General features: G+C 41.2%; 6 protein-coding genes and 1 pseudogene across 6 annotated transcripts in view; 4 read left to right on the top strand and 3 right to left on the bottom strand.

The window, feature by feature from the left end:
- Window positions 1–1609, top strand: part of LOC122001221 (endo-1,4-beta-xylanase 1-like) — a 2793-nt gene extending 1184 nt beyond the window's left edge. The window contains exons 4-5 of the mRNA XM_042555857.1: window positions 1–310; window positions 382–1609. The exon at window positions 1–310 is cut by the window's left edge and continues 242 nt beyond it. Coding sequence (XP_042411791.1) covers window positions 1–310; window positions 382–1512 — 1441 coding nt within the window. The 3' untranslated portion in view covers window positions 1513–1609. The remainder of the gene's footprint in view (window positions 311–381) is intronic.
- Window positions 1610–1931: 322 nt separating this feature from the next.
- On the top strand, window positions 1932–5860 carry LOC122001220. The gene is made up of 9 exons (XM_042555856.1): window positions 1932–2185; window positions 2332–2393; window positions 2488–2549; window positions 2663–3547; window positions 3623–3698; window positions 3769–3867; window positions 3941–4045; window positions 5291–5361; window positions 5438–5860. Exons 1-9 carry the CDS (start codon window positions 2026–2028, stop codon window positions 5610–5612), a joined length of 1695 nt encoding a protein of 564 aa, XP_042411790.1. The 5' UTR covers window positions 1932–2025; the 3' UTR covers window positions 5613–5860.
- A 28631-nt stretch (window positions 5861–34491) lies between these two features.
- Window positions 34492–37609, top strand: LOC122001219 (annotated as a pseudogene).
- LOC121999296 (casein kinase II subunit alpha-like) lies at window positions 36630–42490 on the bottom strand (the record flags this gene model as incomplete). Its single annotated transcript, XM_042553995.1, has 10 exons — window positions 36630–36880; window positions 36961–37029; window positions 37101–37164; window positions 37247–37329; window positions 37826–37891; window positions 37973–38063; window positions 38919–39076; window positions 40082–40276; window positions 41958–42087; window positions 42219–42490. Coding segments are annotated over 10 exons (1185 nt in total), but the record flags the coding sequence as incomplete, so codon positions are not given.
- A 234-nt stretch (window positions 42491–42724) lies between these two features.
- LOC121999295 (26S proteasome non-ATPase regulatory subunit 10-like) lies at window positions 42725–50255 on the bottom strand. Its single transcript, XM_042553994.1, has 6 exons — window positions 50251–50255; window positions 47133–47445; window positions 46845–46977; window positions 44629–44753; window positions 43843–43989; window positions 42725–43156 (listed from the first exon to the last, which is right to left on the bottom strand). The coding sequence occupies exons 1-6, from the start codon at window positions 50253–50255 to the stop codon at window positions 43022–43024; spliced, it is 858 nt and encodes a 285-aa protein (XP_042409928.1). The 3' UTR covers window positions 42725–43021.
- Window positions 50256–50847: 592 nt separating this feature from the next.
- LOC122000017 lies at window positions 50848–53084 on the top strand. The gene is made up of 6 exons (XM_042554598.1): window positions 50848–51578; window positions 51958–52009; window positions 52119–52195; window positions 52507–52566; window positions 52676–52739; window positions 52823–53084. Exons 1-4 carry the CDS (start codon window positions 51028–51030, stop codon window positions 52562–52564), a joined length of 738 nt encoding a protein of 245 aa, XP_042410532.1. The 5' UTR covers window positions 50848–51027; the 3' UTR covers window positions 52565–52566; window positions 52676–52739; window positions 52823–53084.
- Window positions 53085–62369: 9285 nt separating this feature from the next.
- LOC122001218 lies at window positions 62370–69251 on the bottom strand. The gene is made up of 5 exons (XM_042555854.1): window positions 69094–69251; window positions 68419–69030; window positions 66066–66182; window positions 65466–65971; window positions 62370–62968 (listed from the first exon to the last, which is right to left on the bottom strand). Exons 2-5 carry the CDS (start codon window positions 69028–69030, stop codon window positions 62710–62712), a joined length of 1494 nt encoding a protein of 497 aa, XP_042411788.1. The 5' UTR covers window positions 69094–69251; the 3' UTR covers window positions 62370–62709.
- Window positions 69252–71371: the final 2120 nt, after the last annotated feature.

The following is a 71371-nucleotide window of genomic DNA, read 5'->3' as shown; positions in this document are numbered from 1 at the left end:
GATCCAGATCCACGTCGCCTACCAGGTGTCGGCGTGGGTCCGCGTCGTCGGTGCGCAGGGCACGCCGCAGAACGTCAACGTCGCCCTCGGCGTGGACACCCAGTGGGTCAACTGCGGCCAAAGTCAGGTCACCGATGGACGGTGGTACGAGATCGGAGGATCATTTCGGATCGAGACGCTGACGGCAGAGAGAGTGATGGTGTACGTCCAGGGCCCGGCGGCGGGGGTTGACCTCATGGTGGCCGGGCTTCAGATTTTCCCCGTCGACCGGAAAGCAAGATTCCGGCATCTCAAGAACCTCACGGACAAGGTATTAATCAGCAGAATTTGTCAAAATCACTACTAAATTTTGACAAAACGATCACATATTAACTTCATCAGGTGAGAAAGAGAGACGTGGTTCTGAAAATTACAGCCTCGGATAATCTCGCCGTTGATTCTGCATTGCCGCCGCCATTGGTGAGAGTTCGACAAATCAAGAACAGTTTCCCTTTCGGATCATGCATCGCGCGAAGCAACATCGACAACGAGGACTTCGTCAACTTCTTCGTCACCAACTTCAATTGGGCCGTCTTCGAAAACGAACTCAAGTGGTACTGGACGGAGCCGCAGCAGGGGAGTCTCAACTATGCCGACGCCGACGAACTTCTCGATCTCTGCAAGAAGAATGGCATCGAGACGAGGGGGCATTGCATCTTCTGGGAAGTGGAGAGCGCGGTGCAGGGCTGGGTTCGCGCTCTCAACAACACCGATCTCGCCAGCGCCGTCCAAAGTCGCCTCAACGGCCTCCTGACGAGGTACAAGGATCAGTTCCAGCACTACGACGTCAATAACGAGATGCTCCACGGAACGTTCTACCAAGACCGTCTCGGAAGAGACATACGATCGAGCATGTTCAAGGCGGCGAACCAGCTAGACTCTGCAGCGACTCTGTTCGTGAACGACTACAACGTGGAGTGCGCCGCGGACACAAGGGCTACGCCGGAGACGTACATCGAGCAGATACTTAGCCTGCAGGACCAAGGCGCTCCGGTGGGGGGAATCGGCCTTCAAGGGCATGTCAAGGCACCAGTTGGGCCGGTGATCTCGTCGGCTCTGGATAAGCTGGGCGTCCTCGGCATCCCCGTCTGGTTCACAGAAATCGACGTGTCGGCGGCGAACGAGTTCGTGCGAGCGGATGACCTGGAGGTGATCCTGCGGGAGGCGTACGCGCACCCTGCGGTGGAGGGGGTGATGCTGTGGGGCTTCTGGGAGCTGTTCATGAGTCGGGACGACGCGCACTTGGTGAACGCGGAAGGCGATCTCAACGAAGCAGGGAGGAGGCTGTCGAGTCTTCTTCAGCACGAGTGGACGTCGCGTGCTCACGGAAGAGTCGATGGCCAAGGGGAGTTCAAGTTCAGGGGCTTCCATGGCACGTACAGCGTTGAGATCAGGACGCTCACGAAGAAGGTTAGGCAAACGTTCACGGTGGACAAGGGGGATTCTCCTCTGGTTGTGGAGATAAGTTTATGAAACAAATTAACAATTGGAGAAATAAAGACGTCTATACTGCAATCGATCATCCTATAAAGTGTAAAAGTGTAATGGAATTGTAAGAAAACTTTATTAAAGAAGAAAATATATTGATAGAATTATGTATGAGGGGTATTTTGCTCGAGCACTACTACTACAACCCGTGAGATCACTGCGATTTTAACATTGTTAAAGAAAGCATGCTGAGAGTAGGCTAGCCACTATTATGAAGTCCGCATAATTATCCCTGCGGAGTTATCACCGTCGGATCTTTATCGAAACCCACCGTTTGTCAAATTCAACGGTTTACCTTTTCCCGCTCGGTGCATCCAATTCGTTTCCCTGTGTTCGATGACGAGCCGCTCCAACGGCTAGTTTTCAGTTATATGAAAAGCCGACCAAATTCTCTGCTCGTCGCTTTTTAAGATTCGTCTCACTCTCGACCTCGATCTCGTTTGTTCTTCCCTCAGTTGCGATCTCGATCTCGTTTTATTGGATTTTTTTGGTATTGGGATGGAGAAGCTCCGGTCTGATTTGATGAAGGAATCAGAAGCGACGCCCAGCGAAGTGGACGATGGAGTCTACGAGGAGATCGAGGCACCCAAGTTCGTTGACTTCAGCCTCCCCGATTGCTCTCGGCCGGATGATCGATCCTGGTTCTGCTCCCGCGTCGGTGAGCTCTTGCCTCAACTATTCTTCACATGGATTAGGGTTTTCGATTTCGTTTACTCTGTCGAAAGATAGCTTTTTCCTGATGTCTGTCATTCCAGTTTTAATTTCCTGTTAGCTCTCACCCGTAGCATGGTGATTGATGTTTAGGTTGTGACCAAAATCACGAGGAAGTTGATCCTGATGCTCTCCTCAGATCCTTTCGGATTAGGGTTTGGCTATGTCGTCCCCTTCTGTTATTTTTGCTCCCTCTTTTGTAATTTTAGGTCATTATTTTCAATTTTTGGCCGTCACGATGAATCACAGGTCATCGAAGGCAGAAGCCCCAATGTGTGCCGTCGAAAAGCATGGGATCGAGAAGCTCCAAGGTCTGGTTTCGTCATACTCTTTCTGTTTGTTATAATTCTTTGTGTTGTAGAAAGTTAAAATTAAAATTCTCAAGTGGGACAAAAGTTTTAACACGAATTAGAGGTTATGACAGTTTGATCCCAAAATGCCCAAAATCTGCTCCTGCAAAGTCCTTAAAGTGTAGGACTGCCGGCCGGAGCACTGTGACTTCAGTTGCTGAAAATATGGCAAAAACCAAGCTAATGGACCATCCCCTCTCGAGCTTGAGGTTAACCCCTGGTGATGTTAAGTCAAGATCACAACATTCTAAGAGAAAAGAGGCATTGACGACACCAAAAATCCAAAAACGTCCAACTAATCAAGAGGATTTTCGGAGTGTGAGCCAGCAAAGGGAACCAGTTAGTGTAGTGATGAACAAATCTGTAGCGAAATCTCTTTTTGTTGATACTGTTGCTGCTGCAGCAGATACTACTAATAACAAAGAAAAACCTGAGAGTTCTTCTCCATCCAAATGTGAGACTTCTGTATCTGACGTTTGTGTTAAAATGAAGAAGGTTAAAGTTACCAAACGCGTAAAGAATGTGCCGAGCAGGTATCTCTGTATACCAAAGAATCAGAAAAGCTCAAAGAACGCTGAAGACTCTGCACAGAATTTGAACAAGGCTGATAAAACTAAAAGTAAGATGAAGTTGAAAAGTGGGGCATCTTCAATATTCTGCATTCCCTCAAATGATTTCAAAGCTGACAAAGAAATGGATTGTCATGCGACTGCAAAGGGTGACAAGCAATTTCTAGTTGTGAATTCAGATAAAGAGTGTCTGAACTTAGAAACACAATCAGGTGAAAAGGACTCAGTAGGTCTAATTAAGTCGAGGAAGATAATGAACTGCGAGAAGGATATACAGGACAAGGTTTCTCTCCCTCACTCTTCCAGCAAACCTGACAGTGGAGCTGAAAAAGTGGAAGCAATGTCTAAGGTAGATGATGAGAAAGAAAATGCTCCTAGCACCAAGAAAAGGTATTTGTAACTGGATTCTACTTATTTTGCCCTCAAATTGATTAGGGGAAGCTGATTTTATATTTTTATTAACAGAGTTGTTAGTTCAAACACCCGAAATTATGCAAGTGAGAACATCATGTCTGCAACTAGAGAGAATGATCCCCAGAAGGCAGGTTACAGTTTTGCTCTGTATAAAATATATTTTTATAATTATAGTGAATAATTGTGTACTTAAACAGGAAGTTAGACCTCATATCAAGTCCACCACTGAAACTTCTGATCGAGAGAAACATAAAAGGACAATTACAAATCCAAGGCCTTTTAGATTAAGAGTTGATGTGAGTTCCTTTGTCTCTCAAGTTTAAGATAAAATTTGATGGACGTAGTGAGAATTTTGTTATGTTCTGTCAGGAAAGGAGGATTCTTAAGGAAGCAAACCAGGAAAGAAGGCTTCAGGTTGAAGCTCAAGCTCAAAAGAAGAGTGAATCCAATCTCAAGCATGCAGAAGTAATCAAGGTTAGTACTTGGTAGTGCTTTTGTAAGCATTCTCAAGTTATAAAGCTAATATGTGGAAAGATAAGTGTTAAAGTTAAATCTGCTAACCAATTATCCCAAAATTCTGGACCTATTAAAGAAAATATCAATTACACTTTATATCCTTAATACTCACCCCATTTATGTGTGAGTGAATATACTTTACTATTCGGCCCAAACTCAACACATAAATTTATGAGAAAATATTTTTTGACAAATGAATTAAATATTTATATTTTATTATGTTCGCCTTCACATGTGGGCAAGATTTAAACCTTGGACCTCTCGTTATCCAGTTACATATTTGTATCTTAATGGGAGGCACATACAATTTTTAAACAATATGGTGTTTGATGCTATGATAATATTTCATGGAGGTTGCATCTATAGTATGAAATTAATCTGTAATTGATTAGTAACTCAAACATTGTGGCAATTGTCAAGCTTATCATGGATATAAATCCTCGTTCTAATTAAGTCAGTTTAGAGGCCTGCCCAAGGTCAACAGTGAACTAGGTAGGTTTCACAATTACAACTACTATAACTGCATATCAATCACTGTTAATTTGGTAGGTTTCGCGTAATAACTACTAACTTTATGTTTACCAAAATCATTGTTTCAACAAAATGACATATTGCACAATAAAATGAAAAAAATCTGATTAACACAATTAATTACTAGATATTAATGACTTCAATATAACAACAAACATAATACAAAAAAACAATTGCAATAACGTGTTTTGTCTACACATCTCAATGCACAAAAATATGTTGTTCAACATGTTTGCAAATCATTGGGGACCAGCAATAATAATTACAATGAAGGTAAAAATCTGCACATGAGTAGAAACAAATCTATCCAAATAGAATAAACGGATAAATTGAGTATAATAACAATGAAGGTAAAAATCTACATGCGAGTAGAAACAAATCAATCCAAATAGAATAAACAGATAAATTGAGTTCTCTGCCAGATTTTATCTATCAGAAACCAACATTGAATTACACTTCTTCAACCTTTTAATTCAATCTGCCCAACTCAATCCCACAGTAAGCCTACTTTAACCCACAATCTGTCCAACCTAGTGGGATAAGGCTTGGTTGTTGTTATTGTTGTTGTAATTACACTTGTAGTAGGAGATATATTAGAGAAAATGAACATTGTAAAGGTTTTGTTATATACAAGTACCACAAGGAATTCTAATTTTGGTTTGGCTATTTCAGGTAGTAACAACCAAGGAGAAAACCACTAAAAAGATGGTAGAACCATCAAGGCAAACATCTAAGGACAGAAGGTTCACGCAATCCTCCTCAAAGTTGTTACTCTTTGCGTAGATAATTTGAACTCTTAAACATATTTCATTCATGCAGTGTGACAACATTGAGGAAGCCACTGGATGCTAAACTAGGAAGAGGTAACAGCAAAATCAAGAATCCTTTTGTTATAGCAAAAGGAACAAGACCTACAACAGTTCCACGAGAACCAAACTTCCATACCGTACATCTACCAAGAGGTTGCTCCAAGAGGGTAGAGTCAAAAAGTTGATGCATCCAGCTTTCGCAGCTGCCTTGACTAATTTGTTCCACAAAATTCCTTTGTACTGGTGGCATCAAATTCTTTTCATTCAATGGTTACATTGAATCTTTCCCCGGTACTTTCAAAATGCTTTCTGCTGTAAATTGTTAAATGCCTTTCTAAAGTTCTATGGTCATCTTTCTGTTGTAGTAAATACTTTTTGGAGAAACTCCTCTGGTTATTTTTCTTGATAAAGTTCTCACTTGATTTGACGTCAAGTAGCGTTCTTGATTTTGTATCTCCTGTTCTTTGCCAACACTCCTGGAGCAGATGTCCCAAATCCTTGTACAAACTGTTCAATTCCTTTGTCAATCCCGGTGCTGGATTATTTGGAAAAGTTGAAATTCGATAATCCACGGCATAATATTAAATTTCGACTTAATTCTCCCAACTTTTGCTAAAATCTCTTGTCACCCTCAGATAAAATCTCTCTCCGGGCACCCAGTCTAGTGATGTAAGTTTGCAATGTGACTTGAATGGCATATGTTTTTTGATCAGATACTATACCATTGAGTTAGAGCTACAATTATTATTTTTATATAACTTTTGTCCATTTACTAGCACTGGTTATATTCTTTCTTTCTAGTTTATAAGAGATCAATGAGAAAGATGTCGGAGGGAAAGAGCTGCCGTAATCTGGACAAGTTCAAGTTACAATATGATTGCTGTGAAAGGAATACAATGCATCTAATTGAACAAAATGATGTATCTAATAGGATCTAGTTATGTTTATGGCTACATTGCAAATTGATACAATGACAAACGAAGAGCTGACCTGGTTGTAGAATGATCCGGTGATAAGGAGGGGCTAGCTCAGCAGTGGGGTCAATGGCACGGTGGAGGTTAAAGTCAAGACGGTCAACCTTACGTGATCATCCGAGCGGGCGGTTCACTTTCCCGACTAAGAGAGAGAATATCCGACCGGATGTCAGTACCGCTCGGACACGTACCAAGCTTCCGGCGCTCAAACAGACAAGGTATGGGTCGAGTGGCTAGCCCGCTCGGACTCACATTGACAAAACATTGACGACCGAGCAGACTACATTCGGACACAGCTCCGGCCTACATAACATGGAGCCAGGACAATGGGATGCTAGCCGAACGGCCATTTCGCTCGGCCCGAGGACAAGACCCGCCGAACGGCCAAGGGCTGGCCAAGCGGTCATCTCTCTCGACCCACTAACAGACAAAAGGAGTATCAGCCGATATCCTCGTAGGGACTCGCGCCATCGACAGACGGCATGGTTGGCAGCATGGACAGGCAGAGGATCATACGGCGGAAGCTTCCACTGTCCTATCAGAGATATGCTCGGGTTGTTAAGGTATGATATCATGGACACTTTTCTAACACGTCTTTTCAGGGTATGCTTTGAGAAGCGTGCATGCCTCAAGGAGCGTGCACGCACTTCCCCGGAGCCCTATATAAAGGGCTCCAAGTTTCGACGGAGGTATGCATAATCTCTACTGTAGCTACAGTTACTCTGCCATTTTGTTTCCTCGTTTCTCCTACATCGCCGGTGTTTGACTTGAGCATCGGAAGGTCATCGCTAGGGAACCCCTCCCCGGCTTGGCACTGATGTTGTTGTGGTTGCACGCTTCATTGACGAGGAGTCCACCAACGGGCAACGAGAGCACCACGTCCCCAGCATCCATTGCCTCGACTCTCGGACAGAATCAAATTTGGCACCGTCTGTGGGAACGCACCTGCATTTGAGCCGAGAAGATAGATGGCGCTGGACAACTTCACACCGTGATGCTCACTCAAGAGGAGCTCGACGCACTAAGACAAGCATGAGCGGTAAAGATAGTTGAGCAACAGCAGCAAAAGACACTAGCTGACTGACTGGTGCAACAAGCAATGTCGGCCTCTGGAGGCTGAGCGGCTCACGACAACCGACCGGAGCAATATTCTATTTGGGGGCAAAATAGACTGTCGACTGGCACGCATGGAGAAGCTCCACCCGCGCCTATTCCATTCCATCGGGCTCTGTTCCAAACGCCCTCAGAGGTTGCGTAAGCAAATCAAGAGAAGCGATCTTTAGACGAAGCGCTCGTTCAGAACGCAAGGAAAGGCAAGGCGCCCCGATCCGATGCGTCTCCCGAGCGGATCAACCACCAGTTTTCCAAAGCAATACTTCAAGACTCTTTGCCGAGGCACTACACTCCCTTGGCAATCGGAGAATACAATGGATCTACCGATCCGGATGATCATTTGGGAAAGTTCTGTTGGACCCCATGGTTGTTTTGATGTGATCAACCAAGTTAGTTAGGTCCTGTTTGTTTTTTATCCCTGTGTCTAAGTGTGCAGGAGCTTAGAAGCACAGGAAGTCGAGCGGAAGACGCAACTAGCGAGAAGGACGGCACGGGAAGGGAGCCGACGGGCTCGGTGCGTCCGAAGGACGAGAAAGCTGCGGAAGAGTACACCGGTGGTCGAGAAGAATGTGCACGACGTTCGAGGGACATAAAGCCGGGATGGAAGACTGCTCGAGGAAAAGACCGGAAATTGGGTTCGGGTGAGCTCTATTTCGGTTGGCCGCAATCACCCAATCAATCAGAACTTCGGAAGGAGAAAAGAAGCCAAAAGGAGTTGAAGAAGCTAGCCAGAGGCGCCTCAGACCAATGCTGAAGGCGCCTCAGCTACCTCCACTGTCTGAGGCGCCTCAAACAGCTTAGTGGCGCCTCAGACCCAGTCTGAGGCGCCTCCAAGGCCATTTGAGGCGCCTCAGACCCAGTAAAACTTGTCGTTTGCAATCGGATAAAGTTTTATCCGATCAAATTGTTGGATACGCCTTGAACCCTTGTTGGAAACGCCTTGGACCTTCGAGATAGACTTTCCAGGGGCTATAAAAAGACCCCTGGACCTAGGAATTAAACATTCATTCAAGCATTCAATTCCTAGCAACGTGTGAGCTCATTTAGTGTGTAAAAAGGCTTCTCCGCCTATAGTGAAAGAGACATTCTAGTGGAGTTGTTCTACCGCCTTGGATTAACAACCGTCTTGGTTGTAACCAAGTTAAATTTCTGTCTCCCTTTTCTTTTCTATCATTTCATTATTTTTATAGTTGTTATTATTTTAAGTTGAAAGTCTAAAGGAGGATATACTTTTATTTTCAGGCAATTCACCCCCCTCTTGCCGGCCCCGCTGTACCAACAAATGGTATCAGAGCCCGACAACCTTAGAAGGACTAACCGCTGACTAAAGCACAAAGATCGAGATAATGGCCGGCGCGAACATTCATCCCCCGAAGTTCGACGGAGACTTCACTACGTGGAAACGCAAAATGGAGGTATTTTTTAAAATAGAATTTGTTATTCTTCTTATTATGAAATATGATTTTTCAGCCCCCAAAGACAAAAAAGAATACAACTGGACAAAGAAGGAGCAAGTCGATTTCGTGGCCAACAGAAAGGCGGAATTCCACATGCTCAGCGTTCTGCCGCCTCAGGAGGTAAGTCGGATCGGAAGCTACGACTCCACCAAAGACCTTTAGGAAAAATTCCTGGAGCTCCACGAAGGCACCTCAGAAGCAAAGCTAGCGAGGCGCGACATCCTCTAGACCCAGTTGTCGAACCTCCGGATGAACAACGGCGAGAAGGTAGCGCAACTCCAGGCGAGAATTAAGGAGTTGATAACTCAACTGACCAACCTCGGAGAACCGGTAACGAACCGAGACTCTATTCGGTATGCACTCAACGCCTTCCCAAGAACTCCCGAATGGGCGTCCTTAGTAGATACTTACTACATCTCTAAGGACTTTGAGGTAAGTAGTTTAGAAAGTTTATTTTCTACCTTCGAACTTCACGAGTCTTGACTTGCAGAGCCTAAACAAGTAGAGAAGTCGAACCTCAACATTGCCCTACAAGCCGAAAAGGATGATCCCGACTCCGAAGCATCGATTGACGAAACCCAAGCAGCTCTACTGGTAAGACGTTTTAATAAATTTCTTAAAACTAATAAATTTAAATCACAATCGAGGAAGCATTAACGCAATAAAAGGACGGTACGATGCTACAACTGCAACAAGGAAGGGCACATCAAAGATGACTGCCCAATGTTAAAGAAAAGGGACAAGGAGAAACCTCAAAGACCAAAGTCTCCTAAACGCAAGAGTCTAAAGGCTACGTGGGATGACTCTTCATCCTCCGAATCAAAAGTCGAAGCCTTCTTGGGATTAGCACTGATGGCTAATCACCTTTTCAAAGAAACCAGCTCGGAGATGAGCATAGATGAAGGGGAAGGATCATCAGAAGAAGAAAGTTGCGATGAAGGGGGAGCATCACCAAGTAAGGTAAGTAAGGTACGTGCTCTCACTTCTACTCAGTCGTTTAAATTTATCAAAATGCTTACGAAAGATCTAACACAATTAGAAAAATAAAATGCTGAATTGAAATTGAAATTAGAAAAATCATGTCCATTAGATTTATTTAACAATTTAAAATCAGAAAATGATATTTTGAAAATACGAATTGAAAATTTGAAAATTGTTGAATATTCAAAAACAAATATTTTTCAAAAATCAAAAATTAAGACTTATGGAAAATTAAATTAGTATAAGAAAACATCAGGGACAACTTAGGAAAGTTACTAGAAACTATGTACCCCCTAAGTTTCTGATTAATCCAGTAAGAAGGAACCTTTACTGGGTTCCAAAATCATTGCTAGATTAAATTTAAAAAAGAAAATTAAAGGCTTTCAGTGAGTTTCTTTATGAGGCTTTGTCTAAGGAAGTGGTTGTTGCTCTAATAACCAAGAAGGTCTAGTGCCTCACCACGATTTGGAAGCCAAAATATCGAAATAAAATGTTTAATTAACTTTCTGATAAAAAAATTAAAAATTAGAATTATATAATGCTTTCAAAAGTTTGTTTTTAAACATTTTCTTATAAATTCTTCAAAAAAAAAATTTTACCTAGAATCTTGGTTTAACTCAGAATTATTGCAAAAACTTAAGGAAATTTTTAGAAAACTTGAATTTTTCTCTTACGTAGAAATTTTTTTTAACTTAGAAATTTTTAACATGCTTTGTTCCCCACTCTTTTTGTTGTGATCAAAGGGGGAGATAGTTAAGTACAAGTTTAAAGGGGAGTTAGGAAAATTCAATTTTAAATTTTTTTTTTGTATTGCAAATGTTTTTTGCAATTTTTTATGCTTAAACTGTTAGTTAGTAATTTCTTTAAAATTACTATTTTGTTAGTTAAGTACAAGCTTTGTTCCCCACTCTTTTTGTTGTGATCAAAGGGGGAGATAGTTAAGTACAAGTTTAAAGGGGAGTTAGGAAAATTGAATTTTAAATTTTTTTTTGTATTGCAAATGTTTTTTGCAATTTTTTTTGCTTAAACGGTTAGTTAGTAATTTCTTTAAAATTACTATTTTGTTTTTATACCCTAACTTAAACTTGGGTTGATGCACATCAAAAAGGGGAAGATTATTGGACCCCCATGGTTGTTTTTGATGTGATCAACCAAGTTAGTTAGGTCCTGTTTGTTTTTTATCCCTGTGTCTAAGTGTGCAGGAGCTTAGGAGCGCAGGAAGTCGAGCGGAAAACGCAACTAGCGAGAAGGACGTGTGCGACGTTCGAGGGATATAAAGCCGGGATGAAAGACTACTCGAGGAAAAGACCGGAAATTGGGTTCGAGTGAGCCCTATTTCGGTTGGTTGCAATCACCCAATCAATCGGAGCTTCGGAAGAAGAAAGGAAGCCAAAAGGAGCTAAAGAAGCTAGCCAGAGGCGTCTTAGCTGCCTCCACTGTCTGAGGCGCCTCAGACAGCTTGGAGGTTCCTCAGACCCAGTCCGAGGCACCTCCAAGGCCATTTGAGGCGCCTCAGGCCCAGTAAAACTTGCCGTTTGCAATCGGATAAAGTTTTATCTGGTCAAACTGTTGGAGGCGCCTTGAACCCTTGTTGGAGGCACCTTGAACCTTCGAGATAGACTTTCCAGGGGTTATAAAAGGACCCCTGGACCTAGGAATTAAATATTCATTCAGGCATTCAATTCCTAGCAACATGTGAGCTCATTTAGTGTGTAAAAAGGCTTCTCCGCCTATAGTGAAAGAGACATTCTAGTGGAGTTGTTCTACCGCCTTGGATTAACAACTGTCTTGGTTGTAACCAAGTTAAATTTCTGTCTCCCTTTTCTTTTCTGTTATTTCATTATTTTTACAGTTGCTATTATTTTAAGTTGAAAGTCTATAGGAGGGTATATTTTTATTTTCAAACAATTCACCCCCCTCTTGTCGGCCCCGTTGCACCAACAAATTCGACAATGCTGCTACACTTCACCAATACACAGATGGGGTGAAGTATCGAGTCTTTCTCACAACGATGTCCGGCTCGGCCCAGCGATGGTTCAGGAGGCTGCCGGACGGATCAATACAAAGCTTCAAGGATTTCTAAACGGCCTTCCTCCACCACTTTGCAAGCAACAGGCACTACCAAAAGACAAGCGTCAGTCTGTTCTCTTTGAAGCAAGGGCCGAGAGAAATCCTTCGAGCATACATCCAACGCTTCAACCAGGTAGCTATGGATATCCCCTCGGTCTCATCTGAGACCATGATGAATGTCTTCACCCAGGGGCTCGTAGAGGGAGACTTCTTCCGGTCACTCATCAGGAAGTCGTCCCGCGACTACGACCATATGCTTAAGAAGGCTAATGAATATATAAACGTGGAGGAGGCTCAGGCAGCCAGAAGGAAGGAGGCGCCATCCAAGCTCGCGGTGTCAACCGAACGACGACCGCCTAGCAGCCACCAACAGCCAAGGGGGTCGAGAGCTGAAGGTCAACCGCACCAAGAAGCAAGGGCACAGGCCGTGCAGCATGTGGCTTCCGATCGGCCAAAAACAGCGAAGGGCAAGGTATGGACGTCTATGTTTTGTTCCTTCCACCAGCCAGCGTCACACAACACCCGTGACTGTCGTGAGTTTACACAGATCGCCCGACCGGCGCCTAGGGGTTATCGTTGTCTATCGCCTTCACCCAACCGGCGACACAGGCATCAAACCATCGGGCGACGAGAAGATGTCAGGCGGTCACCCGAGCGGCAGCACCACCATCAATAAAGGAGCAATGACCATCCACGAGCATCACACGAGCGACACAGGCCTAGCGCTCGGGAGGAGGAAAACATAAGCAATGCCGCTCGGGGAGAGAGAAACATCATCGCCGGTGGACCGACTGTTAGAATGTATACTAAAAGTCTAACTTTTTGTATAAACATTTATTTTGAAATAAGAATCACATTGGTTAAATGTCTACATTTATATGCTAAGTGTAGTTGTTCATTTAATTTATATTGAAGATAACATGGTGTGTGATGTCACACAGAAAATCATGTTATCAGTTCCTTATAAATTATAAATAGTTGCTCACAACCAATATGGAATGGTTATAGTGTAATTTGGTATTAGTTTATCTTGACTATAAAATTACACTAGTACACTCTGAGTGTATTGAGCAGAACTATTTGAGGTTGTTCTTTTTATACTAACTGTAAAAAAGAACAGGACCTCTATTATTATGGAAGTGTGTACTCTTAATCATGATATAATAACAAGCATGTATACTTAATATTTATTTCTTTAATTTATCAAAAGGTGAGATTTAGTTCGTTAAATTAAAAGGCCCGATAAGTTGGGAAATGATATTATTTATATGGTGTGTTGTTAATTATAGAATGAAACTGTGTCCTAGTGATCTAGGTTGATGATGTTCCCTTGAGGAGCTCATAAGGATTGTCATGTAAACCCTACAGGTGGACTTAGTCTAACATGACAATAAGGTTGAGTGGTACTACTCTTGGAGCTAGATATTAATTAAGTGAGTTGTCAGTAACTCATTTAATTAATGGGCATTCGATATCTTAAACACAGAGAGATTAGCGCACTCATGATAAGAAAGAGCTCATATTGTAATATCGGATTGGTGCGGTAATGCAATAATAACTCTTTAGTGGTATGAATTATTATTGATGAACTTGAATTGGATGTTCGAAGTGAACATGGGAAGTTCAAGCTTATCGGGAGACCAAAACCAATTCCTCCTCTCAGTCCCTGTTGTAGCCTCTTATTTATAAAGCCTTATATCTACCCAAAGCCCAGCTTCTTAACCAAGCTTAAGGGTCGGCCACATCCTTGCTTGGAGCCCAAGCAAGGGGTCGGCCAAGCCAAGCTTGGAGCCCAAGCTAGGGCCGGCCAAGGCTTGTTGTTGCCCAAGCAAGGGGCCGGCCATCCACACATAGAAAAAGGAAGTTTTATTTTTTTTGTAAAATCTTTCCTTTTATAGGGATCCATTAAAAGGATTTAAAAGGATGATTTTAATTATTAAACTTTCCTTTTTTTTTAGATCGGTCACAAAAGGAAATAAAATGGAGTTTTTATTTTGTTAAAAACTTTCCTTTTATGATGCTTTCCACATGATTTTAAAAGAGAGTTTTAAATTTTAAAATCTTTTCTTTTATAGCTTTCTACAAAGGATTAAAAGAGAGATTTGAAATCTTTCCTTATTTGTAGTTATCTATAATGTTTAAAAGAAATATTCTAATTTTAAACTTTCCTTTCTTTTGTAACCATGATATAAAAGGAGTTTTATTTTAAATCTTTTCTTTTATAGACATCCACAAAAGGATTTAAAAGAAAATATTTTAATTTTATAAAACATGTCTTTTATAGCTAACCACAAAAGGGATTTAAAAGAAAGATTTTAATTTTTTTAAAAAAATCTTTCCTTGTTTGATGCACAAGTGGTGACCGACCATGTAAAGGAATAAAAGCAAGTTTTAATTTTTTTTGTTTTAAAATTTTCCTTTTTTGGATTCACCAAGGATTATAAAAGAGAGAGAGAGGGTGCCTCATTGAGAACCAACCTAAGCCTTGCATCCTCTCTATTGTGGCCTAAACTCCTCTCTTCTATTCCCTTGGTGGTCGACCATCTTCCTTCTCTCTTCTCCTTTTGTTTTCTTTCTTAGAAGCCGGCGGCATCAAACTTGGTTTTCTCTTTGTGGTCGGTTGCTTAAAGGAGAAGAAGAAGAGAAGGAAGCTCTCTTGTCTAGCATCCCTTGGAGGTTAGTTGGTAGCTGAAACTTAGAAGCAATGGAAGAAGCTTGGGTGGATTTCATCTTGGTAGATCGTCGCCCACATGACGTCCAAGAGGAGAAGAGGAATACTACAGAAGATCAAGAGGTCTATAATCTACTAAGAAAGGTATAACTAGTTATTTGTTTCCACATCATAACTAGTTCATTTTCTTTGTATAGATCTTGAAAAACCAAACACAAGAGGCTATCAGTTTTAGGTTATCATTTTGTTATCGATTTTATGTTTCGATTTTATGTTTCGATATTGTGCTTCTATTGAGGTCTCTATAGTTAAACCTAGTTTACTGTAAGAAGTTAAATATCCGATTTCTTAGAAAGACTTTGTCTAGGAAGTGGTGGATGATCTCATACCCAAGAATGCCTAGTGTCTCGCCATGTTTAACCTGGAAGCCGATCTTTGAAATAGATATTTAATTAACTTCTGTAATATGGTTTAATTTAGGAAGATCACATCAGTCAAACTTGGAGTAAAAATGTTAAGTATCGTTTCCAATCCAAGTTTAACTTCTGAAGGACAATTTGGATTAATAATGGTAAGCATCGTTTACAATCCAAATTTAACTTCAGTAGAGCACATGGGTAGCTAGGATAGTTCTATGCTTGTACAAATTTTTGTACAGGGGAACTAGAATGGTATTCCGAGTAGCAACCAACAATGACCAGCGGAGACTCTAATCGAGCCAGAAAATCATACGCCCGGCACTTAGAAATTCATATTGTGGGTTGTAGTCAAGAGAAGGCAAGCGAGCCCGAAATCAGCTTCGGACCCCGGGACCTCGAAGGAGTGAAAGTCCCTCACGATGACACCCTCATCATCCGAGCGGAAATCGTCAACTATACAATTCACCGAATTTTTGTGGACACAGGGAGCTCGGTGAATATAATTTTCAAGAAGGCTTTCGATCAGCTCCAGATCAACCGAGGCGAGCTATTACCGATGACGACCCCACTATATGGATTCACCGGCAATGAAGTTCTGCCGATCGTCCAAGCCAAGTTGGACATATCACTCGAAGAGGAGCCTCTCAAAAGGACCAGGACCACGAACTTCATTGTGGCGGATGCCCCCTCAGCCTACAACATCATTCTGGGCCGACCGACTCTCAACGAATTCTAAGCGGTAGTCTCAACATACTACCAGAAGATCAAGTTCCCGATAGAAGACTGGGTAAGAGAGGTCAAAGGCGATCAGTTGGTCGCTCGGCGCTGTTATATCGAGATGGTCAAAACCAAAGCCAGGACCGCTCGGAAGACACCCCAACTAGAGGTAAGCGTCATCACTGAAAAGCCCCCTACTCTAGTCTATGAAGAAAAGGAAGAAGTACAGATCCACCCCTTCTGAGCGAAAGCAACGAATTTCATCACGTCCGACCTAGGAGCTGAGCAGAAGGCGGAGCTGGTCGCCTGTCTCCAACAAAACCACGATGTATTCGCGTGGTCGACGCACGAGCTCCCCGGGATATCACCGAGCGTCGTACAGCACGAGCGTCTCACTGGGCGGATAACAACACTATCCCGGTTCATCTCCAAGTCAGCCGATCGGAGCTTGTCGTTCTTCAAGATATTACACCGAGCCACCAAATTTCAATGGGACGAAAAATGTTACCGGGCGTTTGAAGAATTGAAGGAGTATGTCAATTCATTGTCTGTATTGGCTAAGCCAACTGTCGGCGAGCCACTCAGAATTTATTTATCCTCAACCGAGCATGCGGTCGGCTCGGCACTAGTTAGGTCGAATGGCGAGGAGCAGTCGGTGTGTACTTCCTGAGTCATATATTGAAAGATGTTGAATCCCGCTACACCGGTCTCTAGAAACTAGCTTTTGTGTTGGTGCTCGCCGCTCGGAAGCTTCATCCCTACTTCCTCACTCATTCCATCATCGTGATGACCAACAGTCCTTTGGGGAGGGTCCATCTCAATCCGGAAGCGTCCGGACGGCTAATCAAATGGACAACGGAGCTCAGCGAGTTTGATATCTGATCCGGCAGTAAGAATGGGGGACCACATTTAATAGAGTCAACGCCACGGGAAGGTTGAAGAGTAAAAGGTCAACCAGAGGATTGGCCGAGCGGATAAATATTGGGGCGACCGGCCGAACGGATCCGAGCGGAATCAAAGACAGCCCGACGGGGGAGTCGGGTTTCCGACGCTCATCGTAAACAAGGTCAACGGACCGAGCGGGAGGCCCGCTCGGCCGAGGCTAAAGCAGCAATGGTGAATGAACTGTCTCAGCCGAGCACGCGATGGAGTGATACCTATGCCCGGTCGGAAAAGGGCTCCTATGCCCGGTCGGATCGATGCCTGTCGAGCGGATGGACGCTCGGCTCGGGGAAAAGCAGACCAGGACAATGGGACAGTGGGGAATACCTTCTGACAGCAGGTCATACGCAGAATCAGAATACGGAAGATCTTTCTGTCCCATCAAGGACGTGCTCGGACTGTAGCAGTATGGGGTCAGGCATGGTAGAGGTCACGTGTACACCTCGGTAGGTGTGCATGAGCTTTCCTGGAGCTCTATAAGAGCCCGCAAACTTCAGAAACGCGGAAGGAAGAGAGAGGGGGGGAGCTATCGGTACGCGACTTAACCTCTTTGGAGCCACTTCATATCTTCTTCTTGCCTGACTTGAGCGTCGGAGGGCCGTCGCCGGGGACCCCTCCCCGGCCCGGCTTCCTTGCAGGTTCGCCGGAGACCTGTTTAGCGCTTCAGAGCGCGCGAGGAGCCAGCAGAGAGCGCCACGTCCCCAGCGTCCGTTGATTCAGCATTCGGACAGGATCAAATTGGCGCCGTCTGTGGGAACGCGCCTGCATCCGAGTGGAAGAGATGGACAAAGCTGGACGACCCCACACCGTGGCACTCTCTCAAGAGGGATTGGACGCTCTAATCAAGGCAAGAGCAGCTAAGCCCGTGGAGCAGCAGAAACAAAAAGCGCAAGCCAAACGCCTCGAGCAACAGGCAACGGCAGCATCATTAGGCCGAGCGGAAGTACATCTCCGACCGGAAAATATCTCAACATGTGGCCGAGATAAAGGTCCGGTCGGCAGTCAATGGGAAGCACCACTTGCCCAAGGGCATTACAGGTCGGCAACCTAGTATGGAAAAAGGCAAAGCCGGTTGGAAGAGATGGGCAAGTTGAAGACTCCTTGAGCGGGCCCCTCCAAAGTCATCGAGAAGCTCCGCTCGGGTTCCCATTATTTGGAACACAAAGACGGGCGACCCGAAAAATTCTGCCATCCTCATGGCCTTGATGGGTTTCGATGAGTACATCGTATCCTCACTCCACAGGTATTCGGGAGTCGAGAAACTGAATCAGATCCTCTGCTGGTCGGCAGGTTAGTTTTCCAGCTATATTTTATTTCGGTCATAGAATTTCAGTTCCTCAAGCGAAGGCCCCGCGCCGTTCGGCCGGAGGTATATTAGCCGAGCCACAGGCTCGATGATGAAGGCCCCGAGCCGATCGGCCGGAGGTTAATTAGCCGAGCCACAGGCTCGATAACGAAGGCCCCGAGCCATTTGGCCGGAGGTATAATATCCGAGCCAAGCGCTCGACGAGCGAAGGCCCCGCGCCGTTCGGCCGGAGGTTAAGTAGCCGAGCCACAGGCTCGATGACGAAGGCCCCGAGCCGTTCGGCCGGAGGTTAATTAGCCGAGCCACAGGCTCGATGACGAAGGCCCCGAGCGGTTCGGCCGAAGGTTAATTAGCCGAGCGACAGGCTCGATAGCGAAGGCCCCGCGCCGTTCGGCAGGAGGTAAATTATCCGAGCCAAGCGCTCGACGAACGAAGGCCCCGAGCCGTTCGGCCGGAGGTATAATATCCGAGCCAAGCGCTCGACCAACGAAGGTCCCGAGCCGTTCGGCCGGAGTACGATATCCGAGCTGGGGGAAAGGTGCGCCAAATGTAAATTTATATACATTTCGGTCGCCTATGTCCTTGTAATGCAGGCAGCAAAATTAATTCAAAGGATGGCCAATGGGTTTGCCGAGCAGCCGCATTAAAGTTAGCCTTAAATAGGCCGTCGAGCTCCGACGTTAAATATCGAGAGACGAGCCGGCGTCTATAAACGTCCGAGCGGAAGACCATCGAACTCCGACGTTAAATATCGAGAGACGAGCCGGCGTCTATAAACGTCCGAGCGGAAGACCGTCGAGCTCCGACGTTAAATATCGAGAGACGAGCCGGTGTCTATAAACATCCGAGCGGAAGACCGTCGAGCTCCGACGTTAAATATCGAGAGACGAGCCGGTCGGAGGATGCCAACTACATATTGCAAGAGATACACCAAGGGTCCTGTGGAGGACACTCGGGCGGCCGCTCATTGGCAAGGAAGATTTTACTTGCCGGATACTTCTGGCCGGCCCTCCAGGAGGACGCCGCTTGGACGGTTGCCACCTACTTGTCCTGCCAGAAGTATCATAACCTCTTGCACCGGTTGACCGAGGAGATGAAGGCGACCATAGTGGCTTGTCCATTCGACCAGTGGGCCATGGACATCGTAGGGCCCTTCCCCATGGCGACGGGCCAGAGTAAGTTCTTGCTCGTCGCGGTGGACTATTTCTCTAAATGGGTTGAAGTCGAGCCGCTGGCGAGGATAACCGAGCAAATGGTCATGAAGTTCATTTGGCAGCACATCATTTGTCGGTTCGGGATCCCGCACTAGCTCATCTCCGATAATGGGAGGCAATTCATGGGACAGAGGCTCAAGGAGTGGTGCAAATGGTACGACATTTAGCAAGTCTTCACTTTGGTAGCCTACCCTAAGAGCAATGGGCAAGCGGAGGTCGCCAACCGCGAAATACTTCGGATCCTACGCGTTCGGATCGACCACGTCGGAGGGAGTTGGGTAGATGAACTCCCTAGCGTGCAATGGGCGATCCACATGACTCCCAAGGAAGGGATCGGGGTAACGCCCTTCCACCTGGTATATGGCGGTGAAGCGGTCGTCCCCATCGAAGTCGGGGTTGAATCCGACCGGATATAGCACTACAACGAAGACAACGCCGAGCAGAGGCTTTTGGAGCTAGACCTAGTGGACGAGGCACGTGCTAAAGCAGCCGTCCAGTTGATGGCCTACCGCCAAAGAATGAAGCAGAACTACAATCGAAGGGTGATCCCAAGGTCGTTCCAGATTGACGACTTGGTATAGAAGAAAGTGAAGTCGATCGGCGACGTCACCAAGATGGAAGCTCCATGGGCTGGACCCTTCAGGGTCATGGAAAAGCTTTGCTCGGGCGCCTATTACTTAGAGGACGAGGATGGGCGACGGCTAGAGTGTCCATGGAGCGCGAACCATCTTCACCCTTACCGAGCCAGATGAGAGGTGCGCTGATGTGATCAATGAACCTTTATATCCCTATGTTCCTTGAATGCAGGACAGGAAATAAAAGATTAAGCTTCCAATTGTTTTGTGTCGAAAGGCCTAAAAAATTGTCGAGCGGCGACGTTAAACCCCTGTCTTCACCGAACCGTCGAGCGGTGACGTTAAACCCCTGTCTTCACCAAATCGTCAAGCGACGACGTTAAACCCCTGTCTTCACCGAACTATCGAGCGGTGACCTTAAACTCCTGTCTTCACCAAATCATTGAGCGGCGACATTAAACCTCTATCTTAACCGAACCGTAGAGCGGCAACGTTAAACCCCTGTCTTCACTGAACCATCGAGTGGCGACGTTAAACCCCAGTCTCCACCGATGGTCGAGCGACGACCTTAAACCCAAGAGGTATGACCCTACTAATTTTATCAGTGGTCGAACTACAACCCGAGCTCGGATATACTGTCCACTCAGGAGGATACAGTCAAAAACTTCACTAATGGCGAAGAGAGCAAGACAAACCGATGGTTATGCTGACCGGGGGGATCAAAAGCGGGCATACGAACAAGGAAAAATTTACATAGAAAAAAAGAGAAGATCTTTCATTAAGAAGAAGTGGAACAGCAGAGCGGTTGGCTTACAAACATACTTCAAAAATTTTCTTACAAACTCTCCGCCTCACTCAAGATAATCGAAGACGTCATCAGGCATTGAGTCATTGAGTTGGCTGCGATTGATGGCGTCGTCAGTCAAGGCCTCGGGGAGGTGACCATTCACCTTGAGCTGACTGATCATCCCGTCCACAGCCAATTCAAAGGCTTGGACGATCCGACGGATGACCTTGTCGGTAAAGTGGTCTGAGCGAAGGTACTCCTGTTTCATGACTACAAATCGGCTCAGCTCTTCCTGTTGGTAGACCGTCAGGGCAGAACGGGAGGCTTTCAGGGCATCTTCGGCATCCTTGAGTTTCTTATTCAGAGACTCCTCTCTAGCCGCTTGGCAGGCCCGCTTGGCGATCAGATAGTCCTCGGCTTCTTTAAGATTTTGGGAGAGCTTCCGAACCTCCTGATTCTTTATCTCTAGGTCGACAATGGCTCGCTATTTCTTTGTAGTGGCCAGCTCGAGCTTTTTGTCATAGGTCTTCAACTGTGTCTCGATCTGGCCCAGCCTGATAGTCTGGTCGGCCGACTTCTGCTGCTCTACCACAAGGAGTTGTTAGGCCTTCTCCAGATCGGCCTGTAGCTGCGCAACCGATGTCCCCTGGGAGGAAGACGTGCCACCAAAAATCTTGAGCTTTTTCAGCTCTTCCTCCACAAGGGCAAGTCGTTGGCATATGGTCACACTCTCCATCCAGTACTGTAGGGGAACAGAAAAATATTAACGCCGATCGGAGAAAAATTATGAAATGATGAAATACGTACCCCAGTGGACATCTGTAGATGGTTGTTGCTGAGCTGCTCAGGAGACATCGTGGCCGCTCAGGCCCTCGCCTCCTCCCAAATACTGGCGAGTGGCCCGCAGATTAGAATCTCGTGTTCTGGGGTGCTCAGACAGGTGCACTACTCCAGATAGTCTTCTGTTGGAAGGTTGAGGGTCACGGTCACCGAGCGTCGGCCGCTCGGGTCCGATAAGGAGGAAATCGCTGGCCAGAAGGAGCAACAGTCGATGCTGGGTCGATCCTGGACACCAGTGGTGTCCGTTGAGTTCAGGGCGGAGGCAGAGACGCTATGGGTCACACAACGATAGCCTCCGGAGGCAGATCGGTCAAGGAGGGTGTCCAATCGGAGGAAGTGGCCTCCATTGTTTTAGGGATGGTCGCTGGAGATGAGGTACTAACCCGCTCGATGGTACCCACGGCTGAGGTAGCGGATCAGGAGGTGTTTTCCGTACGGCGCCTCTTACGCCTGATGATTGGCAAACCATCATCCGAAGACTCGGTACCTTCGGTCCGAGCGATGGGCTGTGCTTCGAGAGTTGGGGGCGGCTCAGCAACTTCTTCGATGCTAGCCATCTGAACGGCGGTGGGGGTCTCCCCACTCTCGGCTTGCATGCCTTCGTGGGAGCCAACTGACGTCAGGCCAAGGCTCGTCATTTCCTTGGCAGCAACCGCTTTGATCTCAACATCTTTCAGCTTCGTCAGTCCGATCGTGCGTGCTTGCATCATGACTTTGGTTGAAAAGGAAAAAAGTAAATCAGTTAGACTCAAGAGAAAGGAGCCAAGAAATTTCATATCTAAGTCGCTCGGGGGCCTCGTGCGAATTGAACTCAGCCCGAAGATATACATAACGTCCTCTAGCAGCAGCTTGTGGATGTCATATTTCTGACCAGCCAGCATGCTCGCGGCGTGAAGGTAATCCGGTCAGCTCTTGTACTTCTTCAGGTCAGGCTGAGGTGGTAGTCCGACCTGCCACTGGGTCCGGAAGCTTGGTCGTTCGGGAAGTCACATGAAGAAGAAATACTCCTTCCAGTGTTTATTGGAAGTGGGCATCTTATCGAAGAATAGTAGCCTGATCCAAGACTGAAAGAGATAGGTCCCCAGCTCAGACTGCTTGGGGTAGTAGAAATAATGAAAGACTTGGGGGGTCAAAGGGATGTCGTTCAGCCAGAACAAGACAACAACGTCGCACAGCAGACGAAAGGAATTTGGTACTAGTTGGGGGAGAGGAACACGGAAATAATTACAAACTTCGATGACAAAGGGGTGGATAGGAAATCACAGGCCGGCTACAAACTGGTCTCGGAACAAGAAGATGGTACCGGTCGACGAGTAATTTGGCCGATTGGATGAAGAAGCCAAAATGACCTCATGATCATAAGGGATTCCGAAGGCGTTTCTATAGCTTTCAGCGTCACCCGCATCGAACCTGGTCTCCATGGTAGAATATTAGAGCCCAGGCGAGGGGTCTGACGGCTGTGAAGAACTGACCATTGTCGGAAAATAAGAAAACAGAGAGTTCGACGAAGAGAAATACAAACAGAAAACACCGCGAGCGCAAGAGAAACACAGAGCTACTAGGGTCGCAACAGATCGAAGATAGGAAACAGAGAGGATTCGGAGGAGCTTACAGAAGAGTAGCCGATGCTGGGGAGAGCAAATAGTCGTCGGAGCACTAGTTACGCAGGGGAACACCGGCAACAATCGCGGAGGAGGCAGAGTAAGAAGATGAAGCCACCGTCGCTACTTTATAAAGCTTGAGCTCGGCCGACCGGGGTCGTCCGATCTAGGTCACGGAAGCCGAGGCGTAGATCCAGCCATTGAATTCAAACTATCAAACGTCACATCAACATTTGTCGCTTCAGGCGTGCAGTGACGACGGCAATGACACGTGGCACACGCCTATAGGACAGCATTTAATGAACGCCATTAACAGGCGTGGACGGGTGCTCGGCTTTAATGGAGATGATTTGCACGAATTCCGAAGGGATTCAGATGATGTCAGCATTGATCGCTCTCAACCAAGGATAGAAACTGCAAATTGCTCCAAATGAAAGTGTGAGAAGTACCGATCGACCTTAATGAGCAATCTCAGGGATGTCCGACACCCTCAGGCGGACCGGTCGGAGCCCAACCAGCATCACGGTCGATCGGCCAACCGATCTCTAGACCGGCTTGTCTAGTCTGTCGGACTTGCAGCCTCCTTCGACTAGACTTGAGGGGGAGGCATGTGATCCTGTGATGAGGAGGGGCTAGCTCATCAGTGGGGTCAATGGCACGGTGGAGGACAAAGTCAAGACGGTCAACCTTACGTGATCATCCAAGCGGGCAATTCACTTTCCCGACTAAGAGGGAGAGTATCCGACCGGATGTCAGTACAGCTCGGACACGAACCGAGCTTCCGGCGCTCAAACAGACAAGGTATGGGTCGAGCGGCCAGCCCACTTAGACTCACATCGGCAAAACATTGACGATCGAGCAGACTACATTCAGATATAGCTCCGGCCTGCATAACATGGAGCCAGGACAGTGGGATGCTGGTCGAGCGGTCATTCCGTTCGGCCCAAGGACAAGACCCGCTGAACGGCCAAGGGTTGGATGAGCAGTCATCCCGCTCGACCTACTAACAGACAAAAAGAGTATCAGTCGATATCCTCATAATGACTCGCGCCACCGATAGACGGCATGGTTGGCGGCATGGACAAGCAGAGGATCGTACGAAGTTTCCACTGTCCTGTCAGAGATATGCTTGGGTCGTTAAGGTATGATGTCAGGGATACTTTTCTGACATGTCTTTTTAGGGTATGCTTTGAGGATAGTGCACGCCTCGAGGAGTGTGCACGCGCTTCCCCGAAGTCCTATATAAAGGGCTCCAAACTTTGACGGAGGTATGCATAATCTCTACTATAGCTACAGTTACTCTGTCATTTTGTTTCCTCGTTTCTCCTACATTGCCGGTGTTTGACTTGAGTGTCAGAGGACCATCGCCGGGGAACCCCTCCCCGGCTCGGCACTGACGTTGTTGTGGTTGCAGACTTCATTGACGAGGAGTCCACCAACGATCAACGGAAGTGTCACGTCCCCAGCATCTATTAATTGCCTCGACTCTCGGACAGGATCATAGAAGAAGGTCTTCTGCAAGAGTTAGGTGACAAACTAAAGTCACGTCTCAATGGGGAGAGGAGAAAAAGAGGAAGAAGCTCAACAATTCAAGTATGCCCCAATTGAACTTTGACTTCTTCTTATACTAATTTATCCTGCAATGACCATTTCCATAATAAGGCTCATAACTCGTTAACAACCCATCAATATTAACAAATCGGGCTATTGAATTACACATGTAATCCATATTTGATAACTTAAACCTCCATAATACACCATGTATTAAATTACTTAATGTGGTTTGATTCTTTATGACAATTATGTGTGTTATTAATTCATATGAAACCCCACCAAATAGACTTAATCCTTCATGCTCGCTTAGATTGTTAAGGTGATGATTTTGACGAGATGGGAACATGCAGATTCGTTCCCAATCCATGTGGGTCCAAAACAGAACCGAATCCTATGTTTGATTGGGACAGCCAGTCACAATAGATCTTTCGTTATCAATCTCTTTTTACTTAAACCGTCATCGTTAGGCTGTTCAATCTCACCACTTTATAAAAGAGGAAAACAATAAGCCTCGAGACAGATGCGAGATGAAAGGTATGTATTTCGGTCGTATGCATACTCTGGACGGTGGAACACTAATTTGAGGTTGGTCCAGTACTTCACCTTGTGAATTCCATTGCTTCAAGTGACTTAAATCCTAACGACTTGCATGATTTAGACCTTGAAGTAGATACATTATGTGCATAAAAGTTAAGACTTTGTTTTAACATTGATATTCATAAGCTAGACAAGTAAGATATTTGGTAATTTTGATTTCAATCTCATTATACTTAAACCAAATGCCTTTGTAGCATGTAAGGTACTTCTAACAAAATGCACGAGTGGCCAGTGCTTCTTTTCCATTGTTGTTTATAGATTCTTTGGACTCCTAATAGCAGTACTGACTAATGATACTATTTCAACATTTCTCAGGGATCTTTTATTCAGTCAAAAGGTTCTTTCTTCTGTTCTCAATTTGAATCCACTGCTTGTCACTGTCACCACAACTAGCTGCTAAACACTTGACGACAAAGGTTGGATTGATCCTCTAGCTGAAAATTTTACAAGCAGACAGACAAGGTATGCTATTTCTTGCTCAAGAGCCTATTTTGGGTCCATCACTGGATCAGTCTCATGCTCTTCTGTCAAGGAGGATCCATCCAGAGGAGCCATGCATCAGTGGCAAATTCCTTGAGAAGTGTTGACATTTGCACCTTGTCTTTTCAAAGGGTTAGTGAAACTCTATCGACCATATCATAGGATTTCTTTAAGGAGTTATCCTCCATTTTCATTCCCTTCTCCCTTTAGGCATTATGCCCATTGATCCTGTCAAAAAGTTGAGAAGATGGACCTGTCGATATAACGTATCTGGAAGATTGACCACATCCCCATGACCTGGCTGATGAGTTGTCTTCTGTGTTGACCAAGTCGTCCGGAGTCCTCTGGTCAACAGTACCTATAGCCAGGGACTGGGTTGTCCCAGTCTCTGGTACCCCGGTGCTCGAGGTGAATCCCACGAATATGTAAGCAATCTAATAATAATAATAGAATAGCGACATAAATGCAAGATATGCACAGTGACGTACCCTGGCCCCGGGGGGAGGCGCCCTCGGATAGATCGATGAGCTGATCGCGCTGCTGCTCGAGTCGTCGTGGCCCTGACAAGTAGATGGGTGTGAACCAGCTGAGAAGTCGGAACTGAGGGTGACGACGCGGAATCCGGTGCATCATGGATCAGGGAGGCAGCATGTATGTCGAGACATGACAACGGCACTTAGGCCGGAATACCACAACGGCTTGCAGGCCAATAGACGGCAAGCAGGCTGGATAGTACCAATAACTCCCAATCACAATAGAGATACAAAATACTGCGGCTCGGCGGTCGGAACACAGCACACAGAACATAGCACAAATCACCAAGGTAGTATGCCAACATGTGGCCCGAAGGCCGGATCAGCGATGGCTCGGCAGCGCTGGATGGTCGGATCTGGCGATGAGGGGGCCAACAGCAGCGACGACGTTGTACCCAAAAGCTGATGTGGTGCCACCGACGTAGGCCGTGGGTATACGGGTGGCTGTCGCCGGAGATGACAACGGAGGGAGGCAGTGGCCCTTAGAGGTGGCGGCAATGGCCGCTGGACCCCGTGGTGGCCGATGGGGGCAGCCGTCGGTGGCAGCGGCAGATGTCGCCGGATGCGACAAAGTCACCGGGGAAGAAGAGGTGAGCTGGCGGCGGACAGTTACTACCGGCGAGAAAAAAGGGGAGCAAGGATGTTGTGGGAGGGCACGCTGCGTGAGGAAGGCAGCGCCGAGTCCATCCGCTGGCGGCGCTGCGAGGAGAAGGGTCGTGGAGATGTTGCTGCCCGCAGCAAGGTGGGCAGCGTCCGGAGCCCTCCGACGACGGTAGTGGCGTCGGCGCCCGCGACGTCTCAGTGGAGGAAGGGACGAAGGCTAGGAGTGGGGACACCAGTGACGCTGGCGGTGGCAAGGAAAGGCCACGGGTGTGGAGCTCTAGCCGGAGGCAGCAGCGGCGACGGCATCTAGAGGGAAATGATGGCGGTGGCGCGATGCCGGCGTCAAGAGGAGGAGGAGAGCAGCGGAGGTGGTGGCTGGCGAAGGCCAGAGTTGCGAGGAGTGTGGGAAGGAGAATTCCTGTTGACAGCGAAAACAAGCCCGAACCAGCCCCCCTTTTTCCCGCTGTGAACAGTGCTTCCTTTAAGCACCAAAAACCCTAGATGCCTAAAGACCAAAATACCCCTCCCCCCTTCTCCTAATCCCTGCTACGCCCTCAATCTACATTCACATCACAAGTCTTCCCTTCAAGTCTAGTCGAAGGATGCGTGAGTCCGACTGACTGGATAGTCTACCGCCAAAGCTGAATCACTCTCGATAATAGAGTTGAATCGCTGAACCCATAAGGCGACGCGAATGGTCGCTATAGTAATGGTGTCACAATCGATGTCAGGCGAACCGCGAAAAATAATACCGCATCGATCACTGGACAGATGTCGCATGGTCGACCGAGCAACAAGCGAGCTGTCGATCGGGCGACCGAAAAAGTGTCGACCGAGCAATCGGAAGGATGTCTAGATAGACGTCGGGCGACTGATGCCGAGCGCGCAACCGCGAAGATGCCGACCTGACGACTGAGCGAGTGATGCCGAATGAAACTATCATGTGGCTAAGTGGACGATCTGTCACGCCCCGGGGGAGTCCCTGTCTGAAGAAATTTCGGCAGCATCTCCCCTGTATGGCGGACAATCTGAAACTTTCTACATCGGCCCCAGGGCCACACATACATCGGCCAACACGGTCGGAACAATAACAATAATAAATAAGCAACAATCACACATCCAACATCCACGCAGTTTAATAGTGAACAACTAAGAAGCAATAATAAGAAGACTCAAAAACAACCCTACTCAACTACACTCATAAAGCACAAAACTGATGTCCTACTCCACTACACTCATAAAGCTTAAATCCGACGATAAAATCAACTTACCTCTTCTGTCGTCTAGGCAGGCGTGTAGTAAAACAAATCCAAATAAGCTCATCGACAGTATCCATAAGGTAAACCAATACAAGTCCAGATAGTGCAATAAGAGACATAACAAAAAGATCAAATAACTCTGGGTCTTCAGGGGACTAGCGACTGGAACTCTCCGGACAGCATCAACCTGAAAATAACAACGGAGGAGGGTGTGAGTCCAACACTCAGCGGGTATCAACTGATATGCATAATAAAGAAAATAACAACTAGCACTAATCATGCGTACAGTCTCCTGATACAAGAAGGATAAAAACAACTGAAACAAATAGGAGAAAACTGTACTAACCAGGACCAAGGTATAAGTACAACAGGGTCGTCAGACTGAGAGTGTCATAATCCTGTATGCATGTCAATCATATGCATCCATATAAATGTAACAAGTAAATGCAGCAAACACAAGCAATAAATGCATCATGCATATGATGCAAATGTCATGGTCACCCCTGATGTCAGTCAGTCATCTCACACACAATGGTGAGACCGAGTGGATAGGGTTGTGACAATCGTGCACTCTGCCATCACTGCCCCTGATGAGTGACCGAGTGGACGGGATGCTATCGGAGTACACCTATCCTCCTACCCCAAATCATAAATGGAGGAGCTCAATGCTCTCATCTCCCGGTACACGATGACGGGGAGGAATCTCTGCCGGCTACCACGCTGCGTCACACTACCCATGAGCGGACCAATGGAGCCAAACAGAGTCCAACCGCCTGTCGGCTACTACGTTGCTACACTAAACCAGCGGAGCCAAACAGAGCAGAACTGTCTGCCGGCTACCACGCTGAGTCACCAGACCAACAGAGCCAAACAGCAGAACTGTCACACACCTGTCTGATATACCATTAACCCATGAGTGGTGGTGTGTACAGATACATGTAACTGGCGATGTGCTCGACAATAATGGAGCAAACTATCGCACAGCATGCAATCATGCGGGATGATGCATGACACTAAACATGGCAATATCCTGAATAGCATAGCAATATGCATACATAAATATAAAATGTGTACCATAGGACAATGACCAAATCAAAGGTACACAAATCAGATAAGGTATCAAAAACCCTAAGTCCTGAACATAATAAATAATATGGTTGTGTCACTACCTCTATAAGTATGTATAATCAGGTAAATACTAACATGATGTGCATAGCAAATAAACAAGCAAGCATGTAACAGATCAAGTAGTGATCAACCGAAGCAAATAAGAAACACAATCATTGCTATTTGTTAAAAATATTATTATGCATATCAAATGACATAAAGTCAAAGTACCCGCCTCCAAATTAAAAAGTCCAAACCGGTAGTCGAGATACTCGTCTCGCGTCAACCTCCTGTAGTAAATCGTATAGTTTAACTAAGTTAATTATAAACAAATAGCTAAACAAATTCCTAATCCACCGACCATCTAGGGTTAGCTTCATTAACCCTAATTACACCCTTAGATTAATTCTAAACCTAAGTTAACAATTATTGCTAACACAACTAGCAATCATCTACAATAAAGATCAAAACCCTAAACCTTACCTCAATTCACAATCCAAGTGACTGCGGTGAAAGGTTGCTTGCTGCTAAAATTTGAACAAGAAATCTTCACAACCGTGCTTGTTGATCCACAGCACACAAAAGCCCGCTGTAATCCTTCCTTCAATTCACAACCAAGGAAGTTTACTGCCGGAAAGGATTAGCGCCTGGAAATCAAGTACTCCACAGCCTAACTCTGTTGGGACTGTTCCACACATCAGCACAATAGCCACAACTAAAACAAGATCTTAAAGGAACACCTACCTTAATCTGGCCACTGAAGGCCCTCGATCAACGATGGCAACAAGCTCCCAGGCGCTATTGGCGGTGCTAGGTCCAAAGACGTCGGTGCTCAGTGGCTGGCACAGAGGAGGCAAATCTGTGGTGGGTCGAACCTGGTGGTCGGCGATGAAGAGAAGGCACGACTGGTGTTGCGATTGGAAGTTAGGGCTCACCGAAGGACTGCGGTGTCGCGAGTCCAAGAAGGAGGAAGTCGGTCGGCTGTCGTCGCTAGGGCAAAGGGAAGGGCTCTGCTCGGCGATCGGAGGAAGGGGCTCGGCTTCACAGAGAAGAGGAAGAAGTAGGAGATAGCCGGCGGTGTCGTCGGGTGGAGAAGGTGCAGAGAGGAGGGGAGAAATGGCATCGGCGCAAGGAAGAAGAGAAATAGAAGGCAAGGAGAAGAACCACCTTGAGCGGTTAGGGCACGAGAGGGCTTCGACGGGGATCGGTGTCGGCCACGCGCACGGGGAAGGAGAAAAGCAATTAAAGAAAAGAAGAAAAAGAAATAAAAAGGAAAAGAAAACTTTTCCTCGTTAAAATGGGGTAGCCTAAACAGGCTTTCCCGGGTCCCGCTTTTTATCCCCGTTAATTCGTCCATACGAGCTCCGAAAAATTCCTGAAAAGTTTTCAAAAATTTTGAAAAAAATCCCTTATTATTATTAGCCATTTTTCGGTATTTTACACGATCGGGCACAGGATCAGGCTGCTACAAAAGTGTCTACTGAGCAACGAAAAATAGGGTCGAGCGGCTGCCAGGTAAGCTATCGGTACGAACGTCGAGTGAGCGCCTAGACAAATACCGAGCGAGAGGCGAAGCAGCGCTAGGCAAGAGTGGGGTTCGAAAACTTAGCGGGAGCATAGCCCGTGAGATCAAATGCATATAGCAACGAAGGTCGTGATCCGAACGGGCGCATCGCCTACGAAATCGAATGTGCACAGAAACGGAAGTCGTGAGCCAAACGAGCATAGAGCCTATGATATATTCTGATCTGAAACCAGTGGAGATACTCGTCTGTGACCAATGAAGACTTCCCGACCCTGAACGGATGAGATAGATGCTCGTGAAGGCTGCTCGACCCCGAATGGGGGAGATAGATGCTCGTGAATGCTGCTCGACCCCGAACGAGGGAGATAGATGCTCGTGAATGCTGCTCGACCCCGAACGGGGGAGATACATGCTCGTGAATGTTGCTCGACCCCGAATGGGGGAGATAGATGCTTGTGAATGCTGCTCGACCCCGAACGGGGGAGATAGATGCTCGTGAATGCTGCTCGACCCCGAACGGGGGGAAATAGATGCTCGTGAATGCTGCTCGACCACGAACGGGGGGAGAAAAATGTTGTGATAAGCTGGTCAGTGAAGACACGGGTTTAAGGTCGTCGTTCGACCGCCGATGACGCGAGGGTTTAAGGTCGCCGCTCGACCGCTGATGACGCGAGGGTTTAAGGTCGTCGCTCGACCGCCTTCTAGCATAACTCAAACCCGGTCGATCGGCACGGGGTCTTCGACATCGAGCCCGGGGCTCAGATAATATACGCTCGGTCGATCGGCACAGGGTCTTCGACATCGAGCGCATGGCTCGGCTAATATACGCCCGGCCGTTCGGCACTGGGTCTTCCACATCGAGCCCGTGGCTCGAATAATATATGCCCGGCCGATCGGTACGGAGTCTTCGACATCGAGCGCATGGCTCGGCTAATATACGTCCGGCCGATCGGCACGAGGTCTCCGACATCGAGCCCGTGGCTCGGATAATATACGCCCGGTCGATCAGTACGGGATCTTCCACATCGAGCCCGTGGCTCGGATAATATACGCCCGGCCGATCGGCACAGGGTCTTCAACATCGAGCCCATGGCTCGAATAATATACGCCCGGTGGATCGGCACGGGATCTTCCACATCGAGCCCGTGACTCGGATAATATACGCCCGGTCGATCGGCACGGGGTCTTCCACATCGAGCCCGTGGCTCGGATAATATACACCCGGCCGATCGGCACATCGAGCCCATGGCTCGGATAATATACGTCAGGTCGATCGGCACATCGAGCTCATGGCTCAGATAATATACGTCTGGCCGATCGACACGAGGTCTTTGTCAATGAGTTGTTCAGCTAATATACACTCGGTCGATCGGCGTGGGGTCTTCGTCAATGAACTCATGGCTCAGATAATATACACCCGGCCGATCAACGCGAGCGCCCCCACTCGGGGAACTATGATAGATTCTATGACTGAAAGAAAATATATCAGAAAAACTGACATGCCGACCAGGAGAGGATCTGTCTCAATTTCTCAACTCCCGAATACCCGTGGTGTGAGGAGAACATGCTATATTCGTTGAAACCCACCAAGGTCATGAGTGTGGGAGAAGTTTCCGACGTCATCCATCTTCACGTTCTAGATCAGGTGTGTTCCCACAGACGGCGCCAATTTGATCCTGTCGGGAAGCTGAGAAGACAGACCTGCCGATATGACGTGTCTGGAAGGTTGACCGCATCCCCATGACCCAGTTGATGAGCTGTCTTTTGTGTTGACCAAGTCGCCCGGAGTCCTCTGGTCAACAGTACCTGTAGCCAGGGACCAGGTTGCATCGGTCTCTGGTACCCCGGTGCTCAAGGTGGATCCCACGAATATGTAAGCAGCCTAATAATAATATAATAGCGACATAAATGCAAGATATGCACAATGACATACCCTGGCCCCTGGGGGGCGCCCTCGGATGGATCGGTGAGCTGATCGCGCTACTGCTCGAGTCGTCGTGGCCCTGACGAGTAGATGGGTGTGAACCAACTGAGAAGTCGAAACTGAGGGTGACAACGCGGAATCCGGTGCATCATGGATCCGGGAGGCAGCGTGTATGCCGAGACATGACAACGGCACTTAGGCCGGAATACCACAACGGCTTGCAGGCCAATAGACGGCACGCAGGCTGGATAGTACCAGTAACTCCCAATTACAATAGAGATACAAAATACTGCGGCTCGGCGGTCGGAACACAACACACAGAACATAGCGCAAATCACAAAGGTAGTATGCCAACATGTGGCTTGAAGGCCGGATCAATGATGGCTCGGTGGCGCTAGATGGTCGGATCTAGAGGTGAGGGGGCCAACAGCAGTGACGATGTTGTACCCAAAAGGTGACATGGTGCCACCGGCGAAGGTCGTGGGTATACCGGTGGCTGTCGCCGGAGATGGCAACGGAGGGAGGCAATGGCCCTTAGAGGTGGCGGCAATGGCCGCTGGACCCCGTGGTAGCTGATGGGGGCAGCCGCCGGTGGCAGCGGCAGATGTCGCCGGATGCGACAGAGTCACCGGGGAAGAAGAGGTGAGCTGGCGGTGGACAGTTACTACCGGCGAGAAAAAAGGGGAGCAAGGATGTTGCGGGAGGGCGCGCTGCGTGAGGAAGGCAGCGCCGAGTCCGTTCCCTAGCGGCGCTGCGAAGAGAAGGGGCGTGGAGATGTTGCTGCCCGCAGCAAGGTGGGCAGCGTCCGGAGCCCTCCGACGACGGTAGTGGCGTCAGCACCCGCGACGTCTCAGCGGAGGAAGGGACGAAGGCCAAGAGTGGCGACACTAGTGACGCTGGCGGTGGCAAGGAAAGGCCACGGGTGTGGATCTCCTGTCGGAGGCAGCAGCGGCGGCGGCATCTAGAGGGAAATGATGGCGGTGGCGCGATGCCGACGTCAAGAGGAGGAGAAGAGCAGCGGAGGTGGTGGTCGGCGAAGGCCAGAGTTGCGAGGAGTGTGGGAAGGAGGATTCCTGTTGACGGCGGAAACAAGCCCGAACCAGCCCCCCTTTTTCTTGCTGTGAACAATGCTTCCTTTAAGCACCAAAACCCTAGATGCCCAAAGACCAAAATACCCCTCCCCCCTTCTCCTAATCCCTGCTACACCCTCAATCTGCATCCGCATCATCTATATTATAGTAAAAGGTAATTAAGTTCATCGTATGCGTCTCTTATATCTGTCCTTAAGTTATATGAAAAAAGATAAATCATAGAGTTAATTTATAATCAACCCCAGTAACTAGAGGATGAATCATGCTCATATTGAATGATATCTTTCTATATCTATGCTGGAATTGATCTATTTTATTGATGGTCCATATTGAATTTATCTTTCCCTTAAATCTAGTAATAAAAAATATACATGTTATTTTTGATGACGTATTTATTTGGAAAGAATTTAGCTATCATAATTGAATGGTCAGAATTGAATTGTGTAATATATGTACGTAATTAATATATAAAGATGATATTATTAAAATATCTTTAATAATGATTTAATGTGTATTCTGATTGATAAATTTTAGTCATTTACCCTTATTTAATTAAATATTATAGATTTGGATATTTAATGGTGTTCATGCTCGGAAAACGGCGTTTTGGTGCCGTGTATCGGTTTCGGTTCGCCAACGGAGCGTCTCGGTTGAATGTAACACGTTACGCACACGCGACGACTCGTCGGATCCGATTCTTTTATTACCGGACCATTTTGCCCTTCTCCTTCTCTCTGCCTTTCTCTCGCCGACGTCTTTAAAATGGCCGTCCGCCCTCGTTCGCTGCAGATCGAGCGATCGGCAGGGAGATAGGGGCGGGACGGTGGCGGAAGAGAGATATGGGATCGGCTGCGGCGGAGATCGACCTCGACCTCAACCTCTGCGCCAGGAGGACCGTCGGCAGCTTTGTCAAGGAGGCCGCGGCCGCCGGCGACGGAAGCGTAGCTAAGTTGGAGGCGTTCCTGAGGAGATTGGAGGAGGAGAGGAACAAGATCGGAGTTTTTAAGCGCGAGCTCCCTCTCTGCCTGCTCCTCGTTACCGACGGTGCCCAACTTTTCTTCGTGTTTGTTGATACTTTTCCCGTTAGATGACGATGATTTCTGACGCCGATGCTTCCTCGATTACGTGATTGAGGTGTTGAAGGAGGAGCTGGAGCGGCGCCAGGAAGAGCTATTCGTTCGAGGTTTCAAAGATTCATACCCATTAGGAGTGAGTGCGTGGAAGGAGATTGCGAGGACAAGGCGCAGTCGACGAGCTCTGCCCAGATACGGTGCCTTAATCCTAGAAGCCACAGGGTCGATGATGGTGGTGTTGGTGACAAGAGCATCACAAATGAGGTACAAAAGGGCAGTGGAAGACCAGATCGGGTGGTGAAGGAGAACGTTTGCTTAGAATTCAAAATCCACAATAATATTGGGGGTGGATTCTTTCACTTCAGCCGCCTATCGCCGTTGGCGATGAGGTTAAAGGAGGATGCAAAGCCCACAGCGATGCTTCCGGTGCCGGATCTCTCTTTGCCTTCAACTGCCGCAAAGGACGCTGCTCTCCCTGTTTCTGCCATGGCTCACGTCCATTCCGATAGATACTCTGGCACTAAGCGCCTCGGTGGAGTTCCACTGGCAACGGCTGGATCTCACCGCATCCTGCAGCTGCAGCAGCCACCGACGTAGACGAGGCGATGCTGGTCACCGGAGCTCCACCGCCTCTTTGTCCTCGCTCTAGAGTAACTTGGGGGTGCCCAAGGTTAGATAAATCTCCTTTTCCTCCGAAGAAAAAAGCTGGGCTTGCAGAATTTAGAGAAGAAGAAAAGTTCCCCTGTTATTCTTTTAGTATCCTTAATTTCTGAAAATGATCCATAAACTTGTATATTAACCCTACTGATTGTAAATTGTTCGGCATGCAGTGGCTACTCCAAAGCAGATCAGAGAACTGATGAAGGTGGATGGTCTCTCCAACGACGAAGTAAAAAGCCATCTGCAGGTGGCTCTCAAGTTCTAGTGTCCTAGTTCATCCATGTCTTCAAAGCTTCCATTTTCCTAATTTTCTTTTATTAATTCTTCATTCTTGTTTCTTTTTCTTCAGAAATATAGATTGCACGCAAGAAAGATCCCCGATGGTTCAGCAACTGCCAATAGACCTGTTGTGGTCTTTGAAGGTCTGTGGATGCCTCCTGAAAACTACACTTCCTCATCACCACCACACACCGTTTCTCAGTCTGGTTCTCCTCAAAGTCCTCTTCAATTTGCTTGCTCAAACTTAGCCATCTCCGTCGATGGTTGCCAGGAAGATGATGGAAAGTCTGAGAGCTTCAACTGGAGATCTTGAGCAATATTTGTAGTACAATGTATAGCTGAGGTAACAATCGGCTTCTGAAATCTGAGGTATGGTTTGAAGAGAATATTTTAGGTGCACTATTGTGAGACTGACTTGTGATTTTCCAGAATGTAGATAAAATGGGAGTTTTATTGATGAAAAGACCAGGCGAGATTCCGCCGGAATGGTGGAAAGGAGATTAATTTTCCCCAAATTATGGCCTCGCATGGAAGAACAGCTCATGGATGTTCCATTTTTTTTCATGGAATAAAAAGGTAACGCTGGTTTCTCATACTACTAGTCTTTGAAATTTCAGTAATTGTGAAAGTTGGTGGTAGATTCTACTATTTGAATTCCTGAACTAGTAATAGAATAACTATAAAGAAACCAATTTAACTATTTGAATTTCTCAAGAGCTACTTACGTTTGTCATTTCATCTTCCGAAATCTGAAACCTACTGAAGCATTGTTGCAGGGAGAAGGATGGATGAAGTATTAGGTAACCTTTCCACACAATATTAAAATTTTGCAGATATCTGATATCGAGTGTTTGATATAAAAAAAAAGATGAATTTGTGAGACTGAGTTTACTAATCTGATTCGCATGAACAGATGAAGATAACTCATGAACTGTGCCCATATTCACGGGATGCAATTCAACAACAGCACAGGATTTTGCAAAAAAAATGCACAACAGTCAGTACACTAGAGAATCAACAGACAAAGCTATTTGGCTCAAGTGCTTAAGAACGAGTCTTGGAGCTTTCTGCATTTCTCACCGGATTGAAATAAGGATGGTCCTGAAGCAATAAACAACAGCTGGGTTAGGAAGTATATCTGAGAATTACGACGGTTCCTTTGAGTTACAAGGAGCATTTACCATCGCTTCCTTTGCTGTGAGCCTCTCCTGGTGGTCATATTTTAGCAGTTTGTCCACAAAGTCGACAGCCTATGAAGGGAAATCAATGAGAAAACTAAACAAAATATTGAACTGGAACCTATGTATCTAACAGGTCACACCTCAGGAACTGTGACGTGCTGGTTGTCGGAATTTATAAATTTTACCCATGGCTTCTTGCTGTGCCTGCAAAAAATGGAAATATGACTATGAGGAACAATGCACACCGTGAAAGAGAGGGAGCTTGATCACAAAATAATATCGGAACCTTCCGACAAGTGCTTCGAACTGTGGATCCAGCTCTAGATGGTATTTGTTGAGATATGCAGTTAAACCATCTGTTCCAAGCACCTGAACCACAGAACACATCCTCACTGAAATTTTGCGTTAACGAGTCCGATTAACTAGTGAAAGCAAAATTGTATCTGCTATTCATGAACAAGCCAACTGAACTGTGCGGTGCCAACATGAAACTTTTATTCCACCATATCACAAAGGCATTTCGGGGAGATTATTCAATATTCATGGAAGCTATGAATCTAACCTGACATTCATATGTATGTAGAGTTTCTGAATTAAATCAGATGTAATTCCAAAATCTGATTTTGAATATAAATTAAGCGGTTGGTAATTGCATCATTTTAAACATATGACATAAAATGTGCAACAGCTATGTCAACAAAGGCAAGTCAATACATTTATACTAGAACTTCGCAAAAGAACAATGGTACAAAACCATAATATTTCAATTTATAAGAATTATCTCACTTTTTGATGGTTTAGTCATCGAAGAACCTGCAACCAAAGATTAATTAACATCCACATTTAGTTGAAAGATAAAGCAAACCTTTGCTATTTTGACCAACTGATCATAATTATCATGCCCATAAAAAAATGGCTCCTTCCGGAAAATCTGTCAATCATAATGAGTATAATTAAGGACATGGAAATAGACATGCCCAAGTAATCGAATGATGTGCCAGTTATTGCATACCATCCCAGCAAACATACAGCCAAGGCTCCACATGTCAAGTGAATAATCATAATCTTGCAAGTCAACAAGAAGTTCTGGGCCTTTGAAGTACCTGGAGGAAAAGTTTATTGTCATTTTTGAACGTTACAATAATTTTTTAAATCTATCCTCCATCGAGGTTCAATCTAGCTATTAATGACCGTAATGTTTACTTGCTTAAATTATTCCACATTCATCACAACCTTTTCAATCTCTCCTACACTTAATGCCAAACAACATGGATCCTAAATTATGGTGGGTCATTTAACTATTTCCTTCTAGCCTAAGGCAAATCAACCATCACAAGAAAACCCCAAAAACATGTCCCCATTTTAACCATCCAACTTTATTTTATGACAACATATTCACCAATTTCTTCTTGTTAAATAATCTAAGATAACTTTGACTCTTATAAAACCTTATTTTCCATCCATATTACTGCAATTTAGTTCATTTATTAACATCAAAATTACACTTTAAATCTTCAGTCAGTGCTCAATGTCTCGTTGTTAAGTAATCCAAGATAACGGTAACTCTTATAGACCTTTTTCATCCATATTACTGCATTTTAGTTCATCTATGACTGTTAAAATTACATTCTAAATATCCAATCAGAGCTCTGCTAAAGCTTAATATAAACTTAAAGTTCAGTTGCTCAACAAAACCTAAAAGCTATATGCAGTGTCAATAAGTGTCTTACATTTGATGAGAGATTTCATATGGGACACCGTAAATATTAGAGATTTCAGTTTCAGATTCATTGCTACTCTAAAGTAAAGAACTGACATAACATGCATGCATAAGAAAACTAGAACTCGAAAGGCACATTTATTGTTTTTTTCCTATAAAATTGACTTTCATTAAACCATTGAGATGATGAAATTTGTTCACAAGCTCAATAATAAAAAGCCAATTAATAGCATCACACCTTGAGGCAACCCTAACATTGTACTCTTGTCCTGGGTGATACAACTCAGCCAACCCCCAGTCAATAAGACGAAGCTTTCTTTGTTGGTGATCAATCATAACGTTATGAGGTTTAACATCTCGATGCATGATGCCTTGGGAGTGGCAATAATCAAGGGCCTACACAAGAACCTGGAAAAGTTAAAGACAAACAAACGTGTTGAAAACGAATTTACTAAAAGGTATCCACTAATAAAACAACATAGACCACATGGACATGTAGACATAAATCTAAGGTTTCCAATCATCAAATATGCATTCACTGAATAAATCAAAATATTATATGAATTTTAAAAAATGATATAGAGAGTTCAAATGAAAACTAATAAAAAATTGGGAGAGAAAAATCAGCAAACACTAATCTAGAAAATGTATGGATTTAATTTTAGTGATCTAAAGGCCACTTAATTCCTATAACTTGCCCAAAACATTATGTTCAAACTTCAAATGTCAAAAAGAGAATATTTGAGAAGATAGGGAAACAAAAACCTTTTTGAGCTTTACCATCAACTATGAAGCAAATACAATGGATTTTATATCTAATGTATGATAATTTGAAGCTGATAATTGTGTCAATAATTTGAAACATATCATACAAACTATATTAACAGTGACAAGCTGCATATCCCAACTATTTACGTTGGATTTTCATGTGAAATGGTATCTTATTACCCACCCAATATGCTCAATCATATGACATCTGTTCAATCCAGAACACACTTGAAAGTTATATATGGAAAAACAATAGGATATGAAGATACAACTGAATGGAAACCAAAAATAACTGATATTACGAATAGTTGAACACTTGAAGTACACACTTCAACAATCTTATACTCTACAATTTAAACACAACAACAACCAAAGCCTTTATCCCATTAAGTGGGGTTGACTACACTCTACAATTTACAAATACCAATATCACAACTAATATCATTATGATAATCAATCACAGAAAGTGAGTTTGCTGAAAAAATAGCATCATTTTTTCAAAGGATGAACTTTCCTTTAGTAATTCATAAATGTAGTATAGAATATCATAATCTGATGATGTTGGATACAGAACTTTAAAGTCAGTGCTATTGACATATCAAAAAATCAGACAAAACAGCAGGATAAGCTTGCCTTCAGCAATTCATAAATGTAGTATCGAATATCATAATCTGATAATGTTGGATAAAGAACTTTGAAGTCAGTGTTATTGACATATTCAAAAATCAGACTAGGTGCCTTTGATTGCTGATCTCTGACAATATCAAGTAACTTGATAATGTTGGGCCCGCCACAAAGGTTTTGCAATATCTTTATTTCTCTCTTGATCTGCGTTACAAAAAAATGATCATATACCATAACCTTGTAAGAGAAGGAATTGCAGATAGCAAAGATTAGTATCACAAGCATTGAAACATCCATATTCGACAGAGAATACCAATACAAACACCATCAAAATTGAGATAACTATTATTCCAGTCTTAATAGTCAAGCAATATTGACAAAATATGCAATAGATATGTTAAATCACAGATGTGGGGATTAACAATATGCTCAGACAATCTTCTGCACAGATAGATCGGGAGATGACCCATAGTTGTTGTATGAACAATCAAACCATTTAATTCTAGTTAGCATGTGTGACTGAATGGCTACCAGAAGCTTTGCATGAAGGGCCATCTATTTGATCATAATATCCAACCCACTAGATCCTAAATGCTATAGGCAAACCCATCACTCGAGATACTCTTGGCATAGGGTCCAGATGTTCATTTTCGAATGAAATAAATCTACAGTCTAACATGGACCTACATTGATCACTACTAAAACCAGTAGCATCATCCAAATTAGCATTATCAAACCTACTAAATCCAAAGCATAAATTGGATTTTAAAGACTTTGTTGGTAGACCAATTTTATTAATGAAAAGATGTCTAGCAAAAAAATCCTTACTAATGATTGAATAGGAAAAAAAATATATCATCCTGCTTGAAACAACTATAATTTCATGTGTTTCATATATCAACACCAATCCACCAAAATCAAAGAACAAACTCAATCAAATGATACAAAATTTATTCGTCTTGCACATTATTTAGCAAGTAACTAAAATCCTTTGGTAGCTTCTAAGCAAGAACTAATCATGGAGGGTTAGTCTTATGAATAAATTTCAAAGACCTCTAAATTATTTGAATGCTACTTGGTTTCATGGAACCTTTTTCCAATAATCCGTGATGCTATGAAAGCTAAAATTGATTAGAAGAATTGAAGAATATTCATGTACAAGAAAATGAATCAGCAAAATAACAATGTTTAGAAAGTAACAAGAATTCTTCGGTTGCTTCTAAACATCTAATCATGTTTTTAAGCCCTCTTGCACTTGCTTGCCTCATGGCTGGCTATTGTTGTGATGGACTCTATGTTTGGAAGATATGCTGCAAATGGTTTATGCAAGGGTGTTGCCGCAAATAAGCCCGGGGTCGATTCCAGAGGGTACGGAATGCCCTGCTGGTTGCCTCACCCCCTTAGATGCCCTACTCTTGATGGACAAAACCCACCATGATTTACCTCTTCCAGAAAGTATAGGGTCACTCTGAAAGGGCTGCCAAGGCGATCGTGTCACCTTATGCCACAGATGGAAAGTCTTATGAACAAATCTCAAGCAAACTCTAAATTATTTAAATGATACTTTTTCATGAAACCCTTGTCCAATAAATTGTGATGCTATAAAAGCCAAAATTGAATAGAAAAAGTCTTATGAACAAATCTCAAGCAATCTCTAAATTATTTGAATGATACTTTTTCATGAAACCCTTGTCCAATAAATTGTGATGCTATAAAAGTCAAAATTGAGTAGAAAAAAATTAAGGATATTGACAGACAACAACACACATCGGTAAAGGAATAATAGCTAAACACATATAATTAAATTTATAGAACATAGTAACTGCTCACCGAAAACAAAACTCTTTCAGAGATAAAGAAGCATGCAGCTCGACAAATTCTGTACCTTTTTCTTTTTGACTGGCTTTAGAATCTTAATAACGCACTTCTCATTGTTCGTGACGTGCACCCCTTCGAAAACCTCGCTGTACTTTCCCCTTCCAACCTTCCGAACGACCTCGTAATCATCTTGTTCCCTAGGAAAGCAACCAACAAATTCTCGAATCCTCAGTAGCAACAGATCCTCAACGGGGGAAAAAGGGTAAATCTACGAGGAGATATCGAATCTTGGAGAGGGGATGAACAAAGATCAAGCAGGCGCACTTACCCCCATTGGACGGTGAGCGATTCGTAGTCCCAGTATTCTTTGGGGCGCTGGACGTTGACGTCGGCGAAGATCCGGGCGAGGGAGGGGGCGCCGGGCCGGCGGACGGATTTGCCTATCTTCTGCGCCAGGGCTGCAGCGGCGAAGGGGCTGAAGAGACAATTGGGAATGGACCTAGGGCCGAGGGTGGGGAGGGAGGGAGGGAAGATGGAGGAAGTATTGGCCTGCGACGGGACGAGGGAGGAGGAAACGGGGGGAGCAAAGAGGGCCAAAGATCATAAGAACGAGAATAGAACATAAAGGAGAATATACAGGTGCAGAAAAAGTGGCGGCGGCTCGGCGGAGAGTCGGAGAAATGTGAATACAATAATAGGTGCGGATGCCTTAACGTGCAGCACAAGCTATTAAGGCTGATATTCCACCAATCAAACATAATGAGTTTCACAGTAAACAAAAAGCAAAAAAACAAAAAAACCAAGCAAGCAACCCTAATTATCAACTCCACTCACTGGAATGTCCATTAGGTTCAACTTGATTGGCTGTGGGGCAATCTAAAAGGGTTAACTTGGGATCCCTCACAATGCATAAATGTCATTGTGATTCTTTCATGTTTAGGAAAACAACCACACGATTCATTTCTTTGAATAGACGATAAAAAACCGTCTCAGTTTCTCGATATATGACCTTCATTTTAAGCTAATTTTGTACGAGTAAAACTGATGTTTCAGTATTCATTCATCTGGAGTCTGGAGATATTGGAGATACAAGGACAGGATGTAGCTTCAGCCGCACATACTCTCAATCGTCTAACCTTCAAGCATTGCCTTGGCTGCATCAATCAACGATCGTCTGAGGTCATCGGATGCTAGTCCTAGAACTGTATAACCTTCCTTGTCTTCCACATCTAGGCTAGCACCATGCCTGATCAAAAGAAGAGCAATCTGTCCCAAGAATCATGTTCGTGTAAGAATACAAATCCAAGTCAATTATAAATATAATCACATTGAATTAACGATAAAAAAAGCTGGCCAGGAACATATATGGACATATTCTAAACCTAAAGATGATGACCAGTAGCTATAGGCGGGTAGTTCGTTACTTTGATCTAAGCATACAAGAATGATATAGTAAAATCATGTAATTTTTAGCTCCATGCGCATGAAGAAATCACAATAAAAGATCCTCATTGGAAATAGGAACATCTAAATTCAAAGCTCAACTAAATTTTCCGTAGGTTATTTTTATTGTTTTTTGTAGATTTAATATGACTCAGGAAAGTAGCATCAAACAATTAGCATAGCCCTGATAAATGGTAAAGAGATGCTCAAAGATGAACAAAGACAATTCTAATCGAAAGCAATTAAAGTTTAAAATGACTTTAAAAAATCATAACCTCAGTCTCCTATAGAATTTAATTGTAAAATAGTATCAATGTAACCGACCTAAACAATTAAGATTTAGGGTTTGATCATTGTTGTATGGCTCAAGTTAAAAAAAAAACAAAGTGATTGCCATGGTCATAGTACACTCTTCAACCCTTTTCAGCATCTTATTAGCTGCAGTAAGAGTAACTAACAACTATTTTTGATGCCCATAACTATTATGCTTGAATTATGAATCTGGTTACCTGCTGATAATGACAAATAACAGCATGCATAAGAGGCGTTTGGCCAGCTTTATCAACAACATCAATTTCTGCTCCTTCCTCAATCAACAGTTCGCATAACTCTGCCTTACCAGTACTAGCAGCTCTATGTAGTGGGGTGCAACCGACCTGAATTAGAAGCAATTTTGAACTTCACCAAAAAAATTATATGCATGAAGAAACATTACCTTACTATATAGAAACTAATATCAGATAAAAAAAATAAGAATAACTAATCTCAGATAAAGAAATAAATGATCAAAACATGGTGAATGAAATATTCACGGAGAATTGGAAGATAATACATAGGGTTACAGTCTCTTTTAAATGCCCCAACACCGACCATTTCACTTAAAAGTTAGACCAGAAATAATCTATTTACTATTACTTGGTAAACAAACAATTCATTCCTAAAATAACTAATGATGTAAAATTTCCTACTTTGTCTTGACTACTTTAAAATAAAACTTAAAGCCTTTAAAAAAATGTAAAATCTAATAATATATGTTTTGAAGGGGAACCTTGACGCAACGATAAAGTTGTTGTCATGTGACCAAAAGGTCACGGGTTTGAATTCTGGAAACAACCTCTTGCAAAAAGTAGAGTAAGACTGCGTACAATGGATCCTTCCCCAGGACCCCGCATGACAGGAGCTTCGTGCACCGGGCTACCCTTTTTTTCTAATAATATATGTTTTAAGAATTCCAAATTAAAAATTACTAATTTTAAACAACATCAGAGATGCCATTGTGTAAAAGCAATAAAGACCTTGTCTTTCTTATTTATCTTTGCCCCATGGTTTACAAGAATTTCAGCAACTTTGGACCATCCTTTGCTAGCAGCATAATGAAGAGCAGTACGTCCACCATCATTAGCCAAATTGGCATCAGCTCCTTTTTGTATAAAATAACAAAAAAGAAACATCAGTAATAATAACATAGGGGACCAAGGAAAGTAACACTTCGAAAGACTGAGAAGTGAAATGAACACCTTGCCATTTAAGTTAGAAGTGCACATGCACATATCATACAGATTTGTGATAAATTGCAATTATTAATAGAACTTGATGATGAATAGCGTAGAAGTTGTTGGAACATTTTGACAGGAAAACAAAGCAACCAATGCAGGCTAGCTATATGCCTAAACCACTGCATGGACAGAAATCTCCATGACAAATGGAACCAAAATGGAGTGGTGAGCATCAAGCCAATCTCCATCATACATGATATGAAAACCATGTTTAAACAATAAAGAGTTCCTATAATTACTAAAATTGACAACATTTAGGAATTATTGTTGGTATCTTGTGCAGTGTAGATTGGCCTCATACTCGTGTCCATGTCAAATGTTGAATCAAAGGCTAAGGGACATATCTTGAATATCCAAGTGTGACTTAATGATGTATGAAGCATGAAATTACATCACCACCGGCCTATAGAAGATAACTGATGCCGCATTGCATGGATGAAACAAATGAAGATAAAGGAAGGCGGAGGATTACAGTAAAGTAGGAGGAAACAATTGAACAAGATGAGAAGGGGAGAAAACCAAAAGAATGAAGAAGAGGAAGAATGGGAAGACAGAAGAAAAACAAAGAGAGATATAAGTCGGAATAGAAGAGGAGAATAGTGAAAAAGAGAATGAAGCAGGATGAGAGAGAATATGAGATGTGGAAGACTAAATATGATACAGGGGAAGAATCAATCGGTCTTTGATACTAAATTAAATCAGGGAGGAATTGGAGAAGTTGAAATAAGGGACAGGAGAATGGGTAATGAGGGGAGAGAATGGAATGATTATAACTGAAGTAGAAATTTGTAATCATATAGCCTAGGTCATACAAGCTAAATTGCTAACGTTTGACTAATAAATAAGTTTAGTTACAAAATATGATAAGAAAATTCCAGCTTTGTTATTCATTTCAATTAATGCTCAGATCCCTGAATGATCCAGTATGTGTATCAGGCAACAAGGAAAGTGTGGTGTTATCTACTATACCACTTACCTAATGGTTGATATATGGGGAACATGGAATTATTGAAAGTGGTATCTCACTTTGTCTTCTCTATATGTAGATTTAGCAAGTGCAGCTATTGTGTGCTTGAGTGCTTGTCTTGTGTTCTAGAAAGTTTTAGTCAATAGAATAACTAAGATAAGATGAGTAATTTGGCCTCCTTTGGATAGTGAAAGATAACAAGTGACCATGGAGTAATTAAAAGCCTTGTGATCCTTATAATATCTTAAACTAAATCATCTTGTCCCAGCAAAGTTAGCACTGATCAAAGGTGTCGAGGCAAAACCATGCAAAAAATGGATACTGTTCTCATTTTGTGTACCACAATTTTCTCATAAAACACAATAAAATAAAATGTTTTTACAGTGGTAAAGTTTAGAGTCCTTCAATCCAATACCCTATTAATCACTTTATACAAAAGCATAAAGCTGTCAGTAACAAAAAGTAATGATTGGAAAAGTACAATTTAATGCTGTTGGTCAGATAGGGATAAACACTTTGTTGATGTTTCAAAATACGATTGCTGAAAGTGAAATAAAACCTAAGAAATGAGGTGTAAATTGAGACAAGATAGGAAGACAAAACATCATCAATTCTAGTCCTAAGTTCCAATGGGCCTACTCCGTCTCCAAGTACTCAAAGCTTTGATTTCTAAGACATGGTTTGGAAAGAACACAGTCCTCTCTAGTTGTCAGATGGATGAATAAAACAAGATACGTAAGTAAACTATTTTTCATGATATTTAGTATATAGCTATGCGTGTTATGTTATGCTGCTCGCAAACTTGAGAGCAATAATTAATCCTAAATTCCACATTTACACGAAAATGCTGCATATTCCATCTCCCTGCGCTACCTTTCATAGCCATTTTCAGTGCTTCAAAATTCCCTAATAGTGAACATAATATTACCGCAAAAAAGGGACCAAAGCTAAGCAACTTTGGAACTAAAGACAGTCAATTGCTACTCACCTCTACTAAGCAAGATCTCCACAATCTCAGCATTTCCGATACTCGCAGCGGAGTGAATGGGCGCCCAACCTTCTTCATCCTTACTATTAACACCTGTAGCTGATGGATCCCCAGCCGACAACACATCCACAACCTACTCCAGCAATAACCCCCAAAACCCTTAAAATTATGTTAAACCATTAAATCTCGTCAACTAGACCATAAAGAGAATCAAACCCTATAACAAGTAACACAAGCCAAAGCCAGCCAGATATTTTCAAAATAAACAAGCGGAATTTGGGAGCTCACCTGAGAGCGGCCAGCAGAGGCGGCGACGTGTATCAGGGACCGGCCATCTTCGTTCCTGAGTGAACGGGCCCAGCCGAGGGTTTCAGCGGAAAGGGAGGTGAAGAGTGAAAAGTCTCCATTCTCCGCAGCTCGGAAAAGATCTTCAGGCTTTGGGAAATCGATCTCCATCGCCATTGCTAGAGACTGGAAGGATCGCCGGTTGCCTTGCGCAAGAAGCAGGCTGCGACTGCGTGAAATTGCGGCGACGAATAGAATAGTTTCCTCACCGTAGAAAACCAAACTTAACTTTATATCAGAAAAACCTCTTCTGTTTCTAAAATTAAGAAAACAGATCTTCCAAAATTAAAAATAATTCTTATTTTATTTTATTTTCAAAATGGTACATTTTTTTTTGCTTATTTTTATTTCTTCAAAACTGTTAAAAGCTATTGATAAATATTTGTTTATACTTTATTAAAACAAAAAATTGGAAAATAGATTGGGCTTTGAGAACTTCTCACCATAAAAATATGTTTGAAAATAATTACAGGAAGAAGATAAAGTAACATAATATATAACTAAAATTAATTTCTCTAAATCCTAGATATCTAGGCTGTAAGCGTTATTAAGTTTTATGTTTAACTTAAAGTAAAATTTTACTCCTATTAGTTCAATATAATTAAATAAATAAATTTAAATAACTCATTAAATTAAATAAATAAATTTGAATAGATATATGTTTAATCTGTTGATATTTATAACTGTTCATGCGAATAATATTTTATGAATGATATTTATTAATAATTTTTTGTCACTGTGATAAATAATAAAAGATTCTTTTTAATGAATAAATAAATTTATATTATTAAGTTTAATAATTAATTAAATAAATTTAAAATAATAAAAAAATTTAATAATTAAATTTTGAGAACTCAATAAAATCTAAATGAATCAAATTCAAACTTGTAAAAAATAAATCAAGTTAAGTTTAAATAATACTTTCAACTATTTAATTCATTTTAGGTTCAACTGGACTTAACTTGATTTAATTTTCTTACTAAATAAACTTTGGCAAATTACTAAACCACGTAGAAAAGTTTTTGAAATATCCAAATCACGTACCATAGTTTTAAAATTATTAAGTCATGTACTCAATTCCATTTTTACCATTCGAATTAATTATTATAGTATAGCAATCTATTTAGACACAGCTCATTAAAAAAATTTGATTCATGTTAAAAAATTCATTGCTCTCAATAAAAATATGTCAAATTGATGTTCGAAATATGAATATAATTAGAAAAATAAGATAAACATAAGGCATGGTTTGAGCTCTTAGGTCAGCAATTTTTTTTTATCATAAAAGGTTTTTTAATTATTTTTAAAAAAAACAATTGCTACAATATAACAATAGATTAAAGTTAATATTTATGATCATTAAAACATTCTTAAAAGATTGTTACAATGTAGCAATCAATTAAAAAAAAATTGATTTGTATTTAAAAAATTATTGCTCTCAATCCAGTATATTGAATTAATATTTGAAGGTATGGATATAATCATGAAAACTAGACAAGTACATAAGACATAGTTTCAAGTTATTCCAAATTTTCTAGGTCTATTAGCCGATTTCGACTAAAACCAACTAATGGACCTAGAGAGCTCGGAATGATATGTAACTAGATCCTATGTGTTTATTTAGTTCTCTTGATTATATCATGCTCTTAAACATAATTTTAATATCTCATATTTAGATCAACAAATTTTTTAACAGAATATATCTGAAAAATTCACTGCTCTTAATATGGTGTATATATTTGAAAATATAGATATAATCAAGAAAACTAAATAAATACATAAGACATTATTTCATGTCATTCCGAATTCTTTATGTTCATCCGTCAATTTTGATATTTATAATTGTTCATGAATGAATAATATTTTTATAAATGATATTTATTAATAAATTTTTTTATCACTGTGATAAATAATAAAATATTCTTTTTAATGAATAAATAAATTTATATTATTAAGTTTAATAATTAATTAAATAAATTTTAAATGGTAAAAAATTAAACAATTAAATCTTGAGAGCTCAATAATATCTAAATGAATCAAGTTCAAGTTAGTAAAAAATAAACTTAAATAATTCTTTTAACAATTTAATTCATTTTAGGTTCAATTCGACTTAACTTGATTTAATTTTTTTACCAAATAAATTTTGACAAATTACTAAATCACGTAGAAAAGTTTTTGAAATATCCAAATCACGTACCGTAATTTTAAAATTATTAAGTCATGCACTCAATTCCATTTTTACCATTCGAATTAATTGTTATAGTATAGCAATCTATTTAGACACGGTTCATTAAAAAATTTAATTCGTGTTAAAAAAATGATTGCTCTCAATAAAAATATGTCAAATTGATGTTCAAAATACGAATATAATCAGAAAAATAAGATAAATCACATAAGACATGGTCAGAGCTCTTAGGTCAGCAATTTTTTTATCATAAAAGGTTTTTTTTATTATTTAAAAAAAACAATTACTACAATATAATAATAGATTAAAGTTAGTATTTATGGTCATTAAAACATAGTGTAGCAATCAATTAAAATAATTTGATTTGTATTTAAAAAATTATTACTCTCAATCCAGTGTATTGAATAAATATTTGAAGGTATGAATATACTCATGAGAACTAGACGAACATATAAGATATAGTTTCAAGTCATTTCGAATTTTCTAGGTCTATTAGTCGATTTCGACTAAAACTGATTAATGAACCTAGAGAACTTGGAATGATATGTAACTAGATCCTATGTGTTTATTTAGTTCTCTTGATTATATTCATGTTTTTAAACATAATTTTAATATCTCATATTTAAAGCAATAATTTGTTTAACAGAATATGTCTGAAAATTTTAATTTATATTTAAAAATTCACTACTTTTAATATGATGTATTGAATTAATATTTGAAAGTATAAATATAATTAGGAGAACTAAATGAACACATAAGAATTTATTTCATGTGATTTTGAATTCTTTATATCCCTCCGTCGATTTTAATTGAAATTAATTGATGGACTTAGAAGTCGGATGATATGAAATCAAGTCATATATGTTATCTTAATACACCATATTTGAGAGTAGTAAATTTTTTTATCGTAAAAGTTTTTTTAATTATTTAAAAAAAATATTTTTAATTTATTGCTAGAACGTAGCAATCAATGAGGCAGGATCTCTTGGACCACTTTTTGTGGTACAGGGGATGTGCCACTTCTGGAGGCCGCCCGAAGGACACCCTCGCTTAGCGCCTAGTAATCTGGCCACTTATCCACCACCACCGGGCGACCTCCGACCACCCGCTCCGAACAAAAATTATAACCTGGTGAGGATGATGAACCCTGGAAGAGATCGTAACTATTTGTGGGCGGATCACGATTGTGATCTGTCCGTAAATACGAGTGGCATATCCCTTAGACCATAAAAAAATGGTGCTGTGCTCGCAATGAATTAAAGTTACGGTCGTTACCACGTGAATATTCCGAATCAATTATTAGTAGTGTAATACGTAATTTAGTAATTTTAAAATTAGATAAATGATTAGATATTTAGAAAATCTTCTTACGTGGTTCAATAATTTCAAAAACTTGACTCGTTTAAAGCGGTATGAATATCCACACCACCTTAGGGCAGCTTTAATACACATCAACTTGAAACAGCTGGATACCAGGGAGCATAAGAAACTAGCCGTTGCAGCTTGCCACGACTAACGACCTCTTCCTCTCCTTAACGTTCGAATTCCACAAACGCATTTTTTTTTCCTCGCGCTTTATATCCCTGCTCCTTCTTCGCTTTCTCTTCTATCCTCACCGGCGTGCGATTGAATTCGGCTGAGAAAAGCGCAGTAATGGCTACTCCAGCAAAAAGATACCCAGCCCCCAGATGCCAACCGTCGGGATTCAGGAAGCTCTCAACTCAAGGCCGAAGACCGTTGTTGAAGCCTCGCGAAACAAAGAAGCTCGCGAAGGGGATCGAGTTGTCCCCAAAGGGCGCTTGTTTTTTCACTCCGGAGAAGAAGAAGAGTTCTGCAACTCTTGAAAAGGGGGAATTGGAAACAGGAGGTGCGGGTTTGGAGGATAAGGAGTTGGCGGGGAGGTCGAAAGCGAATGCTTTAAGGCGATCCATACTGGAAGAGGCGATGAACAGCCTGCCTGCGCATGGGGCAGGGCGCGTCATGTACATAGTCAAGACTTTCGATTGGCTTCAGTCGATTCCAACGGAAGCAGAGGAAGAAGAGGAAAAGAGAAAGGTGAAGAATTGGGCATTGCCCGGGTTGGAGTTTCGTCCGAAGGCCAAGTTGAGTGATCTATCACCTTTGCCTGTATCATGTTCGGCAGAATGGATAGCTGAAGAACGAGGTTCAGCAGAGGACTCATTGGTGAAGAACAAGGATAAAAGGTTGGTAGAGTATTGAGAAATCTAACCCATAAATTTCTCTAAACAAATATTTGGTTGGATTTACTCATAACTTTGAGAGGTTAATCTGTCAAAGAAGGAAAATTCTATAAATAACTATCTTGCTTAGAGTTTATGGATCGATTAAGGTGCAAGAGGAAGAAGAAGACTAGAAGTTTATGGATCGTTTGATTTATAAAACAGTCTTGCTTAGAGTTCGATGGGGGAATAGGATTTCAGATTGCCAATTGAGAGTAGTTGGAACAAGCATGACTTTTTTTTGTCGGGACAAACATCCTTCTCTAATATAATCCACAAAGTTTGAGATTTTATGAGATTGCTAAATTTGAATACATATGATCTAACAATCTTGTTCTTGCAGAGCAAGCAGTGGAACCCATGAATCTGGTGAAGGGCAAAGGAGCAACCAAAATGTAAGAGGATATACAAGTCTCTTCTCTAGTTATTTTGTATTGTTTCTTTTATCTTCAGAATTCCTTGGAACTAGTTCATATCTGAAAAACGTCAATTTCTATATTACAGAGCAAGGCTTTATCAAAAAGAAGCAGGAACACTAGACCTAAAGTGGAAAGTCCACCGCCTTCCAAATTAAGGACAAGGTACAATGTTATATATCTCAAGGCAAGAAGGTTTTTTGTGCCGCTGTAATTCAATTCCAAAACTAAACATCTGTATGTGTTATTGTGCGCATCTGCAAGAAGCTAACCAGTTTGATTATATAAAATCTACATATGTGAGGTTTTGAGTAAAATCTACATCCTACATAAATTAGAAAACACTGATCCTTGTTAAATAGACACTTGAATGATGTTCTATAAGTGATAACTAGAATCATGCATGGCTGAAAGAATAGCAAGCATTGAACCATGATCTGTTGTTAATAAATGTGAGTTGCTAATTACTTCGTCAGGTTTCCAACTGCAAAAGCTTCCTTGAGCAAATCAAAATGGAAAAAGAAAGACACCTGAAGGTAATAAAAAAAAAAACAGCATGACATATTTATATATATTAATTTTAAATATATGTTGTTTATAATTAAATTAGTTTCACTGAGAAAAGTTAGCATTGTCTCTGTTTAGATGAAAGATGACAACGAAGCCAGAAGACATCCAAAAGTATTTGTACCAGGTGCCTTAAAACTCTGTAAGTTGCTACATGGCCTTATTTTTTACTCTCTCTCCATTTTTATATTTCCACTCACAAAAGGTTTATTTGTTTGAATGAAGGAACCAATGAAGGTCTTTCAACTATGTTGATTCTCACAAGAAGATTGGGAAATCCTTAAAGATCAAAATTAGTTTGCTCCACGTATTGAAGTCCTGGGATTATGAAACAACACGATGTATATGACCTTTTTTTTTGGGGTTTTCTGTTTAAAGTCATTGAAAATGACAGATATTTTGTTTTGATAAATTTCTTGGTAGCATTTCACCAAAAGAATTTTGCTTATCAAGCTGCCCAACAGTGGAATTTAACAATTTAATACTTCCGCTTCCTCCTAACGGGCTACCTCTTTGATTTGAATCTATTGAGCGCTAGATCGATTGAAGATATTTGTTTTGGAAAGGCTCGTAACTGCTATTTTGCAACTTGTATATGTTCAGTTTTTTCTTATAAATATATTAATATTTAAATAAATTTTAATTAAAATTTAAGTATTAAAATCACAATAATACTTAAATTCTCAATATAAAATTTTAAATGAGCATAACAAGGCAACTGATACAAAATTGAATAAATAAAAAATCTCTCTGGTCTCCTAGGTTTCGGTGAAAGGTGTCTCCTAGGTTTCGGTGAAAGGTGTTACTCTATTAGTGTATAGGTTCACTTTTCTAGGTCGCAGGCCTAGAAGTAAGATTTGTTATGGATATAGAGGAACTTGCAAGGCGTGCTAATTTGTTGAATGCCTCATCCATCAATCAGGAAGAATTGGTTATTCTATTGGCGGATGCAATGAATCTAAGATAATAACATTTGACTTCTAATTTGGTGGGGAAGATATTCTCCCATAAAAGTGATGAAAGGCCTACCCTAAATTTTGAAAGGTTCGGTAAAAAAATCAATAAAAAATACTCTTTATATTCATATAAAAATAACAAAATTGATGATATAAAAATAATTCTATTAACAGAATACATAAACTAAATTTATATTTAAGAATTTTAGGGTTTAAGGTAATAAAAATAGGAAAAGATTAGTGAAATAGGAAGAAAAGGTCTGCTCTATTGCTTCATGCATATTTTTATTTTTTATTGGATACTTTTACAAAACAAAAATCCATATTATTTTAGAATTTATATTTAAATCCTTTTTAATTTAATTTGTTTTCATGTTAATTTTTTTTTGTTAGCATTTACCTTAAAAATATATAAAATTACAAAAAAAAGGGTCCCACCTTTAATTTAATTTTTTTCACTGAACATTTTATTTTGTTAGCATTTACTTAAAAAAATTATTAAAACAAAAAAAAGTGTGCATTGTCATAAGTGGGGCCCTATGCGCCAGTCCTATCTTGACCACCCCAAGGACAGCTCTAATGGTGAATAGAGTAAAGCCTTTAGAGCTTGTATACCCAAGATACTTCAGGAGAAAAATTTGATTAATATTGAGGTTGTTAGGGAGAATTTCCTTCTAGAATTCTCCTCACTCATCAATTGACGTCATGCTTTGCTTGATGGACCTTGGTCTTTGTACAAACATCTCTTTGTCTTCAAGGGACCCATGGGTTTGCAACTGACTTTCGATAAAATTCCATCTGGGTTCAATGTCATAATCTTCCTCTTGCATTTATGCACTCGACTATCCTCCACCATGTTAGCTCAGGATTGGGAAGATGATTGCAATTAACTCAAGAGAAGATGAGAGGTGTATGGGAAAATATGCTAGAATTTGAGTGGCAATGGATATCTCTCAATCGATGAAGCAGGGGATATGAGTTATGCTAGAAGGTGTGCATCATTTTGCTTTAGGAACATCTTCCAAATTTTGCCACTCGTGTGGGAGGCTAGGCCATGTATTGCTAGAATTTGAGTGGCAATGGATATCTCTCAATCGATGAAGCAGGGGATATGAGTTATCCTGGAAGGTGTGCATCATTCTGCTTTAGGAACATCTTCCAAATTTTGCCACTCGTGTGGGAGGCTAGGCCATGTACTCAAAGATTGACACAAAAGATTGGGGGTCTGAACCATCCTTTGGGAATTGGATTAAAACTTCTCCGATTGGCGATGATAGGAATAACCCCTCCTTCAAAGGCAGTAGATCGAATCAAAGTGGCTCCTCTAAACATTAGTCTCAAGAGGACGCAACGGGAATAGTTAAGTTGTTGGCTTAAATATTGCCTCCAATTGCTAGGACTAAGTCTACATCTTCTCGAGTGACTAATGTGACGAATAAGAATTTTATGTTAAATGTGGATAATCACAAGTCGAACTCTTCAATGCCATAATTATCGAACGATGGTCAAATGGAGGAGCTTCCCAAGGATAGTGTTTTGCATAGTAGTTTAATTCCAAGTAGTTAGAACATTGCACTAGCAAGCAAGAAGAAATGGAAGAGGTAAACACGAAGCTTGTCAGCTGTCAATTCAATGGAACTTGTAGACCTTCAGCCTTTGCGCAGTATTAAGCGACTAATGTCGGAGTAGGGTAATTTCTCAGAGAAGGTGAAAAAGGTTTTTTTGGTGGCTATTTCTAATATTAATATTGGTTTATCATCGGTGGAAGCTGCGAAGCAGCCCCGCTGAGCACAATGAATTGCTTAATCTGGAATACACAAGGGTTTGGGAACCAACATGCAATCCGTGACCTATAGCGGCTCATCACTAAAAGAAATCCATCTTTACTTTTTTTATGTGAACCAGAGTAACAAATCCACAATGTCAAATGTGGATCATTAGTATATACTTTAAGGGATCCTTTGTAGTGGATAGTGATAGGCACAACAGGGGCCTCATTTTGTTATGGAGAGATCCATTTGATGTTAGTATTCTATTCTATTCATCAGGTCATATAGATTGTATTGTCAATCCTGATTCTTTTCAGTGGAGATTTTCTGGTTTTATGGCAATCTTGTTGTAACGTTTCAAATTCACTCATGGCAGCTTATTAGGTGACTTGCGGGCATTCATGAATTCAAAACTCTACCTTGGGTAGTGGGGGTGATTTTAATGAAATGTTGTTTGAATCTAACAAAAGGGGGGGAAGCTACGAGACCTATGGTATAAATGAAGGCTTTTTCTGAAGCCTTGGATGACTTTAGACTTCAGAACTTGATGTATAAAGGAAATCCTTATGCTAGGATTAACAAACCAAAAGGGAATGAATAGTCTTTGCTCGGCTTGGCAGATTTGTCTTCAACTTTGATTGGAGTACTCTCTTTCTAACAGTAGAAGTTGCAAATTTGAATTTCTGGGGGTACAATCACCTGCTGATTTTATTAACTATCAAACCAAACTTGATACTTAACTTGAGTAGACTGTAGAGGAGGTTCACCTTCTAACATGAGTGGTTGCTTGAAGGTGATTTCACAATTTTCTTTCAACAAATGTGGAAAGATCTCAATGGGCATCAGGGTCTCCCAACAAAGCTCAAGTTGTGCAATGGCGTTCTTCGAAAGTGGGATGGTTCTCACTTTGATTAGTTGGATCAAAGAATTCTCATGCAGTGAAAGGAGATGAACCGCATTATGAGCTTGCATGGAGCTAAGGAAAATTACTCACGCATTTTAGAGGTAAACAAGGAATTGGGAAAATTATTAGCTTAGGAAGAAATCCACTGGAATCAAAGGTCTAGAGTTAATTGATTGAAAAATGGAGATCGGAACACTAAATTCTTTCACTCTTCAACTTCATCTCGTTGTCACAACAATTCTATTAGAGGACTTCTAAATTCGAGGGTTGAATGGTGTACTAATCTTCTAGATATGGCAGAAATCACCATGGATTACTTCGTCTCATTATTTGCTTCCTATAATCCATCTCAACAAGATATTAATTTAGTAGTTGACTTTATTGAACCAGTGGTTGAGGAGAATATAAATAATATACTATGCGCCTCTTTTATAACTAAGGAGATATATAAAGTGGTTTTTTATATGCATCCATCAAAGGCCCTAGGGTTGATGGATTTACAACCTTATTTTATCACAAATTATGGCCATCAGTTTGGATATTATCGCTACAACTCGCTCAATTCTTAATGATCATAGTGATATATCAGATTGAAATTCTACTATAATCACACTTAGCTTGTTCCTAAGGTTCAGGAGCCAACATTTGTCATTGATCCAATCCGGAAGCTGAGTCGGGCAGAGGCTAGTCGCGTTGTCCTCGATGTTGATGGAAAGTCGTGAAGACACCTTGTTGACCTGGTATCTACCGGAAAGGTTCCCATGGGTGAGTGACGAGGTGTGATGACTGGGACGATGAGGCGAAGGTCTCCTGCGCACACTCAGACAAGCCCCAGGTCGTCAGAGACCAAGAATCAGGGAAAAAGTTGCCGGGTCAGGCCCTCCGACGCTCAAGTTAGGTATTTTTTTCCCCAGAAGTACAATGAAACAAAAGGACGAAAAGTAAATGACAAAATATGAAAAAATGAGTGAGCATACCTGCGTAAGGACAAAGCCTCCTTTTTTATATGACAGTGGGTACTTCTGGAGTCTGACGAGTGTCAGAGAATGTCGGGTGTCAGGATTTGTCTGACGATAAATGACACATGGCATCTTCCTATAGGTCTAAGGAGGGATCAGTGGGCAATGAGCCCTAGACCGTTAGCATATTCCCTGACATGCGGTGATTATTCTCTAACAGGTTGTTAAGATTCTCTGGCTTGATTGTCATATAGTGTGTACTCGCCTTGGTCCATTAACCCTAGACTGCTCGCCCTGGTCCATTAACCCTGGACTAGGTCCTCATACCTGCAACTCTTGACCTGTGGGCACAAACCTGCATTCCCTGGCTTGTATTTGTCGCCTCGTAAATCCAAATATGTATGTCTAGCCCTGCATTACCATTCGGTAAATTCTGGTAAATCCAGACCTGCACTTACTACCCTGCCAATCAAGGTCTTCGCTTGTCGTTCCTTAGGTCTTGTCCTGTATACACGATCCTGCTCCGTATTTTATCCTGTAAGTCCTGAATTGTACGTCCTGCCCCACATACCCTGCTCTGCATGTCTCGCCCTGTAAATCCTGACCTGTAAACCTTAGTCCGCTTATCCTGATCTGTACGTCCTAGTCTATCTGTCTCGTCCTGTAAATCTCGACCTGTAAACCTTAGTCCGCTCACCTTGAACTATACGTCCTGGTCCGTGTATCCTGTTCTGTCTGTCTTATCTTGTAAGTCCTGACCTGTAATTATTAGTCCGCCTATCCTGACCCGTATGCCCTACCTTCTGCGTTCCTACTTGTCATGTAGGCCTGACCCTTGAATGCCACTTATACTCGACCCGGAACGCCCTGTACTCTGGACCTTTGACCACCACGTAGGTCGGACTTTTTACTGGCACGTAGGCTGGACTTTTGACCAACACGTAGACTTGACCTCTGACCGCCACGTGGGCTTGACTTCTGATCGCCTCGTGGGCTTGACTTCTGACCACCACATGAGCTTGACTTCTGACCGCCACATGGGCTTGACTTCTGACCGCCACATGGGCTTGACTTCTGACCACGTCAGTTATCCGACCCCTCTATCATGCACCGTATCAGTCATCATGAATAAAGTTGTGGATTCGTTTCAGAGTGTCTTTATCCCTGGGAGATCAATTTTGAATAATGTAATTGTTAAGTTCAAATGTATGCACTAGATATGAAATAATAGAAAGGCTAGGACAGGGTATGCTGCTCTCAAACTTGATATGAGTAAGACTTATGATCGAGCCGAGCTGAGCTTTTTACAGACACTATTGCTAAAAATGAGTTTTGCTGAGAAATGGGTGAACTTAATTATGAGATTTGTCAAATTTGTTTCATACTCTTTTAGACTTAATAATTCTATTTTTAAAGTTTTACATCCTCAGAGGGATCTGCACCAGGGTGATCCTCATTCTCCTTTCTTGTTTGTCCTTTGTGCACAAGGATTGTCTACTATTTTATCTAATGTAGTGGACCGTCATCTATTCAAGGGAGTGAAAAGTTGCAACATCTAGCCCAATGATATCACATTTATTTTTTGTAGATGATGATTGGGTATTTTTTGGGCAAAAAGGGAGCATTATGTTCAAATACATAAATGCTTACATATTTATGAACGAGCCTCTGGACAATTAATCAACTATGAAAAATCTACTGTTACGTTCAGTTAAAGTACTTTAAATGATGTAATTATAGAAATCAAAGTCACACAAACAATGACCGTAGTAAAGGGTCACGATGTGTATTTAGGTCTTTCTACTTTTTCATTGCTACACAAAAGGCTCCAGTTCACCTACTGATATGAGAGAATTTGTAAAAAAAAATTATAGAGATAGATTTTGAGGTTATTTTCGATGGGGGGATGTGAAGTGCTGATCAAATCTGTATTGCAGGTAATACTTCTTATGCTATGTCATGCTTTAGGTTCCCAATTTCTACCTACCAAGGAGTCGAGCAAGTTTGCACTAAATTTTGATGGAATGGTACAGATGACAAAAAGGTAGTTCATTGGTTGTCTTGGGTTGCCTTGTCCAAACCAAAGAGTCATGGAGGTATGGATTTTCATAATCTTTTATCCTTCAACAAAGTTCTTTTGGCTAAACATGTTTGACGGATCATTCAATCTCCTGGCACGTGTGCTGAAGGGGAGGTATTTTAAGTACACTGATATTATGGTAGCAAATCTTTGGTCAAATCCATCTTATGTCTAGAGATCCTTGATGTGGGGTAGAGATCTTCAAAAAGATTTGTGATAGAGAGTAGGGAATGGACATAGCATCTTAGCAAATTCAGATCCATGGATTCTAGGTGTTTCAACTTTTAAAAGTTATTTCAACTCTCTGCTAGACCCATTAATTAGAGTAGCCAGCTTTATCACAGACACGGGGATATGAGATGAGCAGGCGGTGCACACAAATTTTGTCACACATGAAGCTAAAATAATACTTAATATAAGGTTGAACCGTAAGAGAGGTGAAGACATTCAATTTTGACAGGGAACCCCCCCCAATGGTCAATTTATAGTCAAAACTAGGTATCTCTTGGAGACGAACACCACGAATCCTCTCCTTTTCAATCTTCTCATGTTAATAAATCATTTTGAAAATTTATTTGGCGACTTTAAATTCCCCCTAAGGTTCGAATTTTTTTTGTGGTGGATATCCAAAGGTATTATTCCTAAAGTAGGAAATCTTAAAATTAAGCATGTTCCGATAGGGGTTTTACCCTTTTTTAAAGTCCCATGATGGGTCCACTAGTTACTATATTTTGCTTTGTCTAATTGTTCAAAGTGTATGGAAATCCTTGATGTGGGGTAGAGATCTTCAAAAAGATTTGTGATAGAGAGTAGGGAATGGACATAGCATCTTAGCAAATTCAGATCCATGGATTCTAGGTGTTTCAACTTTTAAAGGTTATTTCAACTCTCTGCTAGACCCATTAATTAGAGTAGCCAGCTTTATCACAGACACGGGGATATGAGATGAGCAGGCGGTGCACACAAATTTTGTCACACATGAAGCTAAAATAATACTTAATATACGGTTGAACCGTAAGAGAGGTGAAGACATTCGATTTTGGCAGGGAACCCCCCAATGGTCAATTTATAGTCAAAACTAGGTACCTCTTGGAGACGAACACCATGAATCCCCTCCTTTTCAATCTTCTCATGTTAATAAATCATTTTGGAAATTTATTTGGTGACTTTAAATTTCCCTTAAGGTTCGAATTTTTGTTGTGATGGATATCCAAAGGTATTATTCCTAAAGTAGGAAATCTTAAAATTAAGCATGTTCCGATAGGGGTTTTACCCTTTTTTAAAGTCCCATGATGGGTCCACTAGTTACTATATTTTGCTTTGTCTAATTGTTCAAAGTGTATGGAAACACACCCAGTTCTGGAGATATCTTAATTAGTAAGGCCAGTTTGACTTCTTTTGTGGATTACGACTTCCACATAACCATGATAGTTTCAAAGGATGAGTTTGAACTATTTGCAATGATGTGTTGGCAGTGTGGGAAGAGATATGTAAACAGAATCATAATTTGGATAGCATATTGACGAAGATCAAGGTACGATACTAAAAGTATTTCGGGAGTCTAACTTGGCAAGAGAGATATATACCTTTTAATGAAGGTAAATTCAAAACGGATTTGGAAACTTCCCGATCCTAATCAAGTTTGACTGGATGTGGATGTGGGCTATGATGAGGTCAAGAACCATTTTAGTATTGGAGCAATTGTTTGAGATTCGCATGGACAGGTTTTGGATGCTAAGGCGGAAGCTATTCGGGACCCGAGGTGAGTGACTAGTGTAGAGTTGACCACGGTTCACTATAGAATGGACTTATGTGCTCACTTGGGTATTCAAAATGTTTGTATCTATTCAGACTCCCTACGTATGGTTCAAGCAATAACACAACTTGTAGGGATCTAGGCCCCGATGGTGTGCTAGCTATGAAAATTAAATCTTTACTTACTACTCCGAATTTTATCTCCTTTGCTCATATAAAAGGTCAGTTAATAGTGTTGCTTACTTAATGACCTAGAAAGTTTTTCTTTCTTCCTTATATTAGAATGACGGAAAGATTCTTATCCCAATTGGTTACGTCAAGTAATATCTAAAGACATAATATTCTCTTTAATGAAGGCATATCGTATGACTTAAATATATATATATATATATATATATATATATATATATATATATATATATATATATATATATATATATATTAAGGCCTTTAATAAAAATACTAACAATTATTAATTACGAACAAAAATTGAATATTTCATATGACTTTACAAAAAAGCTATTGATAAATTTATCTGGGTTAAATATATTTATATTAATTTTTACCCGTTACTTATAAATACTGTATAATTTTTTACAAATCACAGTTTAAAATAATCATAAAAAATGAAAAATCGTAAATTTAAAAAAAATATTAAAATAGTAAAATGTTGTCTGTATATAATATTATCATTTTTAAAAAGAATTGATTTAGAAAAAAAAAAACAAACTTAGAAGGCGTATTCTTAGGTAAGATTTGTTTTATATATATATATATATATATATATATATATATATATATATATATATATTTTTTTTTTTTTTTTGGAATTTTCCATTCGTTCACGTGTGTGTACATGTATAAAACACAACGTATTTTAAGATTATCGAGCCAAACAAATCTATTGCATAAAGTAATCGAATTATGTTGAATCTAAAATGAACATAGCCATTAACAAGATTGTTTGTTTAGATTTAGTTTTTTTTTTTTTTTATGAGTTTAAAGTTGATTCAAGTTTAATTCTAAATTAACAAACTCTCAATTCAAATTTATTTAATTATTTAAAAATTTTACTTATTTGATTGATTATTAAAAATAATATTTTAAATCTATTATTCATTTTATAATTTATTTATTTATTTAACATATTAATAAAATTTTTATTAATAAACAGAATTTATGAATATTATTTATAAAAATTATTCACAAATATTATTCAAATTTATTTATTTAATTAATTTTATATATTAAACTAACATAAATAAATTTTTAATCAAAAACTCTAAACTTATTTAGAAACATTCAATTCATTTTCAGATATTCTTTTTGTAAAGAGAAGCATGACCTCATAATTAATAATGTGTGCAATTTAAAATATTAAATACTAAACCATACAAAGTAAATGTAGCATAAAAGAGAGGTTTAAAATGTGTAAATGACTGGGAATTCAATTTAAAATACATTTGTCCAAACATAAAGCATAATATAGCATATTCCAAACTGGGATTCGGTAAAAGGCTCAACTGAAGCATGCTACTACAACTGTCAAAGTAATGCAGAGCTTTTTACAAAGGTTCTGTGTAGATTCCTCCCAAGCTGATCGCCAAAATACTACAATGTTTGTTTACCTACCTTCCACGATAGCGGCCCAGAGCAAGAATCGTCATCCATCCGGAAACAACGAGATTGCTAGCGATATCCTGTCATCGCCCCATCAAATGTGTAGCGCAGAGAAACAGGCATATTTGGCACGGCGACCCTGCTTTGGACACTGGGATCTTCATATCCTGCTGTTGTTCGGTGGCCAATTGCTCGTTCATAGGTCCTCTGTTCAGTAACTGGAATGGTGGCATCAACATCTCTAGAAGACAGTGTGTGGTAGCCCCTTGGTGGGATCGTGTGTGTATCCCCACCTGGAACCGTTTCTCGAACTAACCTATAAACAAGCCTGTCATGCGAAACAATGAAGATGAGCCTTAGATAATGTTATAATAAAAATAACAACTAAGTGTTATCCCACTAAGTGGGATCAATTATATGTATCATTTTATATCAGTGAGTTTTATCCCCTACTATATATCATTTATATACATTTATTATAATTTCACATTGCCTAACTGAAATATTTATTAATCATCTATATATATATATATATATATATATATATATATATATATATATTCGTATCATTTTAAACGTGTCTCTCAGTGTTTTCACTCAATAGATACAACGCTAACTTTCTATCTAATATTGTCATTTTTTATTTTGTTCGGACATCCATCTTTAACATTATCATCTTTACAACTCTCATCTCTATGTGCTTGAGTTATATCTCAACATTCAACTTCATATAACATAGCAGGTCTAACCATTGTTTTATAAAACTCACTTCTAGCATTTTCCACTGATGTGGAGGTAAGAAGAGTCCACGTGGTGGATCTTTAACTTGGTCAACATAAATTTCACAAGACGTGTCAACTATAGAGTCAACTCGACCAACCGAGTTGTTGACCTCTCCTAAGGAGTCTTCTCAACAAAGGTCGACTCCTCGAAGAGTCTTCTCGACGAAGGTCGACTCCTTCAGCTCGACCACCTTTAGCTTGGCCATGCCAGCTCGCTCCTTGAGCTCGGCCATGCTAGCTCCTTCAGCTCAGCCACTCAGCTTGTCATGCGAGCTCCTTCTCATCCACATGCCACGGCAGCCTTCAGCTTAGCCACTCGGCTTGGCATCTCAACCATTCGTCTCAGCCACGCTGGTACCTTCAACTCAACCACTAAGCTCTACAACTCGACTGAGCCATGCTGATTCCTTTAACTCGATCACTCGGTTCAATCACTCGACTCGGCCAGGCCGACTTGTCTTGCCGAATTCGACCTTGCCAACTCTTCCTCCTCAGCTCGGCCATGCCCAACCGTTAGCTGCGTCGAGCTTTCAGAACCAATAGCATGCCCCACGTGAGAAGTGGGGATCAATGAAACATGGCATGACCCCCAGAGTATGAAAAGATGTGACTAGCAAGGCATGGTATGAAATGACCCACAGAGCATGGCGATGTGACACATTAGGTAGTTCGACCTAAGCGGAAGTATGCACATACAAGAACTCTCAATTTACTACTATTCTTCTTCTACATTCATTCTTCCCCGCTCTCCGCCGAAGACTTTACTTGAGCGTCCGAGTGGTTGAGCCAGAGCACCCTTGGCCTCCATTCTAACCCTCTTTTAAGCTTTGCAGGCATCCCGACAGCTAGGCTTTCCTCCTACACTCGGCAACTTTGTCGACACGCAAGGCGACTATCGACTCATCCGTCGACGGTCTTAGGTAGGAACACCCACCATGATTTGAATTTATCATTTACTTTTTCATGTCTTATTTACTAAAACAATATTATCTACAAATAACAAGCACCACGGTACCATATCTTATATCCATCCAGTGAATTTGTCCATGATTAGTATAGAAAAATAGAGACTTAGAATTGATCCTTGATGTAACCATATTCTTATAAGAAAAGCTTCGATTAATCCACCTGAAGTCTTCATTAGTCATTACAACCTCATACATATCCTTAATTAGTTCAATATACTCTATATTAACCCCTCTCATTTATCATAAGCTTTTTCTAAATCAACGAATACCATGTGCAAGTCTTACTTCCATTCTCAATATTTTTCAATTAATTGTTCAAAAAGATGTATAATTTCTGTTGTCGACCTTCCAAACATAAATTCAAATTGATTTTTTATCAACATAGTCTCCATTAATCTTTTTTCTATTACTCTGTCCAAAATTTAATGGTAAGATCCATTAGTGTAATACCCTATCATTTGTACAATTTTATACATCTCCTTTGTTCTTGTATAAGAGAACTAGAGTACTTACCCTCCTCTAATTATGTATTTTTTTGTTTTCAATATCAAATTGAATAACTTTGCAAGTCATTCGATATCTTAGGAAAATCTTATTTTCCTAAGCACTTCCATACCTCTATTAAAATATCATTAGGTCCAACTATTTTTCCATTTTACATCTTATTTAAATTTTGTTCTACTTTTAAAGTTTAAATTCTACAATATTGATCTACTTAAATTATCCAAATTAAGTTGATCGTCTAAACATTTATTAAAAAATTGATGAAAATATATTTTTCATCGCCCTTTTATTTTATCATCATTTAATAGTATCATATTGTATTTATTTTTAATACATCCATATAATATTATACTATTTTTTATTAGGGTTTGAATATGGAAAGAGACTTTTTTACCGACAATGTTTTGAACCAAATAAAACAAAACAAAACTAAATATATGAAATAATTCAACAATAACAAAACTGGTAGCTAGTTAGTCAAAACATTAATGTAGAACTCGATATGCATAAACATACTTGAAAAGCAAAGCATATTAAAAAAAATGCTAGAAAATATCTAGCAATTCCATACCGTTCACCTCGAGCAGGATTTTCAGAATAGTAAGATCGAGTAGACTCCACTTGAAATGGATCAACAGTGGGTATGACAGAGGGTTCTTGTATTGAATTAGCAAATGGATCGCTTGTATGTGGTGCATGAATATATCTCAACTCCACAGGTGTAACATGTGATAGATGGCTAGGCCTATATGAATCAGTAGGTGGCACATGAGGTGGGCCATGTGGCAGATGACCTATCCTATAAGATTCTTCAGGCAGAAAATGAGATGTGACAAGTGGCCGGGAATCCAGCCTATATGGATCCTCAAGCCGAGGTGGTGAGGCATGTGGCACATGAGCTGATCTATATGGATCCTCAAGCCGAGGTGGTGAGGCATGTGGCACATGAGCTGATCTATATGGATTGTCAAGTGGTAAATGAGGTCGATAACGGCGATCCTCAACATAGTTAATAGGTGGAGATCTCCGTTGCTTTGTCTCATTTACAGGACGAAACAATGATATTAGTTTGTGAACCTGCATTATGATTGAAATAGTCTGAAGTTGAGCGGTCAAACTAATAGGCACTAGTAGTGATATTTACTATGACAATGGCAGGAGTTTAATGTACCTGTTTTGAGTTAAGCTCAGGAGTAAATTTTCCCTTTGAGTTATAGTTATCTTGAATAGCGTGTTTAAATATAGTCTCTGGAAGTGGCAGGCAATCCATGTGAACCTTGAATTTCACCTATGTCAAAGAACAAGCAAGGAAGCAATAGACATGTGATCAGATAGATGGTGAAGTATCTTAACTGAATAATTCCAAAAGAGATCATAAACCTTAGTTGACAACATCATGATGCTTAAAAGTTATATCACACTAAAATGGCTTGTTGAATATGAAGTTCAGGCTGGCTATCGATTTTTGGATCCTTCACAATGTTCATAGACAATAGGTTGTTAATCAATTTTTAGTAAGACGAATTTCAGGGACTATCTTAACAAGAAAATGTGAACAAACTATGCAGGCACAAATGCAAGTGACAAATTATAATAACCATCAAAATGGATATAAACACAACTAACTGAACTATCTCATATATAATATTGACTTTAAGAAATAATCAATTCTGCCAGACTGAAATTGCAATGTCACTGTCTTGACAATACATACTTGTACTGACTGCTGCAAGGATTACATCTTACAGAAAAGCAGTCGAAGAGATGAATCATTCACTTTTCTTAAGGTTCCTATCAATTTTGTCCAATATAGTGTAAAGCAAAAGAAAAAGCATTGAAGATTATTTGCAACAGGCATATAACAACTAATTTGGTCCTTTTTAGCCTTTTATGGATATCTGGGTAGTTATTAGAGCATCTATATCAGATACCCTATTCAAAGATTTTATCTTAAATTTTGAATAGGGTAGCTAAAAAATCTTTGCATCAACTACCCTATCCGTTCCCTAAATTATGCATTTATGAACAGTACTTCTCTAAATTTAGGGAATGGATTCCATTCCCTAAACATTATAGAGGAGAGAGAAGAAATAGGGAAGCTGATATACGATGTTTTGAAAAGTGGATATCCAAATTTAATAAAGTAACTATTTTACCCTAAATTATGCATTTTGGATAGGGAAGCTGATATGGATGCTCTTAGCCCTCTCCATTTCCCAAATATTTTCTCTTTCAGCTCTTTTCTCTCTACATATTCATTCTTGCATGGATTTAAAATTGCAAGACCAGTGAAAGAACCCAAATCATTTGCAAGATAACCAAATAGCAAGGCAACTGTTATTATTGGACATTTTCATTACTTGAATCATATGAACTGAGTAAAAACAGCACATTGATGGGTATCAGACCAAGTTTATGTGAGATTGTGCTCTCGTGAACTCAATGGACTCATACACAAAGTCAATCAATCTTAATGTCATTCTTGTTATTGCCAGCCTTAGTTCACTTCCCTTTATCTCATCCTAATCTCATCACTAGTCAGTAGTCAATGACTTTTTTGGACCTTGTAAAACCATTGTCCGAGCTGCTTTCAATTGCTTACACCATTGACTACTTCCTGCATGAGTTGCAATCCACTCCTCTACAAAGACAAGATGTGAAAGGAGGTGGGAGAAGGAAGAACTAGATGAAGGGAAAAAGCTTCACATCACCAAGCAACCTTTATCAAGCTTGCCTCAATCTAAAGGATCATTCTTAATCAAATAATACCTTATGTTGTTAGATCAGTTAAAGAATTAATCGCATATATATACATATATACCTAAATAATAGGTGGTATATGCTGTTAAGGCAGCAGAGACATTGCTTAGTTAACTACATAATATATACTTAGTTAGATGTATATTTATATATGTTAGTCTTTTTTATCAATATAATATATCAATGATATCTAATGCTGACTGCATATACCCCATACAGTAGGTTGATTACCTACCACCTGAGAACGCCTTTTAAGACCTCAATTATATTGAATAGACTTTGAACTAACATGTATTATTATCAAAAGAATGGGTATGTAAAATATTGGCAACACTTGATGGAATTTTTCATTGTCATCGTTTGCACCACCAACGTATTGAAAGGAAAAAAACCAGAGGTAGGGTTGTCATATCATGAGTCTATCAAGTTAAATGGCATCATAAACAAGCTTGGGCTTTTGGCATATCAGATACTAGTCAAGCTCCTAATTTTGCAGTCATTGGTATATATATATATATAATATGTTAATAATTAAAAATGTATATGTAGCAAACATCTATCATTTGTTAGGTACCATCATACAACAACAACTAAGTCTTATCCCACCTAAGTGGGATCCCTATATGGATCCTTCTACACTAATAGATGGGATGGAGCCAGGAATTTCATGATACATCTACACCTTCAGGAAAAGGTGTTTGCTACAGCGACGAAAAAGAATAATGTTGAAGACACGGATCAAGAAGTCTCACAGTATCAATTACCTGAGCAGGGAAGGCCCCTCGGAAGGCATTCCGTGATAGGTCCATCCCACCCTGACATGTGGCCTTGTAAACCCCATATAGAAGCTTCAGATCGAAATCATATAGGAACAACTTAGTGTCTGGCTTGATTTTCTCGACACTCTCAATCCTTCCTCTGGGAAGCCCAAAAACGCGGTGACGGAAGCACTCAGGCTTCGTCTTCCCACTGCACATGAAGATGAATCCAGAACTCTTATTAGATGGTGCGACAGGGTTTTTATCCTTCCCCCTGTCCGCCGCCCTGCTTCTGTTGGCAGAAGAAGTTGCTGCTGCGTCCACAGGCTTGGTTGTGGGCTTGCTCTTCTTTTCCTGCTGCTCATTCATCCTCGGCTTCTTTATCTTCTTTGATGAAGCCAGGGATGGAGTCCCTTCTCCCTTCCCATTGTCAGCCGCCCTGCTTGTCCCGGCGGCCGAGGTCGCCGCTCCGTCCGCAGGCTGGATTGTGGGCTCGCTCTCGTTCAGCTGCTCCTCATTCTTTTTTGCCTTCTTGATCTTCTTTAATGGAGTGAGGGACGGAGTTCCCTGCCGCTTCAGCTTCTGCTTCTGCTTCCTTAATTTAGACGCCTTCACCATCTGTCACAAACGAAGATTAGCAGAATGGAATGAGAAAATTGAACAAACTACCGGAAGACGAACCTCTTGACGCCCCGGCCTTGAACGATAGGAGATGGAAAGAGGAAACCCTAATTGGATTCACCGGGTGGAATTGCAGGAGGGACGGATTATCATATAGACGGGAGCGGATGGTTGGCGACGGCTGAGATCAATAGAATCCGATGCGGTCCATAACAGATGAGGGCCACGTTGCAGAGGACGGCGGATATCAAATGTTTTATGACAGGCTGCAGAATGCAGGGTGACCAGGATATTTTGCTTGAGATGCTGTGGACTTTTTCAAGAGTAATTAAGTTAAAAGAGTTAAGAGAGATTAAATAATTAACAATGTTTCTCATTTCGCTAATCGCAGCTTTATGAAAAAAAATTCTTAAATTTTAGGCCTAAATACTTTTGAACATCTAGAGACTTCAGACACCATTATGCCAATAATTTTTATGTTTTATTTTCTCTTTTAAGTTTATAAAATTATTAATTAGTTTGATAAAAAAAATATTTATCAAATTCAAATTTTACACCCTTAGTAGTCTTAGACTTTATATATACAATTTTTTACCAAATCGTGTAGTTAAGGTTTTAAAATTATCAAATGTGTAGGGTAGTTTATAAATGATCAAATCACATACTTCCATTTTTATCTTTGTTTTTGTTCCCATTTGAGTCAATTTTTTATCAATCGAATCGATTTTTTTTTAACTAATTCATGTTTAAAAAATTATTGTTCTCAATATATTATATCAAATAAATGTTTGATAGTATTTTTTATAATTAAGAGAACTAGACGAACATATAGGAACTGATAATTCATGTTAATCTGAGGTCTCTAGGTTCATAAGTCGATTTTGGTCAAAACTGACTGATGGACCTAGAGATTTCAGAATAACATGAAAATAGTTTCTATGTGTTCGTCTAGTTCTCATAATTATAAAAATACTATTAAACATCAATTTGACCCAATATATTGAGAATAGTGATTTTTAAACACGAATATGCCCGAAAAAATAATTTATGTTCCAAAAATCACCGCTCTCAATATATTTGATCAAATTGATATTCGAGGACATGAATATAATCATAAGAACTAGACAGACTGATAGGACCTGGTTTCACGTCATTCCGATCTCTCTAGGTCTAGCAACCAATTTTGGTTGAAATTCTTTATGTTCATTCGGTTAAAATCAGTTGATGGAGCTAGAGTGTTCGGAATGACATGAGAATAGATTCTATGAGTTTGTATAATTCTTATGATTATATTCATACCCTCAAACATCAATTTAACCCAATATATTGAGAGCGATAATTTTTTGAATACGAATATGTCTGAAAAATCTAATTTATGTTCAAAAAATCAATACACTCAATATATTGGATAAATTTGATATGCGAGGTCATTTGTACAATCAAGAGAACTAGACAAGCACATATGAATTAGTTTTGTGTCATTCTTAGATCTCTAGGTCCATCAATCAATTTGGGCCGAAATTGATTGATGGACCTAGAGACCTCGGAGTGATATGAAATTAGTTCTATGTGTTTGTCTAGTTCTCCTGATTGTATAAATGTTATCATATATTGAGAATAGTGATTTTTTAAATATGAATCGGTCAAAACTGGCTAAAAATTTGATTCGATTAATAAAAAATTGGCTCAACTGGGAATAGTATGAGGGGCAAAAATGAAAGTGGGTATGTTATTTGGTCATTTATAAACTACCCTACGTGATTTGATAATTTCAAAATTTTACCTACGTGGTTAAATTGATTATAGTTTAATAAATTCTTTCCTAAATATTCCTTCATATCATTATCAATATCCAGATATTCCCAATTATATGAAATATCTCCCACCAGCTTTAAAGGACCTCCCTTTTCAATGGGATGAGTTTCCCAAGACAAATTTTATACTGACCCAACTCAATACTACACCTATGAGTGACTGTTAGTATTGTTGGAGCAAGCTAGGTTTTGATGTTTGGACAAAGGTTTAAGTTAGGTTTATTGTTGTATTTGATATGCATTGTGAGTGTGCAGGATATAGGTACAACAAGGAAAGTCCAAGGATGAGTCTTGGCGGTGTAAGTCCAAGCATGTAGTCTTGGCAACGTAAGTTCAAGTGTGATCTTGGCAAAGGAGGAAAGTCCAAGGATGAGTCTTGGCGGTGTAAGTCCAAGCATGTAGTCTTGGCAACGTAAGTCCAAGTGTGACTTGGCAATGGATGAAGTCCCAGAGGCGCGACCTCTTGGCAAAGGAAGACCCGACAACAATGACAAGGCCGATGGAAGCTCCAGAAGGCAAGACGT

Source organism: Zingiber officinale, chromosome 7A (assembly GCF_018446385.1).
Source record: "Zingiber officinale cultivar Zhangliang chromosome 7A, Zo_v1.1, whole genome shotgun sequence".
NCBI classification, from domain to species: domain Eukaryota; kingdom Viridiplantae; phylum Streptophyta; class Magnoliopsida; order Zingiberales; family Zingiberaceae; genus Zingiber; species Zingiber officinale.
The sequence above is the reverse complement of the archived record's forward strand: the minus strand, read 5'-3'. Positions and strand labels throughout refer to the sequence as shown.

Bases quoted from the DNA above. Each gene is read 5' to 3' on its own strand.
- LOC122001220 (XM_042555856.1), top strand. From the start codon at position 2,026: ATGGAGAAGCTCCGGTCTGATTTGATGAAGGAATCAGAAGCGACGCCC. The intron at 3,699-3,768 runs GCAGGTTACAGT...GTACTTAAACAG, and splicing joins GAGAGAATGATCCCCAGAAG to GAAGTTAGACCTCATATCAA. The intron at 4,046-5,290 runs GTTAGTACTTGG...TGGCTATTTCAG, and splicing joins AGCATGCAGAAGTAATCAAG to GTAGTAACAACCAAGGAGAA.
- LOC121999295 (XM_042553994.1), bottom strand. The intron at 46,978-47,132 runs GTGAGCTCCCAA...TTGCTGGAGTAG, and splicing joins CCTCTGCTGGCCGCTCTCAG to GTTGTGGATGTGTTGTCGGC. The intron at 43,157-43,842 runs GTAACCAGATTC...TTCTTGGGACAG, and splicing joins TTATTTGTCATTATCAGCAG to ATTGCTCTTCTTTTGATCAG.
- LOC122000017 (XM_042554598.1), top strand. From the start codon at position 51,028: ATGGCTACTCCAGCAAAAAGATACCCAGCCCCCAGATGCCAACCGTCG. The intron at 51,579-51,957 runs GTTGGTAGAGTA...TTGTTCTTGCAG, and splicing joins GTGAAGAACAAGGATAAAAG to AGCAAGCAGTGGAACCCATG. The intron at 52,010-52,118 runs GTAAGAGGATAT...TCTATATTACAG, and splicing joins GGCAAAGGAGCAACCAAAAT to AGCAAGGCTTTATCAAAAAG.
- LOC122001218 (XM_042555854.1), bottom strand. From the start codon at position 69,030: ATGGTGAAGGCGTCTAAATTAAGGAAGCAGAAGCAGAAGCTGAAGCGG. The intron at 66,183-68,418 runs GTAATTGATACT...TCTTTGACATAG, and splicing joins GAGGGGCCTTCCCTGCTCAG to GTGAAATTCAAGGTTCACAT. The intron at 62,969-65,465 runs GTATGGAATTGC...TTCGCATGACAG, and splicing joins AATCCTGCTCGAGGTGAACG to GCTTGTTTATAGGTTAGTTC.